This window comes from Aulostomus chinensis, chromosome 11 (genome assembly GCF_037954235.1).
Source record: "Aulostomus chinensis isolate RoL2024-O1b breed Wild chromosome 11, RoL_Achi_v1.0, whole genome shotgun sequence".
In the NCBI taxonomy this organism is placed as follows: domain Eukaryota; kingdom Metazoa; phylum Chordata; class Actinopteri; order Syngnathiformes; family Aulostomidae; genus Aulostomus; species Aulostomus chinensis.
In genome coordinates this window covers 18199141-18263996 of record NC_141330.1, presented here as the reverse complement: position 1 = coordinate 18263996, position 64856 = coordinate 18199141, and the positions used below count along the sequence as shown (strand labels likewise).

The 64856-nt window shown below is 41.6% G+C and overlaps 1 protein-coding gene and 1 long non-coding RNA gene across 3 annotated transcripts; both read left to right on the top strand.

Moving 5' to 3' along the window:
* Nucleotides 1-4839: 4839 nt before the first annotated feature.
* On the top strand, nt 4840-32759 carry emc2 (ER membrane protein complex subunit 2). The gene is made up of 11 exons (XM_086217361.1): nt 4840-4947; nt 5608-5721; nt 8115-8179; nt 11166-11251; nt 13004-13061; nt 19993-20078; nt 20347-20406; nt 23537-23618; nt 23875-23985; nt 25719-25823; nt 31791-32759. The coding sequence occupies exons 1-11, from the start codon at nt 4887-4889 to the stop codon at nt 31875-31877; spliced, it is 915 nt and encodes a 304-aa protein (XP_086073487.1). The 5' UTR covers nt 4840-4886; the 3' UTR covers nt 31878-32759.
* A 21508-nt stretch (nt 32760-54267) lies between these two features.
* On the top strand, nt 54268-55007 carry LOC147253688 (uncharacterized). 2 transcript variants are annotated; one of them, XR_015118424.1, is made up of 4 exons: nt 54268-54321; nt 54443-54546; nt 54705-54789; nt 54913-55007. It is a non-coding gene; the product is annotated as an uncharacterized LOC147253688 (long non-coding RNA). The 2 variants fall into 2 exon arrangements; XR_015118423.1 differs by having other exon boundaries at nt 54705-54793; nt 54913-54998.
* Nucleotides 55008-64856: the final 9849 nt, after the last annotated feature.

The window sequence follows — 64856 nt, the reverse complement described above, 5'->3', positions numbered from 1 at the left end:
TTTGTACCAATTCAACAATAAAGATATAGCCTAACATGTTAATTAGCAATTGTTAAAGATGCCGGTTGGGGTTTTCTGTTATTTTTGGACAGAGCAAAGTAGAGCTGTGCCCGTTTCCACTCTTCATGCTAATCCAAGCTAACTGCTGTAGCCTTGTATTTGCAGACAGCTAGGCCCGTGAGAGGGTCATGAACCTGATCATCTCACTCTTGGCAAGAACTGGGCTAACCATTTATCATTAAGTATCAAACTATTCCTTTAAGGCTGAGGCTATGCAATTGTTTGAAGTTTATACACATGTGAGCTAACTTCCACAGCACTTCACCCTGCCTCTGCAAGGTTACAGTTCAAGGTAGTCTCTTCTGTAACATCATGTCCGAATGATGTTTCTGCAACTTCCTCTCACCAAGGTGCTTCTTGATCAGTTAAGAGGATGAATTGTTTCAAATGATCATAAATTCATTTGTGTTGCACCTTTCAAAAGCAAGGTAACATGCTTTGCAATAATAACAGTAAATGGGTTCCTTCAAATTCACACATTATCTCAATGCTTTTTACAAGGTAGGGTCAAGACCTTACAATAGTAAAAAGAGAACAGCAGTTCAACAGTAACAGTTCCCACCATGATGGAGCACTTGGCAACAGTGGCGTGGGGGGGGGGGGGGGGGGGGGAAGAGGAAAAACTCCCTTTTAGGAAGAAACCTCAGACAGAATGGACTCAGGGTGGGCAGCCGTCTGCCTCAAACAACTGGCTCAATAAAGAGGGGGGAGTCGAGACCAGGGACAGCTGAAGATACACAAACAAACACAAATACAAAAAGTTGACGAGGACCCTCGCATGAAGAAAAAGCCATCTCAAAAAGAACAGTCCTTGCTTCCCAGCTGAGGGGCCCCATATCGCAGAACCCCAAATAAGACACATGTTGAGATATTAGAAAAAGGGGATAGTAATTGTACAGTCTGGAATACTTAAAAGAATTTGTTCCCATCATCTCTCTTAGAGGGCAGCCAGGCGCTTTGGGCTCAAGACTTATCAAAACTTTAAACAAAGCCCATAAAAGTGAAGTAAATATAAACAGTCATCCACCATTTCGGTCTCTGTAAATCACAGTGTGTGTGTTTTTGTTGGATGAAGCCGTTGCAGGCAGTGACGGCTTTGACCACACATGATATCCAGGTTCAATACAGGGATGCTGCTGCCTGAAATTCAAACACATTTTAACATGCAAAACAGCAGTTGCCATGTTTGTCTTGAAGAAAATCCTCTTCAGCCTTGATGGGATACAATGTAAAGGGTGTGATGGGCCAAGTATTCAGTGAAAAACGTCAGCACTCCAGTTCCCTGAAAACCGTCTCGGTCAACAAATGAATCCAAAAGAAGGAGAGGAGATGACACTGCCAAAGACGCCCACCACTAGCTTCATTCTAATATCTGTCCAAATATAAATCAATAAGAATTGATCTGAAGATGAATGACTGTGCTGTGTTTTGCAAAGCCAAGCATCCCTGCACTGAATCAGAATTTCAGCATCTGATATGAATTTCAATGATTCTTTTGTAAACTTTTTAGATATGCATCACCTCGCTTCTAGTGCGTGTCAGGTTATAAATCAGCAGCCCACATGGGCTGCTGTTTTTAGCGCCCAGTGCTGACTTCAGCAGTGTCACACTCGATGGCAACGGGATGAAGGTTATCGACCAAGACTATCTGGGCTAGAAATTATCTTTCAGCAGGCACCCAGTGGCATCAAATATGGCCGAACACCTGGGTAGCACATGTCCGGTGCACAAACGAATACACGACAGCAATATGACAGAAGGCAGACAAAAGATCAATATTTGACCCCTCTAATCCGTCTCCAACAAACTCTGCTCCCATGCTTTCGTTATGCATAACTTCACTTGTCCTCTGCAATTTTCTTTGAAAACATGACATTACGGAGAACATGGCGCTATCTCCATATTTGCGGTTGTGAGGATTCATACCAGAAAAGCGAAGTGAAATCTGATAACTCCACTGTATGCTGTTTAGTTACAGGCCTTTGCTGTACAGGGGATGAGATTTGAATAATCTTCTTCCTGTGGATTCTACATTTCTGTAATAATTGCTATTGTGTGTGTTTATATAGCTAAGTGGAGGGTTCTGACTGAAACCACTCTTGAAATAATGGAAAGAAAATTAGAACGGTGACCAGCCATTACTCCTACGAATGTCAAACCGCAAGCGTGACCCCCTGAGAGGTTGTCGAAGTGCTTTATTATTTACCAAAAATTTCTGCTGCGTGAAGGAAGTTCACCAGATGCCACAATGCATGATGTGATTTTTGGATATCATTTTCAATATTTGGCTCGGACGTGTCATAATTGTCATATCACTGCCAAATCCTCTCTCAAACATCCAACTTTCGCTTTAATAAAATTGCATGAGGCTTATGCAAGACGAGGCAATGTCCTCCTGTATTAACTTCTTAATGAATTCCAGCAGGAGCACAGTTGTGGAAATTAATTTATGGAAGTGTTGAAAGCTTGTAAGGACCTTTTCTAATTGTGAACGACTCGTCATGATGAATGTGAAAGATCAATCCAGACTATTGCAGCAGCACAATACAGTGTACATGTGGTAATACACCAATCCACAATAAACAGTCACACTTCTACACAAGGTGTCGTGGGAGCAATTGATCCAAAGCTTTGGACTTACATGAGTAAAGTCAATTACCAGTGTGTTGCTGCTCTGACATGGACCTGAATATTGTTCCTGAAATCCAAACAAGGGTGCAAGGAAGTCCAATCGGGATGTGCCATCAGTTCCAAACTCAGGGCCTCTTACTCAGGATATGGGTGAGGTCAAAGGTGCAATAGTGGGAGTCCATCAGAGGCAAAGCGTGCTGAAGTCATCTGTACAGAGTTATTCGCGGTGAGGTGAAAGCAACTTGGTCAGACAGGGAACCTAATCAGATTTCAAAGTAAACACAGTGCCGCCGGCTCCAGAAGGCTTAGTCCAAACATCGTTGCTAATTGCATCTGTCTTCATTTTCCGCAACTCACTGTACAACACCAACGAAAAAGAAATCTAGATGGAACAGGAACTATTTCAAAACCACAGAAAGCACCTCTACCTTACCTCAATTTTTAGTCCTAACTGTTCATTTTAGAGATCGCCAACTCTGATTGCTTCTGTCAGAAATCAAAATATAATGACTGTGAAGTGTTTCTACTGGAATATTTCTTTTTTTTTTTTAGACTGAAAAGGAAAATATATATATATGCTTGTCCCATGTGCCATGTGTAGGGATCTTCCAGTGTGAGGAAACCTACGTAAGCACCAGTCAAGTAGCACAATTTGGGTTTTCATTCGGCTGCAATTGATCTCCCATATTGTGACATTTCTTTACAACAGAGCTGGTCCAAGTTAAACAAGAGCCTTACGTGGAGAGGCTTTTATTTTTAACAGCACATCCAGCTGCATCATAAAGTCCCAGAGCCCTTTCACCATCATGTCCTGAAACCCAGAGGCTTTCTTCTGGTGTTTATTGCAGGGTCACTATTAGGGCCTTGGCCCTCAGTGGCACCTTGGCAGACAGGGGAAAACCCTCCACCCCAAAGGACAGTGTGTGATTGTTTTAATGTGGTTTCTTTGGTATTTGGTGTTCCAGCAAAAAACCCAACCACATATCAACTGACTGCCATGTGCAGACTTGAAAATTACAAGTGCACAGAATGCCAAAACTGAGCATAACTCAAACTGTACACAGTGTCATTATTTGTATGCCTGACAGAGATGATGATATTTTCTCCTACTCGTGTGCACTTGCCCAGTAGTGATGATGCTGTTTTACAATCTAATTGGCCATCGGTAAAAAAAGAAGAAAAAAAATCTGTTGTCTTTTCTATGTAGAACATAAAGTATGCCATATGCAGTGAGGACGTAAGGATATGACATCAGCACTTTGAAATATGACTGTAAGTGAATTTGTCCACATTAACAAAAATGCGATGTGGGAAGCGAGAAGTGTGAAAGCAATGGATGAGATTCCCGCAGGCTCCTGAGGGAAATCACAATAAAATGTTTGATGTGCTACGACAGCACTTTTCACATTTTCAACTGATAGATTGGTCTCAGAGCCATATGTTCAACCCAATACTCAGGCATGACAGCAACATCTGGATCATAACTGTATATGTAGCATATTGGTGAAGTGTGTGTGTGTGTGTGTGTGTGTGTGTGTGTGTGTGTGTGTGTGTGTGTGTGTGTGTGTATTGGGACAAATGGAAGAACATTTATCCCTGCTAGCAGTTAAATCAATGAACTTGCACACAAGTTATAGTATAGATAAAACAGCCCTCACATACAGCATATAACAGCACATAAACCCATGTATAAACACACACACACACACACACACACACACACACACACACACACACACACATCCTTGTATTTATACCTTTGAGTCTTTTCATTGATATAATGCATTCCTTAGCCCCTCAACCTAAACCTAACCATCTCAACTGACTGCCTGACCCTAACCTTGACCCTAAATCTAACCAGAACTTTATTCCAACCTCAACCCTAAAACAAAGTCTTGACCCTCAAACGGCCCTTTGAAGATGTGAGGACGACTAAAATGACCTCACTTTCCAAAAATGTCCTCACTCTGTTGGTTAGACACGTATTCTAGTCCTCAATGTGTAGCAAATACAAGAACACACACACAAACACTTTCTGATTTTAACTCTAAATATACAGTTAGTCCAGTTGTTGTTATCGTAAAAGCACAAAAACATTAGTTCTTCTTCTTAATAGTAGTAATAGTTGTAGTAGTCGTAGTAGTTGTAGTCGTATGTCAGGCCACGCCTCTCAAGCATCTGCGTGACGTCACTATATGTGTTGTCAAAAAAGAAAAATGGCGTCGGTGTCAGAAATGTACGATGTGGGTTGGGAAGGTAAGACAAAAGATGAAAATGTCCTTCACATATGCTTTCGTTTTCAACACGTTTGAGGGATGCTCTCAGTGGAGAAAAACAAGAGACCGTTGTCGTTTTCCAAAACTGAAATTACAGTCCAACAATTCAGCGTGTACGCAGTTAGCCGCTAGTTAGCAAGGCTAACGTTAGCTCCAAGTTACCTCTCCACATAAACGCTTCAGCTAGATTTATGAGCCGTGTGCTGTTACTTCGTTCACGATTCAGTGGATGTACTGGTCGTTTTAAGACAAAAAGCAACATCTGGTTGATTTAAGTTGCTACCCGACGTTTGCAGCGTATCTAGACTCATCACGTAGTGATGTCGCGGCTGTTAGCTGTAGCTGCGCTACGTCGCAATGACAATGTGTGCTTTAAAAGATATTTAAGAGTGGAAGAGTAATGATACTGCTAGCATAATTGAATGAAGCGGAAATACATTTGTAATCGAAGCCGTAACTATGTCGCCCAGTGAAAAATCAAACAACGAAACGAAGTATATTGGTTCTGTTCACATCAGCTCAGACGTCGAGACTTTAGCAAGCACAACCTCGAAATATAGTATTAGTAACAATTATGCTGATTATTGACGCTGGAGGGTATAGCTTTGTTTTCTTACTGTTAAAACAACCTGGTCCACAGAGATGAGGGACAAGCTGCGCAAATGGAGAGAAGATAACTGCAGAAATAGTGAACAAATAGTGGATGTTGGCGAAGAGCTCATCAGTGATCATGCATCAAAACTGGGAGACGACAGTAAGTGCATTCTTATTTTCAAATGAGTTTTTAAAATAAAGAAATTAGGCCACCAATTGAAAGTATGTCTTCACACAGTAGTAAGTGAAAATCAGTACTGAGTACATTAGACATGCTAAGCAGAGCATATTTCAACAGACAGATGATGAATGGTGAGAAAGGTGATAGGGGCCATGGTAATGTAGTGGTGCGGTATGTTGTATCTTTTATTTTATTAGTGAAGTGGCTACCTACTTTCACATTGCCTGCATTACTCAATAAAACTCTTCCCCTAGTCATTATGATTCATACAGTCTTAAAAAGTGGCGGAGAAACACTCAACATGCCACAGTTTTATTGGAACCAGCTTTTAAATTGGCTGTGAAATGGAATGGCAATTATCAGAACAAGAGTTGGAATCATAAAAGTCAAGAAAAACTCCAGACATTTATTTGTTTTGGTATTACTTGTCAGTCCTTGGGAGGAGTTGGACTTTTTTGTTTTCTATTCAATTAACAGGGTTGTTCATTTGGCTGAACATGTCCAGTTTGTTTATTAAAGCAGTCTGTCGAACATTTTATGAGGTCCATGAATTGGTTTGCGTAGCCAAGCTATTTAGTCAGCATTTTGTAATGTTAAAGTTAATTGAATGAATAAACATAAAAGATATTTTTTGATAGATTACCACTAAGTGAAACATTAAACAAATGCTTCTGAGTGATGATCAACATGACTTTCATCAAAACTTAGTCATAAACCTGTCTACACTAAAGCAATGTTAGAAAACACGCTGACATACAGAGAGGAAGAAATTTCTTGCTTTTATAGAGAGATTTAAGTGCATCGTATTGCTCAACATGTATTGAGATCAGTATCAAATTAGTCTCAGTGGGTGCGACGCACAACCCTAATTAGCCCAAGTGCTGGTTCTGTGGTTTTGGTTTCATCTACAGTATTTTTTAACAATGTCAGCAATGTCTTGCTCAGAAAAGGAGTATTGCTCTAATTCAACCACACTTTCCATCCATCGTCTTTTCCTCCCGTACCTTAGAAGATCAACTTTTCCATATTTCATCCACACTACTAGAGTGTGAGTATGACATCTAATAGTGAGGAAAATTAATTATGTATGGGGCTGGAGGGTCATTTTCAGTTGGGTCATCTTCTCTTCTGACTTGAGATGCAGTTGTATAATCTTTAAAAACCTATTTTCCTAAATCGTGTTTCACTTGAGTTCTGTTGTTATTATATACCGAAGGACGACATATGGGTCGTAAAGCATTTCATATGGGCGTTGACTTGAAATGTTCTTAACATTGATTTACATTCATTATTATTATTATCGCTGTGCTGTCCAGCATTCAAATTAATGTATGGTTTCTAACGGAATGACATAACAAACCTTTTAATAAACAAACCAAGATTCAATATGCATGTCAACCACAATTGTTTTGTTTCCACAGTGAAACAAATGTTATTCTAGATTGTGTGTATCTGTTGAATGTGCAGTACGCATACACACGCACATGCAGAGCTGGATCATTAGCTCTGCCCTTGCTGAGAGTGTACTGAGAAGAACACCGGCACCAAAGCAATGGTGGCCATAAATTATAGAAAAAGGCAATAGCGACTATTTGTATTGTTTATTCTTCTATACTGTCAATTCCTAAAACTGTTCTATGACATGTGCTGCTGACCCTTTGGCCAGGTCACCCTTGTGAAAGAGATCCTGATCTCAATGGGTTTTCTTACCTGGTTAAATAAAGGTTAAATTTCAGCTCAGTGTGAGTGACTCAAGTGGACATGTAAAGCCTCCTTGGTCCTGTCAATGGTCTCATGAGCAACTTAAGATGGAAGAATGTAGTTGAAAGACATTACATATGAATGTGGATAAGAGATAAGCTCAGTCGATGCAGTCACGTTCTGCTTCTTTTCCACACAGACTACTTAACTGCATGGAATTGAAGCCCACAAATGTGTTTGGTCAATATTTAAACTATAAATGCAAACCTGAATGTCCGAAGTCTTCTTTCCAGATTCTGCATTCATATGAAAAATCCTATCATTCTGGTAGAAACAGCTGGAGTTGCACAGGAGTGCCTACTGCTCTGTAGAGGATGGGTTAAACGTAGAGTACAAAGTTTGTAGCAATCAGTACAGCGATAATAAATATTTTTTTCCACGTCTTTTCATCTGTGTTCAATACAGAAAATTGGAAGTGAAACACTCAGTGTTCAATGTGATGGGAAAGTCATATCAACAGACTTCTCAGCCTGGAAGTTGGTGTGAGGAAAATGCGGAGTTGCGTACATTACAATATATCATTTTGTTTTTATTTTGCAACAGCCAGTGGAATGGGAAGGACTTACACACTGTCTTTAACACTGTCTTTTGTTTGTTTCTCCTCTGTCCAGTATGGATTATTTATGAGCAGGTGATGATCGCAGCGCTGGATTGCAGTCGGGATGACTTGGCTCTGGTAAGTTTTTTTTTTTTCCAACCCTGCTCCCTTACACACCCAAGAGCTTCAAAGGCTATCGTTCATTCTCAGATCATTCCTATTTAGCAGCACCCACCCTGCCAAATGTACAAATCTGATTTTTATTTTGCCAAACCGTATTACTCTTGTCTTGAAGAGATAATTTGCTGTGACTTGGGGTTAGAGGGTGTTGCACATGAGCAGGGAAGCTTCAAAGTGCTAGCTGAACCTGACTATCCTTTACAGAGATCAAGTGCTTTTCCCCTGAGCATTTATGCGCTGTCCAACAGCTTAATCATTCTGAGTTTACAATTCAAAGTTTTCCAAGCCAGAAATGGTCAAATCTGCATGTGATAAAAAAGGACAAGTGATCATGGTAATTGGAATGGTTCATCTCTAATCAGTATGAATGTGACATCTCCCTTGGCAAAAGGAATGACTCATTGAGTACTGAGGAGGCAGAACTCAGTCATTAGAATTAGTTGTCTCTTGGCTTTCCGGTTAGTTCCGTTGCCAGACATTAAAAAGAGCTGCGGAAGAGCCAAACGTAAGCTGACGGGGTAGCACAAACAATTAAGGTCAGAGTGCATACAGTTTTGCTTCATTGGGGTTAATGCTGAATGTAATAATAACCTCATAAGGTGTGTATGACAGTCTGTATGAAGTTTTCAGTAATAACAATAATAATAATAATAAAAATAATAGGCTTCATTTGGACAGTACCTTTGATAAACAAGTACAGCTCAAAGTGCGTTACAACAAAGAGAGAACATGAAACTCATGTTAAAAGAGAATTAAACCAGAATGCTCATCATACAATGGAAAGGATATATATATGTGTGTGTGTGTATATATGTGTGTATATATATATGTATATGTATGTATATATATATATATATATATATATATATATATATATATATATATATATATATATATATATATATATATATGTATATGTATATGTATGTATATATGTATATGTATATATATGTGTATGTGTATATGTATGGAATTACAATAAACACATTTAAAAGATTAAAATACATAAAGTACATAAAATTACAGAGCGCATTAAAAAAGTGCAAGTGCAAATCCAGGTAAAAGCATAAAAAGCATAAAATGAAGAAATAGGTTTTGAGCTTTCCTTTGCAAATACTGTATCTATCTGACTGGCTCCCTTTATATCTGCTGATATTGTGTTCACTGTTTCAGGACGTAATTTACTGAAGCGGTTTCATCAATCTTTTCCTGCTGTTGCTGGAACTCCCCAGCAACAGTGATGATTTAGCTGTGAACATGCAAGGTTTGATATTTACTAACTACAGCAGTGTTGATCCGTACTGGTGACACATGTAGACGCAGGACTAGTGTAAATGCTGGTGTCCCCATCTTCAGTAATGAAGCTCTTTCATCGACCGTACAGCGTGGTAGCGTCAACTGAACATACTAACTAAATCGTTCACATCTGCTGAAATCTAAAATAAAACTTCTACTGATCAGGAAGATTTGTCATGACTATACTTTGACACTTGTGGCTGCTGGTAAATAAATGCTAAAACAGGAAAAATTGTAGTTTTTGTCTTATATGCCTTTGTTGAACTGGATAAATCTTCTTGTTTCACTGTTTTTATTCAAAGTACCATAAAATAATCCCTCAAATTATCAGGAGCAGTAGCTGGTATACTCCAGTGTATTTTTTGTCTCGTCTCTAGCTATCTTTTCTATTAAAAAGTGTTCGAGTACTTGAAGTGTGTATCTTTGTTGTCATTTTATCTGTTTGTAATGCCTTTGAAGGAAAGAAATGTGGATGTTTTTTTTTTTCCCCCAAAGCAAGACAAACATCACATTAACTTGGTTACACACAAAAACGGGGATTATAAAATGATGGCTTGTAAAAAGAATGAGTGCTGCTGGTAGAGTTTAGAATTATCTAGCTGGTGGAGGAAAACAGCTGCTGTAAAGTGCTACTGAGCTTGAGAAAACACATCTTTTGAGAAAACATTAGAAGGCATGTTTTTCTCATAAAAATTTTAATAAGGCTGGACTGAACTTTTCGATGGATTTTCATGATAAACCAGTAAAATCATTTTACGAATACATCCATGGTAATATCATATGTACTCCAGCAGCTATCTGGTTCAAACTGTTGGCGTTTATTGGTCATTTGTATTTAGTTAAATTACAGTTTATCTTCTTGTCTGATTAATTCTTGTGAGGATGAAGGTTGAATGATGTGGAAAAAATATCATACACACATATTTCTTTGGTAGGATGACATCTTGATTTTTTGTTTAATCCACTTTAAATATATTTTTTGATATAACTATATTGAAGCACTGGAACAAAAACATAGCACAATAGCATGATAGCACAATATACAAACAAGAATGGAAAAAAAATATACACATGGACTTATTTAAGTTTATTAGATATTCTCCTTTTTATGAGTCTTCAGGTTTCTGAGGCCTCAACAGTGAGATTTAGCAAACTCCATGCAGTGACTTACCTCTGTGCTTTTTCACATGGTGCACCTTAAGTGGATGTCATCAACTTGGGACAACATGATAACACAAAAGACAGAAGGCTGAATTTTAGGCTGCAAAAAGAATGAACGCTTTAGTTATTATGGTTTTTATTTTAGATGATTTCAACAGGATTATGCAAACAACGGAGGCCGCTGAGAGTGGCGCCAATCACCGCGCTGGGAGCCTAGGGCGAAAATAAACACCTCAGTGTGTACTTTGGACTGCATGTTAAGGAAGTAAAATAGCCTAAAATCTATAAATTGGCCATTCCATAGAAAACAATATTTTCGCCTGCTATGTCTCGCCTTCAGTTTCTTTAGCTGAAACACTGACGCTGACAATGTCAAGACAGGTGGTTTGTATCGGTAGAGGTTATTAGCGTGAGAGCGAAAATATGAAAAAAAATGTAGTTAAAGCTGTCTATAAATGGCCTCTCCCCTCTGCCCACATCCTTGCAGACCTGTCTACAGGAACTGAGGAAGCAGTTTCCAGATAGCCACAGAGTGAAGCGATTATCGGGCATGAGGCTGGAGGCTTTGGAAAGGTAAGCTTCGGGTACCAAAATCTCCGGAGGGAGAGGAGGCAAAACACAGCCTCAGTGTGTGTTACGCATGGTACTTTGGGAGTCTCGGGGGCGAGAAACAGTTTGCAGATTCTAAGTGGTACAATGTTCTGGGTGTGTGTATGTACAGAACATGTTTGGGGTAGGGTGTGTTTATATTGGATCGCCAAGCATTCCTTCGGAGAAGAGGGGAATGCAGAGAGGGAAGGTTCGGAGCTGGGTAGTCTGTAGTCTGAGTTAGGGATTCCCGGGAAGGAAGTGGTCAGATCCCACTGTTATTCTGGGGGTCCCTCAAACTCTGGTTTCTATTCCTCTGTTGTTTCCCTAGTTCTTTTAGTTCTAGTGTCTGCGTTTTTTTCCTCTTTCCCATGATTTCTTTCCTGTCCTGTTTTGGTTCCGCTACAGCAGATGTGTCTTAGCCCTGTAAATGTTGACATCACCACAATCTCGACCGTGTCCTACCCTCCCTCCGTCATTTGTTTTATTTTTGAATCGACAGTTTACAACCCAAAAAAGGCGGATGGAGAGTGTGAGCAACAAAGATAAACAGGGAGTATTTTAAGTTTGCACTCAGCTGAAGTAAAGGTAATTCAATCTGTTTACCCCCTTACTCACATTCCAAAACCGGATCACCATTGCTGGTTTACCGGTTATGTCAGAGTTTATGTGATAATTGAGAGTGATTGCTTCGGCACAGTCAGATTAAATAAACGGCACACTGGGATCTAATTGGCAGCAGACAGAGCTACACATGAATGACACAGCTTCAGAAAACGAGCCCCCCCCCCTTCTTTCTCACTCTCTCTCTCTCTCTCTCACTCTCTCACTCTCACACACACACACACACACACACACACACACACACATATGAGTTCCTAAATAAATAAAGCAAATCAAAGTGGCTTGTGAGTGGTTGCCTGGTGCCATCTGAAATCTCCCAAAGTGTGTCTGAGTAATAAAGTGAATGTGAGGGAAGCAGCAGTGCTGGAAGTGGGACTGCTCAGTGCTAATGGGAACCAGAGTTGCTTCTGTCTGTTGTAGGCTGTGGGCGGGACTCCCTGTGATAACTGAACCCCACCTTTGGCAGCGAAAATGTCAGTTTTTTCAGACTCCCTCTAATGGAGAAAAAGTTTAAAAATCATCCTTCAGCATCTGATCTGACATGACAAGTGAAGTGCTCATTCCTCCAATTCCCAGGTTTTTGGGTTGTATGATTTGATATTTACAGCTCATAAATTTCTCCTTTAAACAGAATCATGTGGGCTCTGGCCAACAGTTTTTTCTGTATTGAACATCACTTATCAGGTTCAGATGTGTGTGTTGGGTGTATGAGCCCAGAAAAAGGACAACTGATCCAACAACTTTGCTGCAGATCGAGATGGACGTTAAAGCAGCAATTTCATTTTGTTTAAAGGTGAATCAGCTTGGAATGAAAATACAATCTTCAAAACAGTGTGCTTTGTTTGTATTGATTTCATGACTCATTGTGAAGTGATATAAACCTCTCACAATGTCTGCTGTGTGACCAGCAACCTTAAATGAGTGTTTATTTCCCTCTTAAGATCGCATCTGATTTCTGTACAGCCTCACAGTAATCATAGAAACCTGCCTCTCTGTATACAGAAACTTGATTACCTTGAACTTTGTTTGATTTCTCCACCACCTAATTTTACCCAACTGAGGACTGGGAGTGGTTTAAAGAACAAATGCATATTCTCTTCTTTCTCTCTGAAGGTACGATGAGGCCAACAAGCACTACGATGCCATTCTCCAAGACGACCCCACCAATACGGTAAGAAAGAGAAATAGAAGGGGGAAAAAAACCCTCCGCTTGATGTTAGACTTTGCTTTCTCAGCTTTTTAGAAGGCTTTAAATCTGCAGAGGCACTTTCAGCAGTATGAGTTTGCTAAGTTAAACTCTTCGTGGCCTCTCTGACCTCAACCACAGTGCTGATCAGCCTATCACCCACACGGCTGAGAATTTTTCGGGGGGGGGGGATTCATGGTTGTAGTCTGTAGCAAACATGTTTGGTGGAAGCAAATAAAGCCTTGGCCTTTGAAGATGCAGATTTCCGACCCTCGTCCAATCTTCTCTGTTCACTATTCACTACAGGTGGAAAGACCACTGTGAGATTAGCTGGTTGACATGAACAAACCCCAAAGAACTCTGACTGAAGCGCTCTTTTTGCTATCTTCTCCTCTCACTTTACTACAACTGACTTGGAGGAGCATGCCTAGCTGCCACCAATCTCACACCACCGAGCCATAACATCATGTACCTGCTCTTAAGGGTTTCCATAAAGACACATGGCCATGCAAGAAAATCTTCTTCAGGGCTTTTAATATGTAGGGCTGTGTGTGTGTGTGTGTGTGTGTGTGTGTATATATATATATATATATATATATATATATATATTATGGCATGCCATTTAGGAAATTAATCTTTGAATATATTGAGTGAACCTCTGAATATATTGAATGAAACTCTGAATATATTGAATGAAACTCTGAATATATTGAATGAAACTCTGAATATATATACGAAACTCTGAATATATATACGAAACTCTGAATATATATATGAAAATCTGAATATATTGAATGAAACTCTGAATATATACATGAAAATCTGAATATATTGAATGAAACTCTGAATACATTGAATGAAACTGAATATATATACGAAACTCTGAATATATTGAAATAAACTCTGAATATATATATGAAACTCTGAATATATTGAATGAAACTTTGAATATATGGAATGAAACTTTGAATATATATATATATATATAAATAATGAATCCTGAATATATGGAGTGAAACTCTGAATATATATATTCAGAGTTTCATTCCATATATTCAGATTTTCATTCAATATATTCAGAGTTTCATTCAATATATTCAGAGTTTCATATATATATATATATATATTCAGAGTTTCATATATATATATTCAGAGTTTCATTCAATATATTCAGTTTCATATATATATATATATATATTCACAGTTTCATATATATATATTCACAGTTTCATTCAATATATTCAGAGTTTCATATATATATATTCACAGTTTCATTCAATATATTCAAAGTTTCGGCAAATCTCATTTGCATTTGTCTGTCTGTCCACAGTCCGCTGTGTGAGTAACGTGTCCAAAGCTTACGATGTGTCGCCGATCATCAAATATGTTCAGTACTAAACTTACGTTCAGCCTGCATTGGTCTATGAATGTGGGCGATTCTTACTGTATATGAACAATATATGAAGAGCTACCCTTTCAGTTCACGAAATCCCTGCAGCCGCAGCAGCTTCTCCAGTCCCGGAGAAGTGCCGCGTCAGAGCGCAGTGCCATTACGCACGGCCGATCACTGTTTTACCTTCATTGAACCACCTGAAAACTATATCGAGCTAACCATACAGATCTAAATACGATCACTGTTTTACCTTCATTGAACCACATGAAAACTATATCAAGCGAACCATACAGATCTAAATACGATCACTGTTTTACCTTCATTGAACCACATGAAAACTATATCAAGCGAACCATACAGATCTAAATACGATCACTGTTTTACCTTCATTGAACCACTTGAAAACTATATTGAGCGAACCATACAGATCTAAATACGATCACTGTTTTACCTTCATTGAACCACTTGAAAACTATATCGAGCTAACCATACAGATCTAAATACGGACCTCTACACACAGCAGAGTGTTCCGTTAATAGTTCTGCTTTTTTATGAAGGAAAAACATGGCCTCCCGCAGGCACTGCCGTGAAGTCTGACGTCAGTCGAGTTTCATATATATATTCAGAGTTTCACTCCATATATTCAGAGTTTCACTCCATATATTCAGGATTCATTATATATTCAAAGTTTCATTCAATATATTCAAAGTTTCATTCCATATATTCAGGGTTTCATTCAATATATTCAGAGTTTCACTCCATATGTTCAGGATTCATTTTTATATATATATATATATATATATATATATATATATATATATATATATATATATATATATATATATATTCAAAGTTTCGTATATATATTCAGAGTTTCATATATATATTCAGAGTTTCATTCAATATATTCAGAGTTTCATATATATATTCAAAGACTAAATTTCCTGAACGGCATGCCGTTACATATATATATATATATACACACATACACACATGTATATATATATACATACACACATGTATATATATATACATACACACATGTATATATATATATACATATATATATATATATATATATATATATATACATGTGTATATATACGTGTGTGTGTGTATATATATATATACATACGTGTGTGTGTGTGTATATACATGTGTATATATATATACACATGTATATATACATATATATGTATATACACACATATGAAGTGTACCATTATTACTTTCAATCTGTAATAATTGTGACGGCTTGTGATAGTTGTATCAGGCTTTGAGTTGTGATCTTAATTGCCCCTCGGGGATAAATAAAGTTATCTGAATCTGAATATGTATATATGTATATATATACACACATATATGTATATATATACACATATATGTTTATATGTGTGTATATGTACACATACATATGTATGTATATTATGTATTTATATATGTGTGTATGTATATTATGTATTTATATATGTGTGTATACATACATACATATATGTGTATATATATCTATGTGTGTATATGTATATATATGTGTGTGTATATACACACACATAGATATATATATATATACATATACATATATGTATATATTTGTGTGTGTGTGTACATACGCCAAATTACAAGAGCACCAGTCAAACCTCCAACAAAGTTACAAAAAAAAGATGGATATAAAACTTGTCGATGAAAAAGGAAATAGAGATTTTTGAACAACTAATAATTCAGCTGTGTGCTCTGGTGTGATGTGTTAGCTCAGTGCTTATCATCCTATCATCCTAACTCCATTGAATCACTCTTTTATTGGCTTCCAAAACAAATACTAGGGCCCTGGATAGCCTGAGTCAACCAGAACAAGATAAATATGATAGGAGGCAGCAATACCCATGAGAAAGGAAGTCTTCTTTGTGTGCTTTTGTCCCGAGGGATCACCAAAGTCAACAAGAGATTAATATTCATAGTTGTTGTTTAAAAGCAAAGGATAGGAGCATTTTCATGGGTGGGTTACCAAAGAATACACCCACCAATTGATGGGGAACACTTGAATAGAACAGCCTTGCATTAAATCTGGTGTGTTTTAGCTAGAATTTCCCAGTTTGCACGCCTAGGATTCACTCAATTCAAGTCACTAAATGTTCATGAATTACATGAACATCTCAGTTGAAAATGGTGGAACAATTAGATTTTTTTTGTCTTTTAACAGATAAGTATGGAAATTGATTCTGATGCAGCCAAAAACAAATACCATGGAGCCAAAAAGAAAAATGATTGCCCGCCAACAGTCTCATGCTGTACGCATCCCTGGCGACACCAAAAACAGCAGTGTCTGTAAAAATATTAGTGTGATTGTCTGCTGTTCTAAATTATGCCGTAGGCTTGTTCCATACAATTCTTGACAAGAAACCAGTATTATGGAGGGTTGTAGCAAAATTTCTGAAAACAGGGAAAAAAGAAACTTGTCCCAGTTATTCCGTCCAAGACAAGATTGAAGTGAAAGCCACAAATCATATTACTTTTTTGTAACACTGTCATTTTTAAATACAAAATGCTTTTTTCCCTCCACCAAATTCATGTTTAAATAATTTGTGTAATTTGCAGCAAATTGCTTTTCATTTATCAACTGTTATGGCAATAAGAGAAGATATTTCAGAGATTCCCAGGGCGCCTCCCAAACATGGCAAAGATCGTCTGGGGATTGGAGGGACAGCCACGGAAAAGGAATGGTTGGCTTCCTGGTCTCTGAATGCTGGATGCTACCACCCTAGTGAGCATGAGCTGTCAATCAAACAGGGGGCCGGGAATGGAACAAAACAGGCAAACAGATCCTCTGTTCCTGGGATTTTAACCTTCAGCCTTTTTCCCACAATCCTTGTCCAGCATGACTTGGGTGTAGCGGTGGAGGGCGGTGCTGTGATGATGCCATGATTTAGGTCACCTGTCTTGGAATGAGGACTATCTCCTGCATGTTCTCCCAACATGCTTGGGAGTCAGGCAGAGAGGATGGGCTTGAGAAATGGCGGAAAATTGGCGACCACAAGGAAGACTTGAGAGGCATGCCAGCATGCGAAGCAGAGATTGGAAACTGAGCTGTTGTAATTACAGGCTGTGGAATAGATGTGGTACCCATTAACCAAAATTGTTGAATCAACAAAAATTGCTCAAGGTTTTTTTGCCATGGCGGTGTCCAAAAAATGCTTCAAACTCTTAGCCCTTCCATTGCTCACTATGTTCCAATGCCTTCAGCAATGATCTGGCAAAATTCTTGTCTGCATGCGTAAATGCATTTTTTTCATCTTTTTTTTTTTTTTTTTTAAATTTCTTCGAAAATATTTTAGATTATGTGATCCCCACAACATTTGCCTATTCAATCTCTTATTCAGTTAACAGTGCGTGTACTCAGTGATTGCGTTAACATTGAATTCCAGCCGCCTCATTTCACTCTCATTGTTCAATATAAAAACCCAGTATTTCTTAATAAACCACTGAGGTCAAATACACGACTCCTGAGGTTGACCCACAATCATATACAATTACAGATTTATTGTAGGACAAGATTATATTCATGTGGGTCAAGTGCTGATCTGAAATTTAAAGCCTCTATTCTGAATTTTGTGGCCACATGAATGTGAAATGTATTCCAAAAAAAAATAATGGAAGAGAATTACAGATTTTTGTAACTGATTAGAATTACACACCCCCATCGCTGCTGTGTACAGATGCGAACATGTTTTTTTTTTTTTCTCCTTTTCTAACCTTTTCCCCTTCGTCCAATTCAAAGTACTGTATGAACAGAGAGTGTGTCACTCTTGTTGTCACGGTGGTTATTGTCAAGGCAGGTTGCGGTAGGTCATAGCAAAGAGCGGGGGGTTGGGGGGGGGGGGGGGGTTGTAAATCAGCCAGTCCTCACTCCTAAGGTCTCCTCAGCACTAATTAAAAAAGAATCATGACAACAGAAAGACCTGCTGCCAGGTTTTTCTGGATCATTAGTTAAAGAAAGGAGGCAAGAGAGGAGGGGTTTCTGAATTGCTTCTCATTTAATAAAGTGCTGTGTGATTCTCTGGACTACAAACTTCCATATGTCCCTTTGAGCCCCCAGTGGTTCTTAATCTGGGAAAGAAGGAAAAAAAAACTGTTAAGAGTAGAGTTGTGATGGCAGATGCGCACAAGTGCAAAAATCCTCGTTCAACATCGCTGTAGTATTTGTATATTTTCTCTGCTTCCTTTTTTTTCTGGTATTGGATGAGAAAAGATCCCACATGCTTGTAATTTAGTCTGAAGTGAGTATACATTCCACGATCTCACATAGCATCAAGTTCTGGTGAAATGCACTGGATGTAAAATGATGTGATCTTTGTTTTAAACTTAAAAGTAAATAATGACTTGACCTTTTACTGCTCCCTGTTGCTTGATAACTTCATAACACATAGAATTTATTTCCTGCCAAATTGCTTTGAGACCACCCTGATACTTAATGTACATACTTTTGGAGATGTTTACAGTGCGGTTGGGAATGAGATACATTGTGGTGTAGGTAGATATCCTTATTGTCGGTGGCGTCTCTATTACCAACACGTTTCCTCCCTGAGATGTAAAAATATTGCTCTTCTTTTGCACCGTCAGTTGAGGCTGCAGTGCGTCTGCAGGTCCCTGTCCCAGCTTGATGGATAAGTGGATTTCTTATGATGGGGGTATCAGAGGACTCCCAAATTTACAGCCCCCCAGACGTGACTCATACACCGCCCTCATCAGCTTTGGCTATGAGGGCAGGAGAGGAAGCCCCATTCAATCAAGTGCCAGTTCATAAATAAAATAAGCTGTGGCAGGCCAGTGCACTTCTAATGGAGCAGCAGCCTCTTGTTAAGGTTTTCACTTACTACCAGGAGGAGTCAGAGGGTTAGGGGGAGTCGAACTTTTGGAAAAGTCCGAGCAGCAGGAGTAATACTTTCTAATTCAGATTGATGAGAATCTAATCCACCTTAAGGTCACTTCAACATCAAAATGAAGCGGAAAAGCAATTTTCAGCTGATGTAAGTTGGGCTGGTGCACTTCAAGATGTGTGCTGTGCCATCAGGAAGACAGGCATTGGGGTTTGGGGGAGTGTGCCATTTTCCCCACATGTTTAAGGGATGACTCACCACTTTATCTCAGCCAGTGAGCTCATTTTTACTCCCAAACATTGACTCATAAATGTGTGTGTCCATCTCCCGTTGGACATGGCCTCTGTTTCCTCTAATGTTTTGATAGGCTCATTTGAATTCACCAGCGGCAGAATAAATCAAGTTAACAAAGTCAACTTTATAGTAAGTGTCTGTGTCCTTCTAAAGTCTTGGCTGCAACAAAGCGCTGATTGATCTTACAAAAATAATTCAATCTCATAGCAAAGCTCGGAAGAGGGTTGTAGTGCATTGAAAAGATGTTAATGTAGATGCTTTAACTCACAACTCTTAAACACGCTTGTGCCCCCCCCCCCCCCCCCCAGACAAACACTCCCAGCTGAGTTCCTAATCCTGTTTACCCTCGCCTCTTCAGGCAGCAAGGAAACGCAAGATCTCCATACTGAAGGCCCAGGGGAAGAGTGCTGAGGCCATCCGGGAGCTCAACGAGTATTTGGAGCAGTGAGTTCGACACACAAACACACACACGCACACACACACGCACACACCCTCATGGCTTTTATTTTAATTAAAACAGAGTTTGCTCTCAATTGAGCTGGCACAACATTCAGTTACAATGCAAGAAATCACTTTCTCCTCCTTTTAAAAGTTGGAAGACTTTCATTACTCTGTTTGTTTCTAATACATGTATTTTGTGTGCATCTTTAAAGCCCATGTTTATAATTTGTATTTTAGAGGAAGAAAATATCTTGTCATTTTGTGTCCACAGGTTTGTTGGGGACCAAGAAGCATGGCACGAGTTGTCTGAGCTTTACATCAACGAACACGAGTAAATACACTTTTTATTTATTTACCTTTTGTGTGTGTGTGTGTGTGTGTGTGTGTGTGTGTGTGTGTGTGTGTGTTTAGCATTCAGGGTGACAAACCATTTAGGCCGATCAACAGACACCAGTAAAACTTTGAGCTTGTATAAAAATGTGGTCTCTTTTTTATTACCTCACAATATTGGGCAGTTTTATTAAAAACAGTAAATGAATATGACAAACATGAAAAAATAAATATATCTGTGAGATGAAAGTAACAAAAAAAACCACCACCACCAACCGAGCAATAACTTGAGCCCCGCCATTTCCTAAATAACTACGTGAAAAGAAAATTTGTCGTAAAGCCGTTTGCCATGACTCCCTCAAAATAAGTGATGTGAATTATAGATATGAACATAGTTTGAAGATAGAAAAAAACAGCGACAAAAAGTAGCAAGTGTCCGTGTATGAAAGTATAAATTCTTAAGTAAAACAGTTCCAGTGTTCACACCGCGAACCCTTCTGACCTGTACTGTGTAAGTGTGTTGTTTGAGCGAGAGCAACGACAGATGAATATCATATGAATCAGTTGGATGCTATACAGGCGACCATATGTTCAGGAGTGTCAGTTTAACAGGGTTTCATAGACTGATGGCTTGATCTCCGGAGGACCACTGGATGACCACAATAGAAGGCAGTGGGATTCCTAACTCAGCCAGGGGTTTGAATGGAGCGCTGTCCATGTTTGTCACATAAAAGTAGTTTAATAGGATTTCAGTCTTAAACCCCCCTCCCTTACATATGAGAGCAGAAAGACTCCTTCGCGCCCCCCCCCCCCCCCCCCCACTGATATCTCAGTTGTCAAGGAGAATGGCCAGACAGACAAGATCCTCGTAAGAGGAAAGGAGAAAAAAAAGTTTGTTGTGTCACGTGGAAGCAGTGAACTATGGTTTAGTGTGTATTTGGGGGCGCGCTGACTCTATGGTGGCTTGGTTGCCCTGGTATGAATGCAGCAACAGCAGGAATGTGTAGCGCAGTGAGAAGGCTACTTATTGGATATTTCATGCTTTTGTCCGGGAGCCTTTATTGCTGTAGTAGCCAGAGGAAATCCAGGGGTGAGCGGATTATCTCCCAGCTTATCCCAACACTTCTAATATCACACCATTCACTCCCACAGCCCCTTATCTACAGGCGTGTCAATTTCTTTTCTTTGTTTTCTTTATTGTGGGTTACAAACTCCCTGTTTCCCCTCCTCCTCCTCTTCCGGATAGCCCGGCATTATCGCCACTCTTTTCCAGACGGATAGAGCGGGAGGCAGAGAGAGAGAGCACTTGCTGTGAAATTCCCAGGAGAAGGTGGTGGCACTTCTCTTTCCCCCCAGCCAGAGAAAACAGGCTGATGGAGAAGCGAGGAAGAGAAATAAACTCTCCTCCCGCAACACCCTGGGACTGAAAAATAAACAAAGCACTGTGTCTCCGTTGCGCCATTGTCAGAGTTGGAGCGGGCATTACTGTTAACACATCGGAAAGCTAACTAATAGACTCACTGATGTTTACACAGGAGGGTTTTTTTTTTTTTTATGTGTGTTTTCAAGTATTGCATAGAGACTGCATTATGAGACTGTTCAACAAAATTGGACTGGTCATCCAAAATTACAGGATAAATAGTAATATTTTTTTTCAAACATACTTTGCACAGTCTGAATCAATTTTTGTCTTATATTCAGTCAGAATGCGGTATTGAAATAGGGGAAAGCCGCTGCTGATGGTTTTACAAACCTCCAAAAGAAACAAACATGATTCTTACAGTCTCGCTCATAATGGTGGCTACAGCCTTGCTCAAGAGCTGTGGTATTGAGCGAGCTTAGCAACAACGTTGGAGAGCAGCTTGCCGATGGTTGAGTTGAGTGGAAGAAGGGTAAGGGTCTGTCCCTGGTAGGAGATTCTTGTTGATGGCTAATGGAACGGGCTCTGTTGCAGGCCAGGGCCACTGCACGAACACATCTGAAAGTCTTTATGGAGAGGAAGTGGTAATTGTAAGCAGCCCCCAACCTTCCGAGCGCTCTGATCTCCCTCTCTACACACAACCCCTTCCCCCTTTTTATTTCTTTCTTTCACTGTCCCCACCTTCTTTTCCCTCCTATGCTGTTAATCTTTCAGCTAGTTACCACGGCAAACTTTAATAGACTTCTTCGTGTTGTGGCAGGCAACATTTTGAGCATTTGGTTCCCACAAAAATTGCTGCATGATTTGCACACAAAAAAAAACAATCGTATTGTGATTATTTTGCCTTATTTTGACAGATATTCTGATATGAGGGAATTCCCCCCTTTCTTGAAGCAGTGAAATGTCTTCCTATCATGGTGTAAATGGGTGTTTTTGCTGTTTCTTTGAACTGATAAGGTTCTCTCACAAACAAATGTTATCAGATAAGCAGCAAAACAAATAAAGCTGCCACAGAAGTGTGAGGCGGCTACAGAAAATCTCATTAACTTTCAATTTTTATTCAGTGTATTTTTATTTTTTTTTTAAATATTTCTAGCAAACAGCCAGCGTAGCCCTATTTTCTGTTCGTAGGTCTGGTTGTGCCTTGGTTTGTGTTGAGCGTGATTTTGTTAGGTATACAGATGTTTTACGACTTTGTGTTCAGAGATGCACTGTATCTTAGCCCTTCTTGGCCTGTAAGGGAGACCGTGTATTAGAAATGGAGTGGCAGCAGATTAGTGTGAGGTCAACAGCTCAGCAGTCTGCTGCTGAGAAGTGATCTCATCTGAGTATAGGTACGGTGTGCCAGCTCATGCTGTAGTGCTGACCTCAGGAAGGTAGTTAACTACGCATTAAAGGCTGAAAAAACACAGATGGACAAGATTGATCCTCTGTGTCCCCAAAGGAGGGAGAATCGCCACATTGGATTGGCTTTTATCATTGCTGGAGAAGCCGTTACTGTTAGCCTGTAAATAAACCTTGTGTCATGAGGTGGACCTCTGCAACATAAGCTGCGAGTCCACTGCGTGTAAAGTGAACCGTTGCCATAGTTCAAACTTATACCTGTAAATTTATCGAGCATAGATGTTGCACTTCACAGTTCAGCAAGCTAAATAATGACACATCCACAGCTGTGTCAATCGGCTCACTGTTTTCCTTTTGATTTCCACAGCTATGGAAAAGCTGCGTTTTGTCTGGAGGAGTTGATGATGACCAATCCTCACAATCACTTGTACTGTGAGCAGTACGCTGAGGTAGGTACCCGCCTGGATGTCCGTCATCAAGCGTGGAAGCAAACTGTGGAATGAATGTTACCTCTCTGTGAATGGTAGCTCCCTGTAACAGCGAGAGACACAGAACTGCACTTAACGTCACTTGGAATCCAGGATCATGAAAGAAGACATGTTTAAACAGCGTTGTTGTGTATCGCTTATTCAGATGTCATGCTGTCATTGTTTGAGCTGCTCTTTAGCACAGCTTATTGGCCGTCTTTAATGCCTCCTCACACAGGTGAAGTACACTCAGGGGGGGCTGGAAAACCTGGAGCTGTCCAGAAAGTATTTTGCCCAGGCACTGAGGCTGAACAACCGAAACATGAGGGCACTGTTTGGTCTCTACATGGTGAGTACCTCTTTGCAGGAAGAGAAAGTTAGGATGTTGAGCACAGGAGAAAGAAATAAAGAAAGAAAGAGAAAAAAACAACTAGAAACTTTGTTGTAGCTCTGTGGTTCATCAAGGTTGAGGCTGGCTACTAAGTGTGTCAAGTAAGACGTGTGGGGGGGGGGTGAGTGAAGAAGGGGCTCTCAGACAGGTCAAGTCAGTCACTGCTGACTCAGATGGTGAACTCTGGCATTAGAAAGTCTTCCTCATTGGAACTCTTTAAGTAATAATACCCCTTTGGTGAGACCTTTTTATGTTTATGACTTGAATAAATAAAGTAGTCACGGAGTGAAAAAGAGAAAAGCATGAGAGAGAGAGAGAGAACGAGAGAGAGCAGGGGAAGTACAGCTAACATTTCGGCAAATTATCCAACCAGGTGCCGGTTCAATCGTGGTGTTGACCGAACGGCGCTCTCATCTTTGAATTTGTTTAAACAGGATGTTGTCTGCTCATGTTCATGCATCATATGTAAGTGAGACCTGACATATGAACACAAACGAAGCGGTGCATGGGAGGACAAAGGTGGAAAAGGGGAAGTAGGTCTAACACAGAAAGCCCCTGTGTTTTTTTCTGTGCTGCCCTGGGAATCTTCAGGTAGTCCAAACACCTTAAAGCGTCGGAGGGCTCGTACCCTCCTTAACCGCTCAGAGGTGTAAGCAGTGAGTACAGGAGGAACAGGGCAGGGTCAAATGGAGACATTTGCCTCTGTTAAGTTTCAAGTCAGCCTGGAGACAGAGCAGACCCTGTATGATTTCCTGACAAGTCATCCAGCGACACTCCAGTCTTAAATGGATACCTCAGGTGGGAGTTTATTATTTATCAATCATGGAGTGGTCTGAGAGTGTGTTTTGCAGATTGTCAGCTAGTCCTGGTGGTCCAGATCTTGACAGGTGCAAGAAGTTCAGTGCAAGGGCAGGAAACTTTCACCATCTCTCACCAGTTTAGACAGCTCCACAGAAGACATGGCAGCACTGACCACAGTCGGGCTCTATGTTAGTCATTCACAACACTTGTGTGGGGATTTCCCTCCATTATAGCACACTTTGTTATTCAGGGATAGCCTGTCTAGGTTGACATCATCTAAATTGAGGTTTTTCTTGAGCTAAAAAAAAAAAGAAATAAAGAAACGCTTACAGAAAAAATACAGAAGCCAAACCATTTTATAGAAAAAACAGGGACAGGTTGATTGGTGTGCAGTTAAAGTTTCAGCGAACTGGTGGGGAGGGCTTTGAACTGCAGGCAGGGTAAGCCCTCCGGGGTGTGCTGTGTGGAGATGATGGCAGGAACATGGGAAAGACATGGGATTTGTGGTTCGGAGGGAAGCTGTCAAGGCAGGCAGGGACCATGATTCACACAGCGCTTCACTCACTGCATGGTGGGGTTTTTTTGAAGGCGTACGCGGAGCTTTCATCGGTGGTAATCGATGGTGTTGGAGAAATTAGGCCCCCGTTAAGTGACAATCTATGTATGATGCATTGAAGCACTCACTTTTTCCTCCCTATAAATGATTTCTCCTGTGTCATCAGGCCAAGGTCTGTTTTTTCTCTTTATTCTGCCACAATGACTAGTGGAGTGGTAGATGGTAAGAGTGGTTGCACATTCATCTCAATTACACTTTTATTGCTGTTTCACCAAGTTTTGATATGAGAACACCTCCTGTCTCCCCCTCTTCTCTCCTTTGCCTTTCCCTCCAGTCTGCGAGTCACATCGCCGCTAGCCCAAAGGTTAGTGCCAAGGTGAAGAAGGACAACATGAAGTACGCTGCCTGGGCTGCCACTCAAATAAATAGAGCCTATAAGGTGAGGAACTGTAAGAGAACTGTCTCACCACCACTCTCATTACACTTGACTCTGTCTTGTCCTCTGGCTCCCCCATTTGAAAAACATTCAGCCAGAGGCTTCAAACCATCAATCAAACATGAGCTTATGACTTGCCTGTTATTTTTTTGCTTTCATGAGGCATTTTTACACGACATCCAGGCATCTAGAAACCCCCCTCTTTAGCATAATATGTGCAAAGTATTCACCGAAACGAAATGACCCCTGAATGCGCAACACTCCCGGAGGATGCCTTTGACTCGCGGTGTTACAACAACAAGCCTTGTGTCTTTTTAGTGTGTACATTTAATGTTAATGTGTTGACTTAAGGCCATGCCGGCTGCCAAGACTTTATCCCACACCCTGACTTCACAGATGAGCTTCTCCCAGAACCACAAGCTGATTCTCCTAGGACAACAATCACGCTAGACTATAGAGGAGGAGAGCTGTCTCTCGTACAAGTAGAATTCTGCTTCTTTGCATCTCAGAGGTCCCAGCACAACCAAAAACCTAATCAGATATTTTAGTGTTTCCTAATCACTTCTACTTTAATAATAAATCGTCAAATGTCTTAGCACATCGGTGTCCTTAAAACTGAATCTGATGTCTGTGGTCAGAGTGCTTGTATGTGTGTCCGTCTGAGGAAGAAAAACATAGAGTGAAGTGTATGTTTATCCCTTGACCTTTAAGCATGCAGAGAGTAAGAGAGTGGGCAAACGAGGGATGAATGATGGTGTGTGTGTGTGTGTGTGTGTGTGTGTGTGTAGGTGCGCATGCGTGTGATAGCCATGTATTAGTATCTGCACATGCTTGTGAAGCAAAGAGGGGAAAAAGTGAGGAGTTGCTCACATGGTATCACTAAAATGGTTTATGCCGTTGTCATAGCAATTTAAGTATAAGAGCATATTTAAAAGAAATCTTATTGGCCATACAGGGCCATATGTGTTGCTTATTTGGGCATCGACAGTTAAACATGTAATAAGCGGTTCCTTGCTCACCATGTGTGGGTCCTGTTGAGAGAGAGGCTCCCTGCTGAGCCTCTAAAGACCTTGTCTCACCACACTCGGCTCTCCTTCCCTTATGGACACATTTCATGTTTGTGTGTGCTCAGGCAAGTATGATAGGGCTGTTGGAAAAAGTGTGCATGTGAGTTCACTCGAATTGCTGCTTTCCTTTTATAGCTTTAGTAAATGTATCATGGAAGAGCACCGAACCTCTACATTTTCTTAAAAGTTAAAAGCTTTGTTTTTGTTATACTTAATATGCACCGATCTTGACAAATCGGAAACAATCAATCAATCAATCGGTCAATCAAATATCTCCACTGATGTCCACATGCTCTCTGACTGCACCTCTTTGATCCTAGCAGGAGACAAGATGTCGTCTCAAATTGCTTCATCAGAATTCAGGGCCAGACAAGATGGAGAAGGTCAAAGTGAAAGAAGTAAATAGTATTTGGAGAGAACATGGAGGAGTTCAAATATCTGCCCAGGATGCATTAGGGGTCAGAATCATCAGCCTTCAACTGCGAAAGAATAGAAAAAAAAATTCAAATTTTAGACTGAAACAATAAAGATCCTTTGAAAAAATGAATGCCAGCATAACAGTGCAGTTTTTCGGCCAACGCGGTATGACAGACACCAGGAAACACATCTAAGTCTCAATTAAGTAGCAATACAGTGTCCAACCCTGTGTCCTCAACCTGTGTTTTTCTTATACAGCGTCTGTATGAGCTTGTAAATTTACACTCTGATAAACCTCAGGACCTCCTTCTGACTGAGTTATGTACCGGTTGTAATTTATCGTACATTTTTTATGTTTTCTGGAACGAACTTGGGCTTTCTTTACTCACACCTTGAAATATATTAACAGGATAAAAGTTGCATTAGTGTTGGTGAGATGAATACGTGCTTGTCCTTGATAGGTGGTTCACACTCTCACTTGTTCTCAAGTTCTCTTAAAGCCATTGAACAAAGTCTGACGATACATTCTTCACCCTCTGGTGGTGATGATAATGAGACACCTCAGTCAGTCACACCTTCGTCCTTCAGGGGCCGTGATTGAGAGTGTCCAGCCCCTCTTCTGGTCCACACTGCCTACTTATATCAGGGCTTACACTGCAACTATTCGTACATGTGTGTTAGCAGGCCCGGCACGACATATGTGTACCTTAGTTACTGCTGTTGTTGCTTTGTGAGATAAGTTAAATGACAAGGTGTATGGTGGCCTCCTTCATATGTTCCCTCCTCATGTAGAATGACTTCAGAGATCTTAAAAGAGGGAGCGGTGGTGTGGGCCTCCGTCAGTCAGACAGCTGCAGGCTGCTGTGGGCTTGTGCTGGCTGATTGATGGCCCCTTTAAAGCGTTGCTCGTGTCAGTCGTCCGCTTTTATTAGTCTCCAGTACCTGGTGATTGTCATACCTCAGTGTGAGAAAAGGGTAGGCAGGTGAGTGCAACTGTGAGCAGACGTCAGCAAAAGGTCATGACTGACCGGGGGCTGTTAAAAAAAAAAGTAATTAGTGGCGGGGTCGGCTGACATGCAAAAGACCCCAAGATGTGAGGGTTGTAGGTGCTGGGGGCTTGAAAGCAGCCATACACGGTCTGCCCTCCTGCCCTGACTCCAAACAAATTCTCTGATTAGCTCCTCTGTCATGGACCACGAGCTCCCAATGCGTCATGACTCTATTATCAGATGCTCTAAATAGACGTGGAGCTGTCTGCTCTGCTCCTACTGTTGAGAACAGGGCAGGAGTTAATGTGGTGGTCTCACCTCAGGCTGAGGAGATAATTGACTGCCGGGCCCGGGGTAATGGCGCATTAGGCAGCTAGGCAATGAAATGCACTGATCATTATAGCTACCGCAACACACACACACACACACACACACACACACACACACACACACACACACACACACACCCTAAATCTAGAGGAATGAGTCACACTTGGAAATTACATAGCCAATTGTACACCTTAGCCAACAGCACCGTCTCTGTTGAAGTTTGGCTAAAAAGGAAGGAAAAAACTTCCATGGAAATGGAGAAGAGGCTCCGATTAGGTGACGCTTCCTGTTTGCGGAAGCCTGACCACAGCTTTTGAATAAATAAATGCCTCCCAGCAATTAAAGCATCACTTTCTGTTGAAAATATCATCAGGCGTTGTTTGCATTGCTGTGTTATTCCTGAAATAGGCGAAGTATCAGCTGGCACAGGAAGTTTTTGGGTAATAAAGTGGTAACACGTTCTATTCCAGTCAGAATGATGGCAATTTTTTTTCACTTTGGATGCTCTCAGGTGGACTCATCACACGTCATCGTGGGAGAGTAACTCACTAATGGATCGTTTCTCAAATATGTGCTCACCATGTTAGGGGAGTGCAGGGGGTCCGTTACCTCACTACTGTGAGGACTGTTTCAGGGAACGTTTAAGCAGGAAGCTCTGCCGTTCTCATTGCCACGCTGCTATGTGACGGCCTGCTTGTTGTTCAGAAGGTCGCCTTGCAACGCAGAAGAATGTCATATAGAATGATCATTAGTTCAGCATAATCCAATCAGCCTCAGCTCAGTTTTATGTTTTATTTTAATTCATCAATTGTCCTGTTAAGGGTGGCGGGGGGGGGGGGGGGGCTGGAGCCTATCCCAGCAGCCTTCAGGTGAGAGGCGGGGTTCACCCTGGACAGGTCGCCAGTCCATCACAGGACCAACACATAGAGACAAACAACCATTCACACTCACAGTCACACCTACGGTCAATTTAGAGTATCAATCAGCCTCGTCCTCTCTTGATGTCTTTGGACTGTGGGAGGAAGCTTTAGTACCAGAGAGAACCCACACAGGAACAGGGAGAACATGCAGACTCACACAGAAAGATCCTGTGATGGAGCCGGGACTCAAAGCCGGAACCTTCTTGCTGTGAGGCAACAGTTCTAACCACTGCACCACCGTACCACCTAATTAATCAATCAATTAATATTTTAAATATTTCCAGTGATTCAACTGGAGTGATTTTAGTGACATGATACAGTTCAAAGATGAATTTATTGAATATTTCTGCAAGGATGAATTCTCTGTCCTCTTCTGTCAAAGCTTACCACAACTAACTACAACCACATTTTCTGCACTGACGACTAAATTGAAACGATTTAATGTCGTTCATTTTCCCGCACGCTTACGCCAGTTACAAGCTTCTCAAATGACAACTTTTTGTTTGACATTCTCCGTCCTTCGCTTGGCTACATGAATATTTACCAGCTGAAAACTGAAACGTAATAAATAGGCATGTGTTGCAAGTGCGCGTTATGACGAGAACAACAACCTCCTGGTACTGAACAGGTCATAACCCAACAAGCAGACAACTGGTTCCTGAGTCTCCCCCCCCCCCACTATGTTTTCACTAAGCAGGCTAAGTGATCTGACCTGTCTAACATAAACCAATGCATGCTGTAAGTCCGGCCAGTGTGGATTCAGTTATGCTGGGACAGGGATGTGTACCTCACAGACGAGTGTATTTCCCAGTCTAAATGAACAACTACAGGTGGGAGAGGTATGTTCTCATCATATTATGAGTTCAGTCTGGTCCATCCTCTGACGTTTGTTTGTGAGTTTTTGTCTTCTTGTACTCTAGAGTGAGTTCGGTCGAGCCTGTCCCACTGGGGAGTTTTGAGCCCGATACCTATTTTTGAGGAGAAAACTGATTACTGATACGTGCAAGCTATTAAGTGCGTTTTTGTGCTGGACTGAAAATCGACCCTTTTGTGCACCAATTGTGTATGGATATGACTATGTAAAGGTACTCAGAAGGATGATGTCTGAAGCAGCTAACTCACTTTATGAATAACTATTTTATATTTCCATGCATGACCATTCAAATAAAGATCAAAATAAAGTAGTAAATTAAACAGGGCAAAGTGCCCAAACGCTTTCTGCTGGGCACACCTTTTTTAATCACCAAAGTCATTATCGGCTGCGATTTTTAATGCAGTAAAAAAAGCTTTTTAATATCAGTACATTTCAGAATACATACACACCAATACAATATATCCCTGATAGGCCCCTGAGAGGCCGATAACGGCCGATATATTGGTTTGACCCCAGTGTTCACGAATCCGTCATCACAGGTGTATGTAGAACGCAGTGGTATCCGATGAGCATCATCCACCACTGGTCCCAACCACTGGTGGAGACTGGTCCTAATGGTAACTTAATACGTCGATCTTGAGTTAAAACTGGCATCTGATGAAAACTCACAAGAAAAATGCTGTAATTGCGCTCGCTAAATACATTTCACGTGTCCTATACTTGTAAATTCCTTGCGAGAGATTTATGGCCACCCCCAATGCTGGGCGAAGCAGGGTTAATTGGACTGACCCTCTATTATATCTCTGGTTCCCTGCCCAAGGTGAAGGAAGCTATCCTGGGTATTTTTGGAGGAGGCGCCTCAATCTGTTGGAAAGTTTAATTGGGTAGAAACGGTGTGGGTTGATGTACAGTACGTGCACACGATTAATCCTGTACGTGTTTGTGGATTATAATCCGCAGCACTTTGAAACCCTGTGGACAGAATGTCGAAATTAGAGCGCAGCACTCTTCCTCTACTAGAGGCCATGGAAGTGCACTAATCATGTGGGCATCCTGTCTCGGAGCTCACACACAAACTCAAATGGCACTTATGCAACAGTTGAGGGAAAATACTGTGATTAGAAGTTTATTTGACTTTGCATGAGTTGTTCATCAATTCTCTTGTACCGGTGATTATTTGTGCTCGCAGCCCTGCAGACTTTAAACTGAAACAGGGATCTTCATGCTCCGTCTGGGACGTGCGGTGTGGCTGGACGGGGTTATCGTGGCCTGTGTGGGGCTGTGTTCAATTGGGTTTGGCTCTCCCTTTCTGGCATTGGTAAAGAGCTGATGTTCTCTTCCCTCTCTCTCTCTCTCTCTCTCTCTCGTTGCAGCTGGCTGGTCGCGGGTCCAAGGAGAACAAATGCTCTGTGAAGGCGGTGGAGGAGATGCTGGAGTCCATGCAGATCACCATGTCCTAGATGCCCTCATCCACACCTTCCCTTCTCCCCACTGTCGGAGCGGTACGGCAGCTCAAACAGCCTTGCAATGTGACCACAACCGGATCTTAACCTGATTAGGGATGGGGATGGCTCGTTGTTATTGACGCCATTATTGAGACACTTTACGATCCGAGTCTTTATCGGTGCGTCTGCGATTCATTTCTTTTTATGGATAAATAAACGCAAATGCTTTACACAACTGCAACAAAGACAGAATCGTCAACAGCTCTCCAACTCAAGCTGCAGTTTTTCCTCTCGAAAAATGCGCAAGTCTTGTCAGACATGATCCTGGATCAGTTGCCCAATCATGCCTTCAAAATAAAAGCAGCAACACTTTATTATGGTTTGTTCGAGCTGGCTTGGGGATCTGTACTCAGACATGGAAGTCATGCTTCTCTGTTGCTGGCTCGTTGTGTTCAGCAGACGTTATCCCATCTCTTGTTTGCGCTGTATATTCACACGACTTCCTCGTCCTCCTGTTTACTGCAGTTTTGCCTTTACTGCTGTTCTGATTTTTGGTTTATTGAGACGCGGGTCCCCTATCCCTTTAGCTGATTTTGTTTTTCATGTTTTGTTTTTTTTTTGTATCCTCTCAAGTTTGATTCTGTAATTGATTTAAATTGACTTGGACAATGGAGGACTGTTTTCCTCAGGTGGAAAGATTTGCCAACCTCATGTACTCCATTCTAGAAGCGACATTACTGCGTCAAGGCTTTAACCATGTAACCATGACAGATAACAAACTGTACAGTAAATGTTATTTATAAAGAGAAAGTGAACTGTTTCTGTACTATCATGTCTAATAAAAGTATCTTTTTTGTCAAATCTACCAAAATTAATAAAAGTACATCTTATAGCGGAGTTGAACATAGATTTTCTTCTCAGTTGATTGCTGCTGAGACAATTCAGTTTTGGATTAAATGTATCTGAAAAGGGACGTTTGCTGATATCTGGAAGCATTTATTGGAAAGGTAGAAATGAGTGCGTCTTGTCTCCCAGTGAATCCAACTGAAGTTCTGCTCCTCGACCATCCAGCTGAAGCACACTGAACAACACCTCTGTCGTTACATTTTAGAGAACCTCGGGGAGCACTGCCAGTAATTAACACGCCACAAGTTGGAAAGAGTAAAAAAAAAAAAAACAACAAAAAAAACCCCTTCATGATTCTGGGAACCTTCATGACAGACGGGAAGAAAGACATGTCGGTGGTGTGACGGGCAGCCCTGGTTTCCTCTGCTCTTAGAACAGTAAACTCGGTTGACTCGGTTCAGTAATTGCTGAATCTGAATTGGTCATCTTAAATTGTCAGTCACCCGTGCAGGGTCAGCTGTTACTTCCATTTCTTTTGTTTATTAAGTCATGGCAGTTGTCTCATTATTTCACTCTTCGACTTCGACTGATGGAAAACTTGAGTGTTGAGTTTATGGTCTCTTTTTGGACAGCTTTAAAATTGAGAGAGGTCAACATTTCAAAGCACCGAATGTGGAAATTTCTCCAAGAAATTTTTTTTTTTTTTTTTTTTATTCTCTTTGGCCTCGGTCAGTAAATGAATGTCTGCGTTTGAATTGGCTTTCACCGATCTGGGTTAACCAGTGAACACCAGGGGACGTTTCAAGAAGCGAGTTATTTTTAAATGGATGGGCTGAAGCTAAATGAAGCTCTTTTAGAGGAGTCACAATGGGAGCAGAGTATTTGTTGAAGAGCTTTGTGGACTGGCAAAGGTCATTTATGAAGGAGTAAAGCTTGTCCATCAGTTTGATGGGTCACCAACATGATGTATCGTTTCCACCCATATACTGAGGCAATAGTGCCATCTGTAGTCTGGATGAAGAACTTTAGAGGAACCAAGAGTGAGAGTCTGCACCTGGAAGTACTGCTGCCCTGCTCTACAAAGCATCTAAACCTATATGTGCTGTTCCTTCCAGCCTGTTTGCAATTCTGATTTGTTGAGCAAGAATCCAGTGGGTTACGCATCATTTGTCAGTCATGAATCCTGATAAAACTTGTTCAGCTGTGCTGTCCAAACATATCTTTGCAGAGTCAAGAAAAATAACCCGTTGGCCCTGCTTCTGCTGCTGTGTGTGTTGCAGTCTGAATAACCCTGAATAAGCATCACTTCTCACCTCAGCATTTACAACACCTCCAGCTCCTGACAGCCTTTTCAGCCTTTGTTCCAGTACTCCAGGGTTTATGAGCAATCTGTCTCTTCAGTACCTGGTCAGCAATGCCAGACCAAAAAGACGGAGAGGCCGAGGAGAGAACCCTCTAAACCCCTCTAAGCCGTCGGCTTGGCTTAGTGTGTGTAGGGGATTCACTATTAGTGCTGCCCGTAATCCTGGATTCTCTAGGAGATTAGCCCCTGGAGAGGGTTTGCTTGTCCTTGGCGGCTCTGCAGTGGCCAGGTTAGCTGAACAGGATGAGCTCTGGGATGATGAGCTTACACCAGGATAGAGCCGTGCTTGATCGGCCTGTTAATCAAAACCAAGAGTGATGACAGTTGTTTGTTATAGTAGAGGGTTTGACCTGACTAATAATTCTCTGGTAATATGATCATCTGGATGTTCGGTGTTAACTAAATACATAAAAAAATGGAAGGATACGACACATGTTTAAATCACTTCTTCGCAGCCTGTATTCATTTGCACAGTGTATCATGAATGTCAAGGTTAGGAGTCGCGAAACTTGTGATGGAGTTTTAAATCCCACAGCAGTCAATCAAGATGTGGCCAGATGAGAAGATGCTCTGAGGCGGCGCCACACCATGTTATTAGAAACATGCTAGCAGTATGTTAGCATTGTGATTGTGAGCGTGATGACGTGATGGCACGCTGGCAGTGGCGTTTAGCTCGTAGCACCATTATGATAGCTTTTGTTTGTCCTTCTGAGAGGAGAGGAGGATGCTGAAAACGTCAGAGGAGAAACCACAAAATAAACTGGTTCACCTTCTGGTTGCTTTGTCAGGAAGTCAAACGGATTTTGCCCTAAATAAGGTCTGTGGTTACCCTATTTCCACATATTGTTCAGACATCAAATACAATAGTAAATGGCATTTTTGCGAGTTTTTAAGATTTTAGGTGTCTAAAAAGGATCAACTACAAAAGGAAGTGTAAAAGAAGTTGCAGTAATGTTGAAGTTGTGCGTGTGGGGGGGTTGTTTGTTCCTTTTTTACTTCTAGCGATAGAATTTAAGCTTCAACTATCATAAAAAGTGATATTCAATAATAAAGATTATCTCACGAACAAAATTTGCAAGTATGGCAAAAATGCAATGCTAAATCAAAGGTCTTTGGTGGAGGGAACCCATGGTGATGCTAACTTCTGGCTTGGCCTACATAAATATGTCATCCCTGCAGGTTCTGAACCTGATCACACAGTCTCAGGAAGGTACGAAGACTGAATGATATCAAATGAGAGGGCTTGTGGTGACACTTCAGGCCTTCATCTACTGATACTGACCAAAAACAATGGACTATGGATGAGAAATCCCCATAAATTCTTATTCAAGGGGAGGAGAAACCATCTACCTGGCCAGAGTGGAGGAGGACGATGTTCCAGGAGCAAGGCTGGGCTTCGCTGCACGTTTGTTGCTTCCTAACAGTCCATTGAAACCACCCCCCCCCCCCCCAAAAAAAAGACTTGACCTAGACTGGCATCACACTTCAGACTACAGGAAGACCTTAAGACCGTAGCTCCTGGAGCGGATGCTGGCCTGCACTCAGAGAAACAGAAAAATGAGAGTTCTTAATATTCAGATATTCACTTGAGTCAGACATGCATACCATGTTGGCACACGGAGAAACACTTAAGAATGAGGGATCAGCATCCGCTGCAGCTGGTATATATGGACATTGACTCTGTGTGTGTGTGTGTGTGTGTATATATATATATGTGTGTATATATATATATATATATATATATATATATATATATATATATATATATATATATACTGTCTCCACTGTCTATACTGCTTATCTGTTAAGGGTTGCGGGGGGGGGGGGGTAATTGAGGAGTGAACCAGCAACTCTTCGGTTGCTAGACGGCCACTCTACCTGTTGGCCACTCTACCAAGAGAAAAACAGAGAGAGAGAGAGAGAGACTATAAAGTGGACATGCGCTCAGACCTACATTAGAGTAAGAACAGGGAAGTGGAAGCGTGCAAGCTGCTCTCTGATGCTCAGGACCAGAACAGGCCAGTTTCCAAGGGTAGAGGAGTGAGCGCCTGTATATCTCCCTCCGCTTTATAAGGAGAGGCTCTTAAATCCTGCAGCGTTCAGTCTCACAACTGGGCCAGGTGGTGAGGAAGTAATTTGGCTACAATCAGTAAAAGCCTGACCCTTTCCAAAACGTGTCTGGGAGCTGACTGAGATGCAGAGCAGCAGACGAGTCGAGGATGTGACCAGTGAGGACGGATCACTCAAATACCACCTGACATGAAAAGGAGAGCTGATAACCAGCCTCCAAAACAAAACAAAAAATCAGAATAATTTTGCAAACGCGAGCACTTCCAGACTTCAGGCGAACTCTGAATGTTAGCACGCGTACACCACAATAAATGCACATTCATTAACGTTGAATTTGCATGGATTTGCTTGGTTTGTGAAATTAACTTTGTTTTCATGTCAAAAGCCATTTTGTGGTAAAAGGCGTTTGAAAGTAGATAGATGAGCGCTTCACGGTGATGAGGTGGTGGGTTGCATAGTAAGACGCAAACATTGCATATGAATCGGAGCGGTCATATGGCAGATAGAGTGATTTTTTTTTCTTCTCTCTGGCTGTTGCACAATAGCTCCTCACTGATCCTGGCTTATTTTTCTCTTACACAGTTGCACCAATATGAATTTTTCTCCAAGGGCATTGATGCTGGGAAAGAATTTTCTCTCAAGGCAAGGGAGCAAAGCGTGTGAGAGAGGGAGAGAATTTGCGGTTATGAAAGTGTGACTATGAATGTGCAGACAATGTGCAGGCATGCCTTTGTGTCAGCTCGAGTTTGTGTGTGCATGTGAGCGATTGTGTGTGAGACTACGTGGTAATTTCAACAATATGAAGAGCTTTTGCCCGTGGTATTAAAACTATTGGCTTCAGGCGGTGCATGTACTCCTAAGCCTCTTGACCAGGAGGCTCCAGACTGCTGCGATCTTCTTCCAGAGGATATTCAGTGGCCTCCACAGGCCTCTTTGGTTGTTGCGCCGACTTCTCAGCTCCAGGCTCTCTGGCAGAGTCTTTGGTTATGCACATGTCGAGGCTGCATCCTGTCTGAAAACTCTGTCACTGTGTAGGGCATGATTCAAATCAGAGAGAGGCAAGTTGCTGGCTCCGAAACACAGTTGTTCTTTCCAGCCAAGGCTTCCCAGACCGCAAATTCCCATCTCAGAGTGTCTTCTCAGCCAAAATGCACGGGCTTACCCCATACTGCCTGGGGCCTAATTACAAAAGGAGGGAAAACCAGAATTGGCTACTGATTGAGCTTCCTGGGTGAATGTTAATGGCAACCACAGAGGGATATTTTATACCCTGAGAGGGATGCAACAGAGGCAGGGAGTATGAGGAAGTAGGGGAGGCTCTGCGTTCTAGACAAAGCCTTACTTGGGTTTATGAATGCAAGCAAGATATAACGTGTATTATTCCATAGGCACTTGGAGACATCCTATGCATCCACACTGACATAATACCATCCAGGAATGGTAAACACTCTTTTTACTATGTTGCTGGAGTCGCAGATCCATGGAACTGTGCCAAACCTCATTGTAACTGGGAAAAATGAGACACATATTCCTCCACATTGCAGCTTCAGTGGTGTGTGAACACTTCCTTCTCTGGATTTGGACTACCCACACACCGCGCTGTCAATAATGGAATGTACATTCACATTCACTTAAGGACAATTAGCTGTGCGTCTCTCTGCAGCCCCCACCCACTTCTCCTGGGCCATGTTCCTGTCCCCATCTACTCACCTGCTCTGTTCGCCTTCACCGGCTCCTCTGGATTTAGACCGGTCCCCCGTGTTTGCTCCCATATTTCAGATGTTTCTTCAGGTCATTGAGTTCCAACCACTTTTCCCTTTTAGCTGTTCCAGCCTGTTTGCTTTCCTTTGTTTTGGACTTCCTTTGGTCGGCCATTCTCAGTTTGGACATTCGTTTTGGATTGTCTAGTTTGGTTTTTCTATGTTTAGACTCATCATCGTCCTGAGTAGGCCTCGGTTTGTTTTCTTTCTTTTATTAAATACTTGAATTGTTTCCTCCCCGCCTCAGAGTTTGCATTTGGGTCTGTTTCTGTATCCTCACTTACAGCTAAGCTAGAGCCAATTAGCCAGTTGTCTTAAAATAAAAACTAGCCCTCAGGAAATAAAACTGGAGTGTTGCTTGGTACAGCGCCAGGATTTGAGTTTTGGAGGAGCCAAAGTAATATTGGCTGGGACATTTAATAAGAGATGTTCATACTTTGTCTTCCTGGGATGTTTCAGACTGGTCATTTGGCTAAAAGAGAAAAGACAGTGGCATCATGCTGGTAGACCAGTGCATCTGCTGGATCATGACGCTACCTGAACTTACTCATTGACTGATCGTGACGAAAATGAAGCCGTAGAACTTAAATTTAGCATCCACTTTGACAGTCAAGCACAAGTCCTTGATTTATTGGTGTAAAATATCTCCCCATTGTTGGAATCTTGCTAGTTAAGTTCACGAAACAGTTCTTCGATCATCAGTTGTTCTCAGCAGGTGCCAGCGGAAGCACATCTTCCTGTGAGGGCTTACGGCTGAAGCACGCCGGGTCCGTCTGTATCGTGACTCCTGTTTGACGAAGTATTGATTCCCTGTATGTAACATTAGTCAGAGATAACTGAGTGAAACGGGAAATAGCAGGGTCTGGTTTCAGGGCTGATAAAGTATGTAGTATCAGATCTACTTGTGTACTTGCGGCGACTGATCCCACAATTTTAGCCAATACTGGAAGAAGTTTTTCTGATACTGGTATTATAATAGAAAGACTTGGATCTGTGTTCTGATTTACAAATGTCGTGCACCGGTATACTGCTCAGTTTGTAAGAAAATGAAACATTTTACTAGAATGCTGATTAAGAATTTTCATTGGCATAATTCATATGAGGAGAGCACACACACACACACACACACACACACACACACACACACACAAAAACTCAAACCTAATTTTACCCCCTCATCCACACTCACATCCTCGCATGCACATTGTTGACATGATTATTATATATCACATCTCCTCCAAATGTAAATACACAGAAGCAAAACAATGTAAACCATACAATCCAGTCAGCTGGAGTCCAGATATTGTGTTATGGGACCCAGAGGTTCTTCCAATTATACGATTATGATTTTATCTATTAAATTGCAGGTTCTCCATGAGAATAACTGAGACAAATGTTCAACTTTTCCGAGCATCAGTAGCCTCAGCCTCCTGCTGAGATTCTTACTGTAATTCCAGGAGTACTGGCACCTATAAATCATTAGCCTCTTCATGCTAAATACACAACTCGGCACATATTTTATGACACGGTGCTTCATTTATCCGGTTAAACCTGACATAAAAAAATAAAACAAAAAAAAAACTTTCTCAATGTTTAAAAAAATCCATGTGCTGAGTCTCATTGTGATCAAATTTGGACCCTCTTCACCTGCAGTGCGTGTAAAGTACATTCAGCGGATAATTCTGTATCGAGAAGTTTAGGTTCACTTCATCTCCGAAATGTGTTTTTCTTCTTCTGTTCCTTCAGTTGGATATTTGAGCTTGGCTGTGCAGGATGATGTATGTGCAGAGTTTGACACTATAAGTCTGTTGACACATTCATTTGTAAAAGGGGGCAAGTTTCTCCTAAAAACTGGAGTTTAAAGGGTCTACTGGCATCATGTTGAAACTTGAGGTTTCCAGTGTGCATACTTGGGAGAATGAATGAAACAGGAACCATGTTGTGTTGTTGAAACATTCAGTTTAACGTGAAAAATATTCAGATATTCATCGTTGGATTTTTCTTTTCGGTTTAAAAGACAGAGAGTAGATGTGTTTTTTTTTTTTTTTTTAGACAGAACTCTTGGTGGGGGGAAAAGAAGATGTCAGACTCAATTTACATGTTTAAAAGGAATCACTTTAAAAATGTGGATATTAACCACTTTGTATCCGAATACTTCCATCACTTCATGCCTCTCTGATGACTCATCTCTACCTGTTACAGTCCTCAGCATAATTCACAAGCCTTTTCCTCCAACCCAAACAGCGTATTTTCCTTTTTAGTAATCTCCAATAATATCATTATTAATTGCGTCCATATGTGCTCATAAGAGCCGCAGCCATGCATGGTTTAATTTATCAGTTGGCTGTCTCTTCTATCCTCCTGGTAGCCATTTGTCTCTGGGGTGGTTGGTCACTGTTCATTTCCCCAACTATGATAACTGGCAAACACAGAGGGGTTTAGAAAATACACAGTAAAAGGCCTGACTCTGCCTGCTGTTGTTTGATATGTGTAAATTATGGCATCAGTAGGAGATTTGAGCTTCCATCTGCAGGACATACTGACATGCAATGTGGTCGACCGACTCGCTTTGACTGTATTCATTTACCGCTTTTCACTTGCCGTCTCATTTCGCAGCCTAGTACCATATTACATGCTTTCTCACATATATGTAGTCATGACCCATCATTTTCCGTTTCTGTGACATGATGTGTAATAGATGAAAACATACAGTGCACCCTCTGTTATGGAAGATAAGAGGAGGAGGGGGGTATTTTAAGTTTGTGTGATGGATGGGAATGAACTCCGCAGTGTTATTGCCACGTGCAATTTTATGTGTGGTCACGTACACACATATACACTAATGGATACTCATGTCACACACACACACACACACACACACACACACACACACACACACAGGCTCGTCAGCGTGTACTTGGCAGGCTAGCCGTGCTACCATCTGCTTGAGGGGAGAGGGATATGGCAGGCGGATGACCACAAACAGCCAAGGTAATAGTGATGGGTTCCACTCAGTCTCTATCTCCCAGACAGCAGTAGACTCCTCATTCCTTCAACAACGCCGGCTACGGCACAACGACAAAGTGCTTCTCCAGTTCGCTGACAGTTACTGCAATATTTCTCTGTAATTTATGTACAGTAGTTTTGTGTAAACCAAAGAGAATCGCGACAGTATTTACTCACGGAGCCGCTTTCCACCGATACATCCAGGTATTTTTTTAATCATCAGGAAAGTTCTGTTTGAGGAGTATTTTCTCTTGGAGGCACGCAACGTTCAGAATAGAACGAAAGCTTGAAACTGAGGAAAGGAAACAAATTAGAGGAACTTTGTTATGAGTCGGGTCCTCCAAAGAGTATTCAATTGCCAAATGCAGCATTTAATGGACACTTTGTTCATCTGGACTGTGGACAGCCAAAAGTTAACTTAAACGCACTCGGCCACTAATGATACTCGCTAAATCTGGTTTTCAATTATCACATTAAAGCTGTCGGCGTGCTTCCAGCACCAGGATTCTTCCATCTAACATATACAGTAGAAAGACTCACCATATGACTCTACCACCATACTTTACTCGGGATAACATCATAATACATATATAATATAATGGCAACTTTATACTTCAAGATATGTTGTATATAATATCCATCCATCCATCCATCCATCCATTTTCTTCTGCTTATCCTGTTAAGGGTCAGTCAAGGGCTGGAGCCTATCCCAGCGGCGAGAGGCGGGGTTCACCCTGGACAGGTCACCAGTCCATCACAGGTCCAACACATAGAGACAGACAACCATTCACACTCACAGTCACACCTACGGTCAATTTAGAGTGTCCAATATTGTATATTATATGTCACAATAAATGTGTTTGTGGAAAAAAAAAAGCAGAAATGACTCATTTATTTGCTGCGTGTCTCACGGACTCATAGGTTGTTTTCTAAACACCTCCCTCGTAGAGGCTGACGACACTCTCAGAGGTTTATGGCCAGACGCTGGTGGAAATAATCAGAGTTTGAAAAAACAAACAAGCCTTTTTCATTTTTGCGGCAAAACACAGGAATCAGTTCAAAGCAGCGAACGTTGCTGGGGACATCCATTTTGAACATTTTCAAAATCTTGCTTCGTATTACAGAAGTTGTTATGCCTCTGTGGTTTGTTTCACTACAGAGGACACTGGGGAGATGAACATCATTTCTCTTTCAGGAGTGAATAGTTGTTCTCATCACGGTCCAAGTATCCACGGTGCTCAGAAATCCTCAGACCTCAGTAGGCGGAGACTTTAAGGTGTCAGTTACACAGAATTTGACTCCTGAAAAAAAACAGTGTACAAACGAGAGGGCAGGCAGAGAGCGTACACCTCAGACTCAGCCAAACCTCATGTAAAAAAAATAAAAAAATAAATTAGAACACGAATAAAATCGGAAAATAAAACTCTGCCATTATTCACAGCGTTTTAAGGATTTGCCTTAATGCGTTCTTGGCCTATGGTAACCTTCCTAGGCAAAGTTCTGCTTCAGAGTTTTTTTTTAATGTAATACAGACTGAAAAATTGGTGTAACAAAAGCACATAATCTTAGTTTACTTCAATTTACTTTAACACACGCAAAATTAACACTGTCAAAATTAGCAGCAGGAGAATCTGTTGTTGACACCAAGTGTTTTAGAAAAAATAATGATATTTGGTGCCATTGTATTAACATCAACATCCTAGTGGAAGAGGAAATATCATCATGACAAATTGCAATTTTGATATTTTTATTTCCCACCAGTTATGAACAGCAGGCATTATTTCACACATGTAGCATTAACTTACCATGGTTCTTCGTCAGCGGTACGGTGGTGCAGTGGTTAGAACTGTTGCCTCACAGCAAGAAGGTTCCAGGTTCAAGTACCGGCTCCAGCACAGGATCTTTCTATGTGGAGTCTGCATGTTCTCTCTGGTACTCCAGCTTCCTCCCACAGTCCAAAGACATCAAGAGGGGACGAGGCTGATTGATACTCTAAATTGACTGTAGGTGTGACTGTGAGTGTGAATGGTTGTCAGTCTCTATGTGTTGGTCCTGTGATGGACTGGCGACCTGTCCAGGGTGAACCCTGCCTCTCACCTGAAGGCTGCTGGGATAGGCTCCAGCCCCCCCACAACCCTTAACAGGATAAGAAAATGGATGATTTCGGAGGGTAGCCAGATCCACCCTGGACCCCCTCAGGCTCCGCCCCGAGGTGTTTGGATAGAACTTGTTATATGACACCAGCACATCCAGAGGAGCAACAACAACACCACAGCAACAGCAGCAGCAGGAGATCAGGATCAAATTCTGCAAGCTCCTTCTCTTTGGCATGTGACACTTGGGTTCTGCCAGTTCTCATGAGGCCTGGTGTGTTCTACGGCAACACAACACTTGTAAAGATCTCTACAGGTTCCTTGTATCGCTGAAGGATGCTTACTCATGAGAAGGGTAAGGTTACCTTTGTGGGAACTGTTTGTCAATAATTGCGCTCTTTATAACTCTGGAAAGTCTCTGCAGGATTTTTTTCCCCCGTCCTCTTGGAAAAATAATCACTGATGCAAATTTGTTTTGTTGTGGAGGTTGTGATTCAGTCCAAAATCGAGGCCGGTCCGGTCTCCTTACAGTCCAAATTGGGCTATTTTTCCTCTGAGAGTTTTCAATGAATGGGATTAAAAAACCAAAACTATTAAGTTCCTTGACTGAGAGCATTACTGTTATGCTCTTGTGCGTCAACACTCTTATGGTTCTTATTTTCTTTTGATATGTTGTTGGAGTTTTATCAAACCCTTTAAGGATTAGAGTCAGCAAGTCTACTGTACCTGAATGCTTTGCGGGCGTACTTGATCCAGGAAAGACAACATGCCTGTTAGTCTCGTGGATCACAGCTTTAACAGATGGTAGCATTAACGTGGATTGTGGTATATCGATATTAGAAAAGCTGAGTATGACTCATGACACTGCCAAAACATTTCTTAGAAATCGAGGAGGTGCAGACGAGGATAAATAAGAGTTGTTTCTCCCATGAATGAGCTGACTTCATACTATATATCTGATGGGACGCGTGCTGGTCTCTCAGGGTTTGGGCTGGTCCCTGGAGATTAATGAGCCAGACCACAAAATCCTATAGACACCACTATCATTCAAACTGACAGATCCAGCATTGGCACTTAGGCTATATTGCATTTGAATAAATAACTCTGCTCGCTCATTACACATCCTCACTCTCCTGACGTCAGTGCCACCTTCAGCCTTCCACCAGAGCCGCTGGATCCAACATCCCTTCTCTCTTAATAAGGAATGAAAATGGTCCATCGTCATGGGAACTGGTGATTAGTTCATGGTCGTCATGTTCAGCCTGTATCAAATGATCCAGAACAGATGCCCTGGTGTCCCAGCCCTCCCTCCTCTCTCCTTGCCGGCCCACGCTGGAGTCTGGGAATCTGGGATGCTGTCACTCACCGTCATCCAGTCGAGTGGGAAGCCAGAGATTTATATGGATGCCGAGCTGGAGAGGGTTAGAATGACAACAAGCCAGCGGCTATTAATCCCCAGCTGCTGGCACTGTTGATTTTAGTCATAGCAGAATTTGCACAGTAATAGTAGCAGTTGAGAAATAGATCCTACAAGTGGTTGTTGTCTGTTTGGTCTTCACTTTAGTAAGTTTTGGTTCCTGTCTAGATCATTTCCTTTACATCGATGATACCTTGATGCCTGTGGTCTTGTGCTACCGCAGCATGGCTGGACAATCTTATGAAGAGAATATTCAAAATCCACCCTCAGACAAAAAAAGTCTTGTTTTCCTCACAGCTGAACGTTTGAGCTTTGCCGCACTAGAATGATGACACCAGCAAACTCCTCTCATCTTCATCGGTGCTCGTTTACATTCTCTCTGTTCTCAGAGAGAATCTGATTTGAAGATGCTGTTCTTTGAGCAGGAGTTGTGACATCATGAATATTTTGGAAATTGATCCTGGTCAAAACTTCAGCAGACACAATTATAATGTGGAAAGACTTTAGAGAAGAGAGAGACAAGTGGAGAGATGACAGGATTCATGCCAGCATCATCCAGGTTCTGCGACAGATGTCACCCTTCATCCTGCAGTCTCATGTTCTTCATTGACTGGTGAAACTATACTGATATCAAATGTCAAAAGTTGGGTTGCACGGTGGTGCAGTGGTCGGCACTGTGGCCTCACAACAAGAAGGTTCCAGGTTCGAGTCCCAGCTCCAGCACAGGATCTTTCTGTGTGAGTCTGCATGTTCTCCCTGTTCCTGCGTGGGTTCTCTCTGGTACTCCAGCTTCCTCCCACAGTCCAAAGACATCAAGAGGGGACGAGGCTGATTGATGCTCTAAATTGACTGTAGGTGTGACTGTGAGTGTGAATGGTTGTCTGTCTCTATGTGTTGGTCCTGTGATGGACTGGTGACCTGTCCAGGGTGAACACTGCCTCACACCCGAAAGTCACTGGGATAGGCTCCAGCCCCCCCCCCCCCCGACCCTTAACAGGATAAACGGTTGAAAATGGATGGATGGATGTCAAAAGTTCTCTAGGTACCTATAAATGTCTCCCTCCGTATCGCCATATATGGGCTGCCAGAGAGCTACGATCAATACTTCTCCAATCAGTTCCAGCTTTCACCTCCTTACTGGCAAGACGCTGCACCCTTCTTTATTGGAACTCCACTAAGACTTCTTGCTCTCCAAAGCTGGACAAGAGGAAATATTCACTGAGACGAACCTCTGATACCTTCAATCATAAACTGCAATCCTGACTTTTTTCAACTCTCTTCAATCTCTGACCCCTGGTTGATGGACCCCTCGCCTGTTTTATATATTCATTATTTTATTTTTGGTTTTGCTTTACTCATTAGTTTGATTGCTTTTTGTCAGTTTTGATTTATTCTCTGACGGTTTAATCAAGAGGCAATCTTTTTTATGTTTGGGCTTTTCGACTGGAACAAAAACCGCTTCAAAAAAAAATTCAGAAATGTACAATACAATATGATTTCATGATTACTGTCATGATTGTTTTTGTGAAACTGATGTTGTTGTTTTTTCAGTTTTTTTTTCCAGTCGCCTGTTTCTAATGGAATAGCCAAGGAAGACCTTGGAGGGATTGGATTGGATGAAGTAGAAAGATTTTGGTGGTTAAAGGTCAAAGTTCAAAGTGACAGGCACACACAGGTTTACAACTGCAATGTTTCGAGTTGGTCGCTGCATGAGTTCTTTGTTGGGGAAACTGAAATGTTTTAGTTTAGAAGCTTTGTCACAAATCATAATGTTGTGACGTATTCAGCATGCAACTTAAAAAAGAACACATGGACGGTAATGAATCATTTGTTTGAGAGTTTATAAACAAGAATGTTGTATATTTTTTGCTGTTGCTAATTTTCGGCCTCCAGTAGCTTCCAGCAGCAAATATGTGGCTAATGATTTTTGACTTCGGGATTCACTCAGAAGTCATGCTGAAAAAAAACAAAAAGCCTTATGAATTCAAGACGGCTCACGGAGCGTACTCGGTAAACAAATGATAATTTTTAAGGAAGTATTGGTTTAATATTCTGTTTATAAGGACTAAACAGATGTCATTCATTCCGGTTAACAGACTGTTATAATTTTTTCCAGAATGTTGAAATTAACCTATTGGAATAAACATGATTTATTTCCTAAATAGATACAAATTTGTTGATATGCTGAGCAACACTCATGAGAAAAAACATTGCTCCACTTCACACGAGAGACGCAGCACAACATGTTCAATTGTTGGCCTGAAAAGGAGGATCAAAACGAAGCTCAGGAGCAGAATAATCTAGTATGTAAGAAGGCGTCTTCTCTTGTGTGTTTTCTCATGCATGTCCAAATCAGGCAGCGTGTTCCCCTCTGCATACGAATGGTTCCTGAAGCAGGATCACGCAAGATGAACGTAATTTTTAATCCATTTAATCTTCCCATCTGATGTATTTAACCCATTACGCCATTATATTTTTACTGTGACTGAATGTGTGTTCTGGTAAATTTAAGGGGGCAGTTGTATCAGATGTGCGCTGGTCTGCAGTGGTGGCCCCTGGGACATTTTGGCCTCTTTGCCTTCTCTGCAACAGCGAAGTCTTGGGGATCTTAGCCCCCCCTACAGCTATATATACATCCTCACCATCATCTTCCACAAGTAGTGACTGGGCTGTTGCCGTGGCGATGTTGTAGACAGCCAGGTCCTACTTTAGTGATGCCTGGTGCGGTCTAATCAGCCACTTTGGAAAATATCAGTAAGGCAGACGTTTTCATCACGTGTAGCATATTTGGTCAACCAAGGAAACCATCTCCAACCTTGGAGAAAATAAAATGAAGAATAACATGAATGATATTAGGTACACAGTCTTTCGGAAGATTAGATGTTTGAGACAGAAATCTTGATGTACAGACACTGATACCAGCTGGTGGGTAACAAACTGTTGTTGAACCTGCTTTCAGACGGGGAGGAAAATAACCCCAAACCAGGAAACGAATAGACGAAGCAAAGTTTACATAATGGAAAGATCATGTTAACGCTGGTACTTGAGAGCACCAGTCGATACATTCATGGGTTTCCATGCAGTTATAATTGAGCTAGATTAGATCATTTAATTGAACCCTTGTTGTTCCAGTGTACAAGAACCAGGGAAGAATTAATTTATTGACAGTGCTGCATAATTAATGGACTTGCAATGTTTGCTTGTTCTTTTATTATATAATTGCAATAAACAAAACTAACGCAATATGTGCATGTTCCATGACAGTGATGCAAGCAGAATCACGATAGCATTGGCTCGATTGTCGTGCAATCGCAATATTGTAACGTTGGTGCTGAACCACATTACAGCTGCTCGCAATCGGACTCTCTTCCCGTTCACCTTTTGTGTCGCTTGCCAAACAAGATAGAGAGCGACGAGACAACTCATATTAAGAGACTGTTGGAGAATCTGTTCAATCAGCTCGGTATATCTGCTGGAATACATTAATCCACTTCAGTAGAAATTCAGTTGGACTAGTATGTTTCCATCTATCTTAAAAGTTCACTTTTAGCTGGACCAACACACGCAATAACATAAGGTTGTTGCTGGGTTTTTTTTAATATTTATGAGGAACGTGTTTCTAAATTACAGTATACTCCCTGCATTCGTCTGCCTTAGTTCATCGTGATGTGTGAGAGATTTTATTAACTGCGCCTTTCATGAGGTTTTGGAATAAACAAAATCATCAAAATGTTTGCAAACTGTTGGGATTTGGGCTTTTCTAGAGCTGAGTGGAAACTGTGACACAGTGGGTGTGCTGCGGTACAGTCATGTTTGTGTTGCATGAGCAGGTCGAAGCTGTCATTCCCTTCAATAAATCCTATGGCTCAACACAGGAAGTGTCTGAGGATCCGCCATGATTTTTATTGCTGGTCAGTTGACATATTCCACACTACACTCCAAAACCTGGGGACATTCATACCTTCTCAGAATGGCATTTGATATTTCTGAGAATCAACACATGCAGTCATGATTTCCAACCATGAGACCGGAGCGTTTGCTTTGCTTATCCTTTTTTTTTTTTTTCTTTCTTAGAATGCATGACCGAGTGCCGATCGACTGACAAACCATAGCCCACTGTTAACCTCACACAGCCCTTAGATCCAGACACTCGACAGGCTTTCTTGGCAGCCGTGTCATAAATGTACTGAACATGTGGGACGGCGGTGGACCTGCAAACAGATTGTCCTTTCACAATAACAGGTGAGGATCTGAGTTGAATAGAGAGACAGTTGTAGTGGGAGCGTAATCTAACCTCCTGGCTAAATCTATGTGAGGCCTGAGATCTAACTGTGAATTTAGTGTATCTGGCTTTATAGTGAGTGTGGGAGTGACATCACCTGGCACTATAAATCACCCAATAGCAGGTGAAATACTCCACTAATCATACGATGCTAAATTTATGTGATGTATGGGTGCTTGGAATTGTTCACATTCAGCACGGCTGAGAATCTACAGCCGGAGCGGTGAGGTCGCACATATGGACACATCAAAATCAGCGACATTTTTATTCATCACTTTAAAAATAAATTATTTGCAGCAGTTGCTCAACGTCATAAGGAATTCTGATTAGTTTCCCTACATAAACTGAAATGAAGGATCCTTCCACTGACGTTCTCAGACACTTAAAAATCACAATCTGAGCTCATCAGTCGTAAAAATAAACAATTTTATTGGACAGGTTTTAGCATGCACAATTGCCAATTTCTATCACATTATAGCAGTTTTGTGGTTTTTCTCCTTTTTTCACTCACTATTGGACCAACGCCAATCATTTTCTTCCCTATCAATCACTTTTACTAAAACACATGGAAAAATATAGAGCTAAATTTGAAAAAAAGGAAAAGAAGTCATAAATCAAAGTTGTGATATCTTGACTTGAAGATGGCACGAGATGAAAAACCTCACCTAAGTTATTAGAATCCACCCTGAGGTTAACATGAATAGCTCCACCGTTTTTATAGCAAAGAGTAGAATAGTCAAAACCACAAATGTCAATCTGCTGGTGGAGCTAAAATAAGTATGCGGATACTTCATCTGACCATGAATGTCTGTACCAAATTTGATGCCAATCCATCTTGCAGATATTGAGATCTAGTATTTCTGTGAAAAGTTACTAGGGTTTATCCCATGTGACATCATGACTGTCTCTATCAAATTTCATGGCCCCCGTTGTAAAAGTGGCCAGGATATTTCAGCCCGGACAGACGGTGACAATGCTGTTCCCTCCGCCTCACCTCTCATGTGGCTAAAAATAGAAACTTTTAGAAGCGCAATCAGATGTTTATAGCCAATTATGCCGAAAGCCGACAGGAACACCTTCAAGAGACACCGTGGATGTCATCTTGCACGTCAAAGAAGACCCTGAGTGTCTTTCAGAACTCCAAACTGCCCATATGACCTCGTGAGAACACTCTGCAACCTGAAAGACCTCTTAACACCAGCTAGCGGAGGGAGCACGGTGGGGAGAGGGGCTGCAGAGGTTTGACCTGTTCCAGTTGTGTGGAAACTGTGAGAAAGTGCTCTAGGTCTCCATGTCAAATTTGAGTCCTGGTGAGTGGCTGGCTTGACTGCAGAAGGCTCCGCGTTACTAAACATAGCCATTAGTGTTGGGTAGACGAGTGGTCTGGCCTGAGGGCCTTGCTTAGCGGCAGGGGTCCTGTGGTAGGAAGTCGTGGTCTGTAGAAAGCAGGCGAGGGGCTTGGGAAGCGTGAAGCTTAATACACATGGTCTACTGACTGGGCTGGCGTATGCAAGAGATAGGATGTCTGGGAAAATATGTAGATATTTTGGATTCATCACATTTGGAGACCACAGACAATGAATTTCACTATCATCCCCCAGCAGGCTCCACAACCAGGAAACGCTCTGGTATACGACGCAAACGTTACCTTATCCTCTCCCCGCTCTTTCTCTCTCTGGCTGTTTTTTCTTATTTAAGATTCACTGAGAAAACAAACAGGAATAGGAGATTTATATGGATCTACTGTAGGTATTGTATTGTACATCATCCAGCAGGACACAGAAGTAGGTATCATGATATTGATCCATACGGTCACAGTACAATGGAGGGCATTATTTCCTTTGAATTTGAATCCTAACTCTAATATAACTTGATTTACTTGCTATTGAATGTCAGTATAAACAAAAAAATCATCGTTGTTTGCAGTTTTGTAAAATCACGTCCATTGATTTTGGCTGAACATCGGGGAAAAACAGGCAAAAATAAATTTCAGATGTATTCTGTTTTTCAGGTTCACATCCAAACCATTTCCATTTGTTATTATCCCAAAGCTCTATTCCAGACACAAGTTCATGATTTACAGCATCTAAATAAATGATTATAATAGCAGAGAGTGTATTTTGACATTTTGACTTCTTGCCTGAACTGTTCTCATGTATTTGTGAGGCATCAGCAGTCACGGCTCAACCGCTGTCCCAAACCAGAGTCTTCTAAGGGCGTTAAGCTCAGTGCCTTCACTCTGCACATGATCAAAGATTGATAATTGGTTTTATAGTGGTAACCCAGGGGCTAAACACTTGAGGACTTTAACTCGCCGGCTAATGAGCCGCCCGTTTGCTACGATGAGGGGATTGAGTTGCCGCGCAAAGAATTTCTGGCTTCGCATGAAGACGGCGAGGATGATTCTACCTTTGTTCCACCTGCCTAACCTGTCAGGTCTCCCTGTGTGTCCATCGCTCAGGACGCTGGTGAGACAACCCGGCTTCAGACTAGCAGTCAGTCATCAAAATGACCTTGTCTGGCAATGTGTGCGTCTGCACATCCTATGACGAGACACTGAAACGAATGCTATGAGAGAGCAATTTACTTGCTCACCCCCAGTTCTCTGGGTAGCATGAGTGAGATGTCTCTTCAGACCGCCCTTCTTGCTGCAGGGAAGCGAGAAGAGGTGTGCTTGTTTTGAGTGGCACGTGATGTTACATCAGCCATTTCTAGAGGCGAAGAGGTCATGACTGCCAGCCAATCAGGGCTAGCGTAATGAAATAAGTGCTTCCGTGAATACCATGTTTCCCATAGTGAGACATCTCATTCATGCTACTCAGAATAGGGGTGACACATGTACGTAGGAGTGACATTCTGAGCTACACAGTTTTCTCTGACGCTTCTTTCGAGCTGAGGAGGAGCCGGAGGCTTTTGTGATTGTTTTAGCTGAACAATTTGTGAAAATACCTTTGGTATGTTAACGTGTATCAACCACTGTACATACTTACTTACCCATGGACTCTGAGACAAGGGAGCCGGATGCTCACCAATGCTAATTCACAAGTGGTAGGATCGATTTTTGCAGCTCTCTATCGCTGTGATTGCCATTGGCTTTATTATTTCCTGACATTTTTTTTTTGGCAGAATTGAAAATAAAGTGTAATTCAAACATCTCAACAGCAGATAAAAAAAACTACATTTATTTCATGAAGACATGACTGATACAGTGTTTCAACCCCTGATGGACTTCAGCTGTAAACACCTGAGTTTAATAGGCCAATTGGTAAGGATGACAATCACACTATTATCAGCGAATTACCCAAATTAAGTAATCTGAAATGAACCATCCATCCATCCATCTTCTTCCACTTATCCTGTTAAGGGTGGCGGGGGGCTGGAGCCTATCCCAGCTGCCTTCAGGCGAGAGGCGGGGTTCACCCTGGACAGGTCACCAGTCCATCACAGGGCCAACACATAGAGACAGACAACCATTCACACTCACAGCCACACCTACGGTCAATTTAGAGTATCAGTCAGCCTCGTCCCCTCTTGATGTCTTTGGACTGTGGGAGGAAGCCGGGGCTCAAACCTGAAACCTTCTTGCTGTGAGGTGACAGTGCGAACCACTGCACAACCGTGCCACCTCTGAAATGAACCAGTTTAATAAGAATAAAAGACTGATTAGGATGCTTCTTTTATTGCTCTTCTTCATGGGCTTGGAGAGACCTCGATGTGGCTCACATCTGGTCGAACTTTTACTTTAAATAGGGAGGCAACACGGTGGTGCAGTGGTCAGCACTGTCGGCTCACAGCAAGAAGGTTCCGGGCACGGGATCTTTCTGTGTGAGTCTGCATGTTCTCCCTGTGCCTGCGTGGGTTCTCTCTGGTACTCCCACAGTCCAAAGACATCAAGAGTGGACTACACTGATTGATAAATAGGATTTTGACGACTTTAGATGTACTCCTATCTGCACCCATGTCAATGCAAAGTAACGGTAAGTTTACTAGGGTGCGTGCAGGGGGGTTGCGTAATTTAAAAAAACAAAAGAAATTAAGCACATAGAAAAGAACATAAAGGCTTTTTGCTTTTGTTAGAAGAAACCATGCAGGTGGAAGTGTGGAGACCATTCATCTGTGCCAGGTAAGTTGCTGTCGCATATCATTTGATGATGGCAAGTCACATTAAACAGACTGAAGTTTACTTTGTTAAAGTCAGTAGTCTTAGTATTTGTGGTTTTGTTGACATTTGGTTTAGTACAATTTTACTGTTATTTTTAGTGTTAAAGTATAGAAGTGTGTCCTCTTTGTGCAAGATGATGAAAAGACCTCAGGTCTCAGGTGGATGTGACACTTAATGCGTTGTACTCCTACTGTGTTATGCTACTGTAATGGTTACTCTTCATAGTGAGGTATTGTTACTGCATTAATGGTGCTGTGTTCTACTGTGTCTTTAGGTGAGTGTCTGCGGCAGCAGCCACGTAATCTCTATCATCCCGCCCTCGTGTCTGCAGCAAAACGCCGGTGTGAACAAGTTGCAGGCCAACTTCAGTAATGGGAGAGATCATCCTGGGTATGATGTCACTCATTTTACCTCATGTCACAGTTCACATCAACTTATCTGTTTGCTCACACGCAAGAGTCACTGTCGCTCACTGGGTTGTGATCTTGGATGGATTTAGCAGGATTTAGCAAAACCAGATGTTAGAACTGAAAGGATTAACACTCAGCAGTGGTGTTGATGGACTCACAATCGTGCCCTCCTCCTCCTTCCACAGCCAGCAACATCACCCAGAGGATCCAGCTGACAGGCCGGTCGATGCTGTTTGAGGAGCTGCACCTTCTGGACAAGTACCCGTATGTATTAAGTTATTGAACGATACCTAGAATACACACACGCACGCACGCACACACTGTTGGCCATTTTACCTGTCATTTGTTTCCATTGATTTATTTTGAGTACATTCCTCTGATGTAACTACTGATGGAACAGTAAAAGGAGACCTGGGTGCTTCTTTTTCTACTGTAGATAACTATTGAAAATAAATTTTGACAATCATTCACCTGAGTTCTTTAAAAAAAAATTTCATGTAATTGATTTCATTTGATAAAACTGAGGCTGCACGGTGGTGCAGTGTGCACTGTTAGCACTGTGGCCTCACAGCTTGAAGGTTCCGGGTTCGAGTCCCGGCTCGGGATCTTTCTGTGTGAGTCTCCATGTTCTCCCTGTTCCTGTGTGGGTTCTCTCTGGTACTCCAGCTTCCTCCCACAGTCCAAAGACATCAAGAGGGGACGAGGCTGATTGATACTCTAAATTGACCGTAGGTGTGACTGTGAGTGTGAATGGTTGTTCGTCTCTGTATGTTGGCCCTGCGATGGACTGGCGACCTGTCCAGGGTGGACCCTGCCTCTCGCCCGTAGATGCTGGGATAGGCTCCAGCCCCCCTGCGACCCTTACTAGTAAGGAATAAACGGAAGACGACGATGGATGGATGGTAAAACTGAGATTTCTGATCACCAAAGTTAGATTTGAACTTGTGTTGGAAGGTACCGAAATGTGTCTACGTCTCGTGTCACTTCTGTTTCAAGGTTCTACTTTCTGGTGGAAGCGGATACGAAGACGGAGGAGGAGCATCCTGATTGGTGAGTTCGCTGAACAGAAAACTAGGCACTGGTGATCATTGGTGTTATTGCTGTTCGTGAGAGAAAACCAGCTGCCGCAATACTTTTCCTTTCTCTGAAAATAGATTTTTCGCTCCCGCAGGGCAGCGTTTGTGAAGTTGATGATCGGGATCCTCGTGGGAGGTGTGGAACTTGTTCAGGATGTCACCACCTGAACCTCCAGTTGTTCTCTGGACTCAACTCTGGGTAAGAACACTGTTACATTTTAATCCTGACAGGCAGTTTTCTTGGATGAGTTGATAGATTACTGGATGAACTGCCTCCTGTTTGATGAGCTCACGCGCTTCCTTCCTATATACTTTTTTTACTGTCCACCTCTTGACATCTGTTTCTGTCTGTTCCAGTGGAGACGTGGCTGATGGGACCCCTGCTGATGGAGTTCCCCCATCACCTTGACAACCAGCTGGCCTCCATCATCAAGACCTTGTTGTGTGTAGGAAGATTTTAGATCATCTGTTTCTCCATCATCATATTTAGTTGATGTAATGTTTTGTTTGGAGGTTGGAAAGAGGCAGCAGTAGGAAACCTGCTAATGCTGTTTTTCTTGTTTAGATACTAAACATAAATCATAGAAACTCAGTTAACTTCAGAGGCATCAGATGCTCCTCTACCCTGCATCCACCACATATTCATGAAGCATCAGTGACCATCTGAACTGAGGTAAGATTCATGTTGATAAATGGACACTACACGAGTTAACGTACTCGCTTGTAACTCTCTGTTAACGCTGCTTTACTTCACTCCTGTTGTTAACGGCTGTTTTAATCAGCTAAAGTGACGTTTGCTGCTGAGGAGACTAAGGTATCCACTCTTATTTCAGCTCAGGCCCAGCGAAATTCACAACACTGAAACACCAGAGTCCCGAGTGTTTGCTAAATTACCAGAAATTTCTAGCGTTGATGCATTCATTCACCTGCAGTTTTAAGTGTTTTCAGTAGTCATTAACCCTGAATGTTTCGAAGGTAAGGCCTATTTCGTGGCATTCGCAAAATGTAAAAATATTAACCTTTTTTTCAGTTATGTTTTTGCTTTTCTTTCAAAGGCCCTTCAGACTTTTTTTTAAGTAGAATTTCTTTGTGAAGTTCTCAAACGTCCCCAGTTTATACCCTCTCACTCCACACAACTAAAAACTATAAGTTTTGGCATTGCTTGATGTATAGATTGTGGCGTCACAAAGACAGAATGTCTCGCCATCTTCTGATTGACTGAGTTGATGATGACACACATGCTAGTAGGCGGAGCTTATATGTTGGTAAGAAAGATTAGTCAGAATGATGAGACTGTTTAATTTTTTACATCTGTAATGATTTTTTTGGATAGTTTTACGGACTTTAATTGTTGCGGAAGACAACGGTGTGTTTGTGGTGAAGGCGTGACAGGAAGTTGACATTGCTGCGTATCACCATGACTGAGATGTTTCATCAGGTCGCATCAATTGATGGGATGTGAGTCAAAGTGACCCTTCCGCACATCAGCAGCTGTGGCAGGACACACAGGTGTGGAATGTCAGGTCAGTATGTTACACTCATTAATTAGTTTGAAAGACCAAACATTTTCACCTCAAAGTTGCTCGACATGTATGAGTGAGGTAGCGGCAGCAGCAACGAAACGCCGCTCCTTACTCTGCAGCAGTCCACCAGTGGGCTCCCTCCCGTGTGGAGAGAGAATCACAAACCAACGTCTTAAATTGCATAAATGAATCAAAGTGAAACTGAAAGTTCAACAGATCTTAAAAACATCACTGTTCATCATCAGACCATGAACCTCACTTCTATTTTGATGACGAAATTTTTAAAAATCGAATTCCAACTGGACTACATAGGTCCATTCACTCCTGAGGGACGGACGGGAAAAACCATCAAGCTTTAAGCAAAGCTTTACGTTTGAAGCATTAAGCCTTTTTATTTAACTGCATTCTGAAAGAGCTGGATGGTGTCTCAAATGCATACAAACAGTGTTGTTTAGGGCTCTGTATAGGCAGGGACCTCACAACAATACATATCACGATACCTGGGTTACGATATGGCAGCATCAAATATCCCCGTATGGTTATGTTCAGGGAGCACGGTGGTGCAGTGGTCAGCACTGTCGCTTCACAGCAAGAAGGTTCCAGGTTCGAGCCCCCGCTCCAGCACAGGATCTTTCTGTGTGGAGTCTCCATGTTCTCCCTGTTCCTGTGTGGGTTCTCTCTGGTACTCCAGCTTCCTCCCACAGTCCAAAGACATCAAGAGAGGACGAGGCTGATTGATGCTCTAAATTGACCGTAGGTGTGACTGTGAGTGTGAATGGTTGTCTGTCTCTATGTGTTGGCCCTGTGATGGACTGGTGACCTGTCCAGGGTGAACCCCACCTGACACCCGTAACTGCTGGGATAGGCTCCAGCCCTCCCCTCGCGACCTTTAACAGGAATAAGCTGAAGACAATGGATGGATGAATGTATATGAATGCAATTTGCATGAAAAACACACTGAAAGAATGCGGTGTGACTGTCAGGGCATAAACTTTTACTTGATTTTTGTAAATCAAGACTTGATAGTCTAGTGATGGCATATCACATCAGTACGATGCTTTTAAAAAAAAAGAGATTTAAATCAAGATTACAAATCAAATTGAAAGTCCGGTTGACAAGTTGATGAATGGAGAATCGTGACAATTCTAATATTTAGAAGTGTTTCTAGTATTTTGGCAGTGCTCAGAAACATCTTTCAGGGGAATTAATTCCAGTAACACTCAATAAAAAACGAAAATACAGAATAAAAGAATCCAGAAAAATAGAACTGAGCAGATTCAAGTCAGAGCTGTAGTATTACAGTGAACAGTTGTACCTTAAAGTGGCCAGTGAATGTACTTCAACTTAAAATCAGAGCTCCAGAACTCACTTTGATGGTACACTGACTTTTAATACGGCCAATGGCTGCTCCTTCGCTCTCACTCTGCTCCTGAACACCTGTTCTTGCTCTATATAACTTGAGCTGATCTCACGTGAGCCGTGGCACGCATGTGCGAGCGATGGACAGTCAGATCTGAATCTAATTCCAAATCCAAACAGCCTGTCTCACGTTCTCTCAACCGACCACTGGAATACCACAGCAGACGGCTTCTCTGTTCCTGGAGATACGGAGGACAGAGAAGTTCTGGGAGTGGCCGCGGTAGCAAGAAGCCCAGTGCATTCTGGTTAATGTCGATTTTTTTAATCTGTTGATCAAAAGGAAATATCACAGCAAGTTTTTTTTTTTCTTCCTTTTTCTCTGGTCATGAAGCACCAGTTTCATTTTTTTCCCACCATTTTATGGCATAGATGTTTCTGTATTATGTCATCTTTCCAGCAGTGAAGCACTTCTTTCAATTTTGAAAATGTTATCCTTTTAAATAATGCCAGTGGAAATACAGAAGCCCACAGCAGCCCGGCAAGGTCTCGACACACCCTTCAGTACGAAGAGGATCGATGTTGAATCATGAAAGGGCTCCTGTGTTGGTTTCTTAAGGTAAAACATGTGTTTTTAATTAGCAAGAAAACTAGTTTATTTTTTTTATTTGCAGATCTTGCTGTACTCCAATATAGAATTCAAGATTAACTGTCATTTTTCCATACATGTAAAACAAAATTCCATTTCCTTTTAATGAAAATAAATCAATGTATACATTGATATGTCATCTCTCAAGGCCCCTTTATTTCACTCTTCTCTGGGCGGCTGTTCAGGTGTGTTCACATCATCTACACACCTACATTTGAGCTTTTATGGTGTTAAAATGCTCATTTGCTTTTGTTTGCATTGAGAATGTGTTTCAACTCAACAAATAGTGGGAGAGAGAGGAAGTCGGATACCTTCGATCGTCTTATCATCTCGTTCGGTGCTAGAAATCCTTCCCTTTTTTGGGGGTTTATGTCTTGTTAGAGTACAAATGAGCTGTGGGCCTGGAAAAGATCTGTATGTGTTTTTGGAAGCAGCCCAGCAACCATCGTTTCACACACACGCACACACACACACACACACACGCACGCACACGCACACGCACACACACACACTACTTTACTTTGCTTCCAGGAGTGTTTTTTACCTGTGGTTGCATGTACTTCCAACTCTAATGAAATCCCACAAACCTAAGGGCAACATAAAAAGCCAAAAGCTAATTTGTTTACTCTCAACATCTCTGTTCCCTTTCATGTGATCTCTGGGTTTTGGAAGCCTCTGGCACCTGCCGGGGGTTTTCTTTGATGCGAGGGTCAGCCAGACTCTCCTCATCACCCATGTGGCTCGCTCCAGCCCCGCTGGACTGGGCGGAGGAAATAACTCAACTTGTGTTCCTGTATCATTTCTGGTGCATGGACGCTGTGAGTTCTTTGGAATAACGGCTGTGGTGAGCAGCGAGATGATGCCATGTATCAAATCCAGATCGAATTTATCATCGCATCAGTCATCTTGATTGTCTATGAGGAACACACACACACACACACACACACACACACACACACACACACAGTCTTTTATAATAACTCAAAGTCGCTGAGTGAACAAGGCAGCAATGACGTGTATCAGCATGGTTTCTTTTTCCCCGTTCCGCCCTTGCTCATCCCTCTTGTTGTTCCAGAGGGGGAGATGGAACATCTGAAGACAATCAGGAAGGGCATTCTCAAACCTTGTCTTTCAGGGGCCCAAATGATGCCGCTACAGTACAAACTGAGAGGGCCGTGATATCTGTGGGGTCCAGGCAGCGATGACTCATTCTGGGTTATATATTGGTCACAGCAGGGCTTCCGTTCTTGAGTTCGCCACACTTCTCAAGGGATCATCTTCCTAACCACCATGAGGCTAAATTCCACATGTGGATGTTTACTTGTATTACTTTTAACTGAAGCGGGGGGTTGAGTGGAGACCCATCAGCAGGTGTTATCTGTTACTTATGAAGATGCCGCTCTCTCACAACATGAGCTAGACAAATGTTTTAAGGCGTAATGAAGAGATAGTCCAGGGCAGAAGTCAGGGAAAAAACAAGGTCAAGCTTGTACTGTTGCTCACAGAAATAGAGAGGATGATTCCACACAGATGCAAAGGAAGTGAACTATAATAAACCCCTGTAGGTGATTCAACGTTGAGCCAAATTCTGATTGTAAACATCATGATGGATTTAAGTGTAAGACCTCCTCTTGTACTTTATTTCCAAACTGACCTCAGAAAATCTGCTGGCTTTTGATCAACTTTAAAATTGCCACTGTCAAAAACATCGGTGTCATCTGTGTCGAGGCGGTTTGTTAAATCACATCACCTCAGATGATGCACGACGTGCTGGGTGTAATACACAGACGTGTTTTGCTCTGCTGGCCTCGTCAAATGACTCATTTTCATCTTCGTATTGGCTTGAAATCTATTTACTTGCTTCATGCAAACTAATTTTTTGTCCTGCTGTCAGATTTGTGATAAATATTATAACCGCTGCGCCAACAAATACGGCACATTAGAAGCAAACGCACATGTTTCTGAGCTAAATTGCATTTTGAGTTGAACTGAAGTTTTGGGGATGTGATGTTGCACTTACTGTATGTATATTTAGTTATTTTTAAAACGCAGATTTAACCAGCTAAAGTTTTGAAAACTACTTCAAACTTGTGGGATTACGTAATACGGAGGCAAGTGGCTAAGATTTAAGAGCAACGTGGTTGCAGTGTATTAATTAGCACGGTAGACTAAGTTGAGGATTGTTAACATGGGCTGCCAACAATTATTCCCAATCCGACACAGGAATGAAGCATCATGAGGTTCAAAAAACCTGATGCTTTTAGATGACGGAAGCTGAGAAAGAACACATCAGCAATAAAATGTTTTATCTGGTTGTCCTGTTTAAAACCAATTGTGACCATTGGATATGATTACAAAATTAAATTAACTTCTTGTGGGGGTGGCATGCCTCAGAGGTAGAGTGGCCATCTACAACCGAAAGGTCGCTGGTTCGATTCTGACTTCCCCTGGTGACCATGTTGAAGTATCCTTGAGCGAGATACTGAGCCCTTAATTGCTCCCGATGGCCCTGCGGTGGACTCGCAACCGGTCCAGGGTCAACACCTGACCACCCGATCTCCCCAGAGGCGAAAGCAAACATTTTAACTTATCCAAAATTTGTTTCCCTGCAGTCTTCGTCATGAGACTACCGATCACTTTTTCATTCTCTTTTTTGAAATAATTTTGATTAATGCCAAAAAAAAACCATTGTCTTCCCACAATGTCAACACTCCACATGGCCCTCATTCTGTTTCCAATTGAAACCCAATGATGTCTTAATCAGACGTGCTCCGATTTTGACTTCAATAGAGGGAAAATATCCCAGCAGGGAGGCAGGTTCTTTCATTTGAATTGTTTATTTTATAAAGTATCAACACTTTTTTTTTACTGGAATCATCTGACCAGTGCCGACCACTCCTACAGGCAACGGTTCATGTCAAAGTATTTGGTTTTGCCACTGGGAGGCTCAGACTGTGACTGTAAATGTCTGAGAGTGGAGAGAGCGAAAGATTGTGAGTCACTTCCATCATCATTCATCACCATCACGTCTCCTAACTTACAGGCTATCCAGTCATTCCTTGTTTTCACCGTTACCCTGCTGTGCTTTCATGTGTACCAATGCCAGGTCAGCACTCAATAACTTGGGCTAATAACACGAATGCTGCTGTCTCCACTCGTGGGACGGCCTCTGTCTTCAAGGTCTTTGGTGTATGATTTGGTTTCCTTGGCTGAATGGCCGTCGTCCCCCTGCTCAGGATGTTGACTGCTAACACGCTAGTCTGCGGTGCCAACAGACATGTTGTCTTCCGTGTGCAGCATGAACAGCCGTGACTTCAGCCTCGCCCTCCTTAACGTGATGTCTCAGGTGGAATTTGGAATTTCGGTTATTCCATCCACCAATCTGGTGATTTTTTTTTCGCTGAAATTGCCATTTATCACATCATCAGCGAGAGAACCCACGCAGGCACAGGGAGAACATGCAGACTCCACACAGAAAGATCCCGTGCTCGAACCCGGAACCTTCTTGCTGTGAGGCGACAGTGCTAACCACTGCACCACCGTGCGTTTTAAAATCATACTTTTGTTAAGTTTTGACCTACAGAAGTTAAAAGAAACACTGTAGATTTACATCAGCTGCTGAACAGAAGCTGTTAACAGCTGTAACAGCTTTTCACACAGTTATTTTGTGACTGTGGGACATAATTTTCATTTTCGTTAGGTAACAAAGCTCATTATTTTGTGATAACAAATTACCAACTCAATAATCACTGGTTATCTCAACAGAATGGGAGAACTTAAACAACTAGCATCCACTTTCCCGACATAGGGAAGCTATCGTTAGCAGCTTCGTTAAGTTGTGATAATATCCCTTAACTGTGAGATAACAAGCTTCATTTGCTCAGGATAATGGTTCAGTTTCTCTGGAGATAACAACTCTTATCTCATTATCCCAAGATAAGGAGGAAAAATCCTGCTTTCATGAGATACCTGCTTTACAAAATTAATTGGAAATACGGACTTATCTTAGCGATAGCTCATTTGAACTCTTTTATAATGTTCATATCTGCACGCAGTTCAGATGTATACATGAAGGGGATGGTGGGGGATTCCAGGGCTGGATTTTATGTGAACTTTTATTGATAGAGGGACAGTGCTGGTCCCACATCTATCCACATCCCACTCAAACTGTATCCTCTCTAAGTGATTATCATTTACCACTCATCGATTTTTACTGGCCCTTTTTTATTGCCTGTATAACACCATAGTTTAATCCTCAAACATGTGCTCGCGACTCATCTAACCGTACTGAACATTTCGTCATTCCTGTAGCTTTGACTTTAATATCCTGCTTTCAACATGTTTGGATTTATGGAGGATCCATTCTAACATCCATGAGAGGTTTATGAACCCCAGTAAAATGTTATTTTGTTCAGTCTTCCAAATGGTCAGACCACAAACCATCCAATCGTAGCATTAACAGTCAGTATTGACCTGTTTTTCTGCAGCGGCCTGCTCCCATGGCATCCATTCAAGACTCTAAAGACAGGCATCCAGCCCAAACCTTCTCTCAGACGGAGAGAGGGCAAACACAGCCAAGCTTTTCTTATTCTACAACACTCCAGAAAATTTGGAGCTATTCCATTGTCTTTTATTGGTTCAAGCCCTTTGAACTCTTGCCTTGATCACAGCATCCATCTTCTAAGTTTCTGGGCTGTTTCATGTGAACCAAGGATCACATTAGGTCAGATATTTTCAGGCATTCCATGTGGTCGTTGCCTTGTGTGATCGACTGTGATAAAATCTTTGATACGCTGCAATGAAGGCATGTTTATTCGGAGTGAGATGAATATGGATATCGACAAGCATCTTGACTAACCCGCTGACTTTTATGATTTTAACATTGTGCAGAGGGTCGAACTCTATAAAGTTCTCAGAATATTATATTTCAATAAGTAATAACTTTTGCATTAGCTAACATTATTTAATTTAAAATTCAATGTTCTATCAGATCGGAGAATAGAAATGATATATTTCTCTTGTCAATTTGAAGTCCTGCGTGATTTTCATATTGGCCATTACTTTAGCCCATTATTATTCTTACTGCTGCTCATGCTTTCTTTAAGGCTACACAGGATTATATCATGGAACGGTTCATTCTTTTTCCTTACAATTAAAATCACAAAATAATCTATTCAGAGATCCTGAATTTCGGGAACACATTTTTTTTTTAATCCATTATCTACTTTTTAATGCTTTGTTCTCGTGTAAATTAACAAAGCATCTTTTAAATCTTTGAGTAGACAAGACATCATCAAAATAAATTCACCGTGACTCTTGATTTTATTCAACATGGACGCAGATATTTACAAAGAGAAACGCACCGTATGACGTTCCTGTGAGTGTGGCATCCTAAAATTTGGAGGAAGAGGAAGGTGGTTGTGGTCAGGCTGGTGGAGGGATACGAAGTTTCTGATTACGTGTAAATGATCAAGGTTCAATACACAGTTTCGAACAGGAACTCTGACATGACCAATTTCTTAATATTTGCAATGGTAATTGATTATTAATTAATAATTAGTCTGAGCATACTGGACAATTACACGTGGACTCATTATAACATGCAGGAAAAATTGAAACCGTCAAATTACTCAAATTTGATGTAACTCAACAATAAGAATAATAAAAAATAATAATAATACCTGCTGACCTTCCAGATACTGAGGTTGGAACAAGAGTTTGAAGAACTGGAATGTTCTTAAAAAAAAAAAAAAAAAAAAAGATTATTTTTTGGTCGTTTTGTATTAGAAAGTTACAGCGAAGAAATGACAAGAAGAAGAAGGAGAAGGGGGGGTTGACATGCAGGAGAGGACCCTGAGTGAATCGATCGCTGGTTCTCTGCATAGCTTTGGCCCATGTGGGATGCACCTAACCAGTGCACCGCTGGGGTGCCCCAGAAAGCTCATTGTTGTGGTTGTACTGGACATTTGAGCCTGGTTCCTACCAAGCTGGAGTGTCTCTATGTTGACAGTGAGCACACAGAGCAGCTCATGTTCCATTAAGATGCTAACTAATGCTAACTAACTACTCCGCCGATCAGACTACGCTCACCAAGTAAATGTACACGACTCTCTGTCTTTGCTCCCACTTCTTCCCGCCGTCTTGGTCTGGTGACAATAAAAGGACATTCCAAAGTTCCAGCTTGAAAAAAAACTTGAAAAATATTTCTTGTTTGGTGTATGTGTAAGGATGTGATAAAGCAAGTACTTAAAAAAAACAAACCAAAAAACCCAGTCTCACTAAAATCAGGTTTAGTAGACAGTAAAAGTGAGAGACAGAGGCTGAAGCTTGGCTGAAAATACAGGGCAGAGGTCCCAAGTCTGGTAAGGTTAAAAATAAATGTATAATAAAAAAAGAAAAGCTGGAAAATTAATTGTAAAGAATGACTACAAGCTGTTTGGCACATGAGGACTGCAGGGGACAATGATACACAGGTGAATAATCAAACAAAGGTGAATCCCAGTAGCGAGGACAGGAAGTAGATCTGAAACGAGAGTTCACCACCAAAATAAAACCGAAAATAGATGAGTGTGAGAGATAACATAAACATGACCTGATAAGAGAACATGACTTGACACTGTTACCTACATTTCTTGAACAGTTCCTTCAGTAAAACTAATTTTTCAATTTCCACACACTTGGAAAGAGACAGATTCCGTACCAAAGTCTTCCCCAACACTTCCTACTGCAGCCTTCCTGAGTGAGAACCTGCCACTCTGAACTCTTTCATCTTGCAACTTTCAGAGGAAATTCAAGTCAGGAGAAAATGTGTGTGAGCTACTGTGCAGTAAGAATGACTTTGACTCATCTTAAAGTGATTGCACATGTTATTCAATTAATAAAACTCCAGTCATGAATAAGCTAGAGTTACTGAAGGAAACTTTCATTTGCCAATTCACTGACTGATATTTATTTGAATGAAGAGAATTTGCTTTCATTCGA

Bases quoted from the DNA above. Each gene is read 5' to 3' on its own strand.
- emc2 (XM_086217361.1), top strand. From the start codon at position 4,887: ATGTGTTGTCAAAAAAGAAAAATGGCGTCGGTGTCAGAAATGTACGAT. The intron at 8,180-11,165 runs GTAAGTTTTTTT...ACATCCTTGCAG, and splicing joins GTCGGGATGACTTGGCTCTG to ACCTGTCTACAGGAACTGAG. The intron at 11,252-13,003 runs GTAAGCTTCGGG...TTCTCTCTGAAG, and splicing joins AGGCTGGAGGCTTTGGAAAG to GTACGATGAGGCCAACAAGC.